Source organism: Lactuca serriola, chromosome 2 (genome assembly GCF_051521515.1).
Source record: "Lactuca serriola cultivar US96UC23 chromosome 2, Lser_US96UC23_V15, whole genome shotgun sequence".
NCBI classification, from domain to species: domain Eukaryota; kingdom Viridiplantae; phylum Streptophyta; class Magnoliopsida; order Asterales; family Asteraceae; genus Lactuca; species Lactuca serriola.
The window spans coordinates 236,267,458-236,339,546 of NC_136409.1; the positions used below are offsets into that span (position 1 = coordinate 236,267,458).

The 72,089-nt window shown below is 38.4% G+C and overlaps 4 protein-coding genes and 1 non-coding gene across 9 annotated transcripts; 2 read left to right on the forward strand and 3 right to left on the reverse strand.

Moving 5' to 3' along the window:
• Nucleotides 1-20,889: 20,889 nt before the first annotated feature.
• LOC145088935 (CLP protease regulatory subunit CLPX1, mitochondrial-like) lies at nucleotides 20,890-25,460 on the reverse strand. Of its 4 annotated transcripts, none has more exons than XM_079027423.1 (16): nucleotides 25,329-25,460; nucleotides 24,274-24,783; nucleotides 24,019-24,077; nucleotides 23,748-23,848; nucleotides 23,582-23,661; nucleotides 23,417-23,467; nucleotides 22,786-22,860; nucleotides 22,613-22,690; nucleotides 22,413-22,469; nucleotides 22,218-22,288; nucleotides 22,037-22,136; nucleotides 21,858-21,962; nucleotides 21,700-21,762; nucleotides 21,484-21,606; nucleotides 21,197-21,358; nucleotides 20,890-21,118 (listed from the first exon to the last, which is right to left on the reverse strand). In XM_079027423.1, the coding sequence occupies exons 2-16, from the start codon at nucleotides 24,772-24,774 to the stop codon at nucleotides 21,077-21,079; spliced, it is 1,668 nt and encodes a 555-aa protein (XP_078883549.1). In that variant the 5' UTR covers nucleotides 24,775-24,783; nucleotides 25,329-25,460; the 3' UTR covers nucleotides 20,890-21,076. The 4 variants fall into 4 exon arrangements, with proteins under 4 accessions (XP_078883549.1, XP_078883551.1, XP_078883548.1 ...); XM_079027425.1 differs by having other exon boundaries at nucleotides 23,748-23,852; nucleotides 25,329-25,434; XM_079027422.1 differs by lacking the exon at nucleotides 25,329-25,460 and adding an exon at nucleotides 24,884-25,023.
• A 424-nt stretch (nucleotides 25,461-25,884) lies between these two features.
• TRNAQ-CUG (transfer RNA glutamine (anticodon CUG)) lies at nucleotides 25,885-25,956 on the forward strand. The gene has a single exon. It is a non-coding gene; the product is annotated as a tRNA-Gln (tRNA).
• Nucleotides 25,957-27,337: 1,381 nt separating this feature from the next.
• On the reverse strand, nucleotides 27,338-30,400 carry LOC145088936 (protein DEFECTIVE IN MERISTEM SILENCING 3-like). Of its 2 annotated transcripts, XM_079027426.1 has the most exons (8): nucleotides 30,188-30,400; nucleotides 29,586-29,802; nucleotides 29,163-29,378; nucleotides 28,976-29,090; nucleotides 28,639-28,861; nucleotides 28,056-28,559; nucleotides 27,702-27,924; nucleotides 27,338-27,621 (listed from the first exon to the last, which is right to left on the reverse strand). In XM_079027426.1, the coding sequence occupies exons 2-8, from the start codon at nucleotides 29,778-29,780 to the stop codon at nucleotides 27,580-27,582; spliced, it is 1,518 nt and encodes a 505-aa protein (XP_078883552.1). In that variant the 5' UTR covers nucleotides 29,781-29,802; nucleotides 30,188-30,400; the 3' UTR covers nucleotides 27,338-27,579. The 2 variants fall into 2 exon arrangements, with proteins under 2 accessions (XP_078883552.1, XP_078883553.1); XM_079027427.1 differs by lacking the exon at nucleotides 29,586-29,802 and having other exon boundaries at nucleotides 30,188-30,397.
• A 466-nt stretch (nucleotides 30,401-30,866) lies between these two features.
• TAP46 (2A phosphatase associated protein of 46 kD) lies at nucleotides 30,867-33,589 on the reverse strand. Its single transcript, XM_079027428.1, has 9 exons — nucleotides 33,343-33,589; nucleotides 33,139-33,261; nucleotides 32,485-32,571; nucleotides 32,270-32,374; nucleotides 32,023-32,190; nucleotides 31,898-31,933; nucleotides 31,758-31,829; nucleotides 31,395-31,681; nucleotides 30,867-31,297 (listed from the first exon to the last, which is right to left on the reverse strand). Exons 1-9 carry the CDS (start codon nucleotides 33,436-33,438, stop codon nucleotides 31,051-31,053), a joined length of 1,221 nt encoding a protein of 406 aa, XP_078883554.1. The 5' UTR covers nucleotides 33,439-33,589; the 3' UTR covers nucleotides 30,867-31,050.
• An 8,082-nt stretch (nucleotides 33,590-41,671) lies between these two features.
• LOC145090201 (uncharacterized) lies at nucleotides 41,672-42,181 on the forward strand. The gene has a single exon (XM_079028528.1). The coding sequence runs from the start codon at nucleotides 41,672-41,674 to the stop codon at nucleotides 42,179-42,181; it is 510 nt and encodes a 169-aa protein (XP_078884654.1).
• Nucleotides 42,182-72,089: the final 29,908 nt, after the last annotated feature.

Here is a 72,089-nt window from a genome sequence, read left to right on the forward strand (position 1 = left end):
GAACCAGTATGGGAGTACTTAAAAAGTATAAATCCAGAAACCTGGTCAAGGGCACATTTTAAAGGAAACCGATACAATCTTATGTCGTCCAACAGTGCGGAGTCTATAAATGCATTATCTAGACACGCACGTAAGGTGTCGTGTGCAACTAAAAACAATATTCAAATGTTTAAATCTATATCTTTCAGATAATTCACATAAACATAAAATCATCAGTTTATAAATAAAACGAATACCTCGGTGTAAGGAGGGCACAAATATTGTGATGGTTTTCGACTCCTCGGTTTATCGGGTGTAACTTCTTTGTCATCATCATCATCATGAAAATAATCTACATTTCCCGTTATTATTAGTTCGTCTTCGTCCGGCACATCATCATCAAATTTGTTCCCCGCATTGTCATTCCTCTCCTCCCACTCCTACATTAAAAATAATACTTTATACTTAATAACGAAATACATATAATTTAATAAGCAATAATATCTAAATAAACAAAATATTTATATTAATGTAACTATAATAACCTCTTTAACTTCACTATAATCATTTACATCAAACACATCATCATCAAATTTGTTCCCCGCATACTCATTCCTCTCCTCCGACACCTACATTAAAAATATAACTTTTTACTTAATAACGAAAGACACTTTATTAAAAAGTAATTATTAAAATCGTGAAGGTAACATCTATAACAACCTTGTCGTCTTGAGTATCACCAAAAACATTTTCAGTTGTATTGTTTTTATTCATCACTTCATCTTGCACAACCTATATTTTCAAATATAAAATATGAACACAGGTATTCATATATGTTAATAAAATTTAATAAATAATGTAGCGTGTAACTAACCTGTTCATCATAATTTCTTTGTGACACTGTCGTATCATCAAAAAAAATGTCGTTCCAAAATTGGTCATTATTCACTTCTTCAACAAAAACCTCTATAGGTTGTCGGTTCATAAACACATGCTGCTCCAGTGCATGTAGTCGTTTCAACACCTCGTCTAGCTTGTGTTTCCCACTGCCCCGACCTCTACCATGAGAGCGACCACTGGACGACATACTAGACGAAGATTCGTCTTGTCTCCTAAAATGGTCCCGTACTGGGGATGGAACTGCTTTCCCTTCACTATATACATACTCTTGAAATGACATATAATAAAAAGATGTCATCTCACCATCACCCGGTAACATGTTTTGTCTTGGTGGTAACCCCTCCTAAAAAATTAAACATATTAAAAATGCATATAAAAGTATAATAATCAACTTTATTAATAATAAACGAAATATTTTTAAACCTGCATCTTTGACCAAATCTTGTTCACGTCAACCCATTTCAATTTTTTTGTTTCACTCCATTGTTTCATCCGAGGCAAATCTTTATTTTTTCTCGATGCAAATCCACATGCACGAACAGCCGGAATCATCTCATATATCCATATCTACAATTTTTTACAATTACAGTAATAAAAGTTAAAATTAAAATAAAAAACATAACAATAAAACAATTTAAATATAAGAAATTTTTTATACCCTTATTGGAGCCGTAAATAATGAGACGGAGTACTTTAAAGTTTGACCACGCTCAGAAAGTGATAAATAATGATGTATTTTGTTCCATGTATCCTCAAGGTCAACATAAGTAAAATCCCAGAGATAGTTACCCCAAGCGAAGCTAACAAAACAAAAAAACAAAATTGATTATTATATAAATTATAACTTTAATAAAATAGAACTTTTAACGTAAACAAAATATACTTATTCCAGATATCCAAATTCTCAGCCAAATAAAACCAATCTTGTGGCACCCGATCGTTAACTTCTTTGCCCAAAAAACCTTCACACAAAATGTGTATCAAACATACTCTAACTGCATCAACGTCGTCAAGTACTAGGAATGTTCGATTTAAAATTAAACTTTTCAGGTCACCGATTTTCACCGAACTATTAGTATGGTCCGGAAATAGCCGTTCACGCAGTAAACATCTTTTTTTACTGCTTATTAATTTTTCTGACCCTTTTCTCCCAATGTTTTTTGGATACTCCCTAAAATTGAAGCCGGTAATCAAACAAAACTCTTCCGGCCCATAAACCATTTTCGTATTGCCTACTCGAAAATATAAACGTTTTATTCCATCTGGGGATAAAACAGGGTCCGCCCGGATCTGATGAAGGAACATTTTATGAAACAATAATGCGTCCCCTTGTAAACGAGGGACATCAATAAAATAACCAAAGACGGTATCTCTGAAAATAGCACGTCGGGCATCATCTAAAACTTCAAATACTTCTCATATGTTACCGCCAGAGCCTTTTAAGTTCGCAAAGGCTTTCGTATTCATTAAACTAAAATCATGCTGCAAAAAAAACACAAAAACAAATTAGATAACTAAAAAAAAAAAAATTTTAAAATATATGATTACGAACTGCAAATACAATTTCTTAATTACTAATATATATATTTCCGATAAAAAAACAATAACATACACATATATAAACAATTTTCCAAGTTATACAACAAATATATTTACGATAGAAAACAATATCATACATAATTATATAAACATTTTATTAAACATATTTTCAACTTAAACGACAAATATATCAAACACAAATTTTCAACTTAAACAAATTTTCAACTTAAACGACAAATATATAAACAATTTTTATCTTTCTAATTAAAACTAACATTTTATAACCATATAAACAAAAAAAATTAAAAAATAAAACGACAAACAAACTAACAATTTTGCAAGTTATATGACAACTTTATACAAATTTTCAACTTACACGACAAATACAAACAATTTCTAACAATATATATACAACAAATTTTCAACTTATACAAATGTTATACTTATACGACAAACACAAACAATTTCTAACAATATATATATATACGACAAATTTTCAACTTATACAAATATTATACTTATACGACAAATATATATACAAACGACTATTTTGCACTTTATATAAACAATTATACGATAAGAATATACAAGATTTCAGGTTATACTACAACTAAAAAAACAATAAAAATAACAAATTGTAAACATTATCTACGCAGTCTCTAGTTGTCTCTACTTGCATTTAAACTTCAAATATACTAAAAAAATATTAAAACTATCAAACACAACAAAATTACCCTTTTTTAACACTAAATAATACAACAAATGATAAAATAAAGAGATTGTTGACATTAAAAGAGTTAAAATCTAACCATATTTGCAGGATTGTTGACATAATCCTCCATTTTCTTCAAAAACTAGCCAAAATTCCGAGAGAAGCCCAAAGTTAGAGAGAGTTTTTGTGTAGAGAAGGGTGAAAAATGAAGAAAAAAAAACGTTTTTATAGTCAAAATCGAGGGCATTTCGCAGATGAGAAGTAATTTCGCAGATGAGAAGCCCATTTCGCAGATGGGACCTTCTCATCTGCGAAATGGGTAGCCATTTTTGTAATTTCGATTTTTTTTAGCTATTTTTGTAATGCAATTAGTGTAAATGGTTATTTTTGTCATTTTCTCTTTTAAAAATTATTAAGTTTTACCATATAGAAAGGGAACTATCTTTAAACATAGTGGGGGCCGATGCTCTTTAGGGCTAGGAGGGCCATGGCCTCCAGTTGATTATACCTTATACATATGTAGTTTATCTATATTAAATAAATCAAATATTTAATAAATTTGTAATATAGGCGGATAGGACCCCTATAATAAGCTATAGTTCTTAAAATTCAATAGTTAAATAAGAAACTATGTAACGATTATTCAAGAATCCAGAAAATCACTCCAAAAATAAAACAAATGTTATTTTATTAGGAGATTAAGGTACTATATCTCTTGAGAACTCTATAAAAAACCAAAAAACTAACTTAATTATCTCGGTATTTGAGTTTAGAAAAACAACAAATTCTGAAGAATTTATTCCAGCTGCAGAAAAAGTAATTGTTATCGCCCAACCGCCCACCTCCTTCACTGATAATCGTTATTCTCCACCGGTCGTCGTATAATTCGCCACTTCACCGGACTGCACCCCACAACTCCATTAGATGTGGTTCTTGTATGCACCCCTTCCATGCACCCATTTTTTGTCATTTTGTTGTCTTTAAACCTATTTTGATTTTACATATTTTGTTTTTTTTTTGTCATTTATTATTCTTATTATTATTAAAATAATTAATTTTATTTGATGTCTTTTTAAGTTTAACTTTATTTTTAATAATAAAGAAACTGATTTGATGTTTTGTTTCCTTCTATAATTATATACATATAATACAATTGATCGACTGAATACATTCTAAAATTTTATATATATATATATATATATATATATATATATATATATATCATATGTTTGTCTAAATCAATATATCTACAACGATTGAATCATATAGCAAATTTTCAAACTGATTCGGTTTGTTTCTTCTAGATAATTTTAGTATATTTTATTTGTCGGGTGTTTAGCACTCGTGAAAATCTGAAGGAATGGGTTGACAATGTGGCACAAACTCTTGAATATGTGGACCTTGAAGGTTATAAATGATGAACATAATCATGAGTCTGCAATGTATATGGAGTGTAACATCCCAAATTTTAATACCAAAAATTTCATTTTTAATTAAGTTAGTATAAAACCAAAAGTATAAAAACACTAATAGTGTCATCCCATATCAAAACCAATATGTCAATAATCAAAACATGTCATAATGAAACATCATCAGAGTATAATCCCAAAGATCTCATTTGCGGAAAATATAGTGTGATGTGTTGTGATCATGTTGACTCCTTTCCTTTTGCAAAAGAAGTACCTGAAACCAAAACTGAAAACCGTAAGCATGAAGCTTAGTGAGTTCCCCCATCATACCACATACCATACAATACATATATTGCCTAGCATATCTGATGGGATTTGAGCATTCTAACACTCCTATGGTGTACATGCAACCCTATAAACCTTGGATCTATGTTTTCTCTATTATACATGCAAATATTCAATATTCCAAGGTTTCATCCTAACTAGCATAATGTGAAGCAACTACACTACAAGAATCTAGTAGAATGACATACCTTTTGATGGAGCTTGAAGTCTTGAATATTTAAGAGCCTAGTGCCCCAAGTGTTGCACCTCAAATGGTTCACACAACACCAAGAACCCTTGGAATAACTTGAGAATAAGGATACTTGCACCAAATCGGTTTTACCCTCTTGTATACACACACTAGTGCTCATTTCATGAGCTAGGGACCTTTTATATAGTGTGGAGGATTGGGGTTACATTCATATAAACCCTAATACCCATGACCTTTCATTTCCATAAGATCCATGGGTTAAACACTCCATGGACTATCCATGAAAGCTTAGCCCAACCTAAATGAATTTGACCCACCCTATATATAAGAGTCCATACTTAATTAGTTCCTTTTGATCACTAAATTAATTCTAAATTAATTCTTGATCAATACTAATTAAATAATGTGATTTCATATTAATATATTAGAACTTATAATATATTAATATAAATCATAAGTATCCTTTTTCTCATTTTGTCTATCCAATTGTTCTGATGCCATGCAACCCAAATGGACCATGCCAAATCGGGTCAAGTACATACCAATTATAGTTATGGACTTAGACACTAATCCAACAGTCTCCCACTTCAGATCCTGATCTGCAATCGTAGCTTTCCAAAGTCGCTGTCAACTCTGATCATATCAGATACGCGTGTCCTTAGATAAGGGATCATATATTCCTCCATTCTAGATATCATATGAGATATGATTTCAAATCATTCTCTTTGTACTATATCTCGATTCCGATTTATGACGACTGACTAACTGAACAAATCAAATTAGCCCTAGCCCGACCGAGCATTTACGTTTGTCATCACTAAATCATCGAGGGGCCCAAAGATATCGCTTTTATCCTACCTTGGATTAAAGGAACGGATAAACTTTGATACAATGCTTGCTTGCACTCACTCACCGAATCACACACAATAATATGTTTTATAACACCAAGTTACTAGTGCGTTTACATATTATCAATGTGCAACCGATTTGCAAGATACAACTCACACATCTCGGTTTCAAGAATATAAGATGTTATCGTCTCACCAATCACTCGTGATACAATTCATGGAGTGATCCAAGTGAGCGTGAGTTTAATCCAATGCCAAATTCATATTCATAAGCACTCATGAACGTTGCAGCAACCATTTGCTTATGTTTAATACTCTTTTAGACAATCCACACACCAATTCACAACAGTCTTCATTCATATCTACTTCCAACATATGAAAGACTGTGGCCCGTTTGAATAATTCGATTATTCTTAATAAACTCAATTATTCTGGAAGTCAAAACATGCAAATGTGAAACACAAGAATAATACTAATCCCATATGGCCTCAAACCCTTGAGCATAAATAGAACACCTTTTATTTATCACCATATTGATTACTCATTATTTGTCATTTCGGGTAATCAACTCCTTACTTGAATCACAACACTTGTCCCATGCTCCTAGCATGCACACAATGTTTACCTATGGTTCTTACTTTGTGAAATAGATCACATTGAACACATTTCCAATCATTCTCATTTCACAACTCCAAATCCTTTTTCCATAAGTGAAATAATATCAAATTTCTTGTTACTTATAGAATATGCTAGATTCTAACATTCTATGCAACTTATCCTTTCGTAATGTCACTGCACCAAAGTCACAAAGACTATTGCCAATGATATTACAAAGTCTTCAATTGGAGATTGTTACAAGACAATTCCTTAGATATGGTGCCTTTTACTCAAAGTACATTCCTTTGAACATCTTTTTGCATAAAAGTTTCTAATCTAGTCATAAATTTTCAATATTCAATTCCTAATATGGATACATTTCCATATTTTCCATATGACAACTTATTCTTAATAGTATCTTATCTATTCCTAATAATGTCGATATGGTCCATCCATTATGAAAACATTTCCATATCTTCCAATACTATACTTCCAACTACTCACAAGCAACCAATCCTCGTCGAACTTTGGATTGTTCTTTGATAGTTGTTTTTAATTATTTTAGTCAAAAACGATTCTAGTCCTTTTTCCCTCTAAATGCACTAGACATTTGGAAAATTTTAGAATGGTCAAACAATAAAGCATTTGCAATCGATCCTATACCCGAAGCGTATGGGACACGACGCATAATGTTTTATTTGCTATGTTCTCAAAATTCGAATTGTGAAGATGAATGCCGTAATCATAATCGAAATTTTAAGAACACACTATGTACCCTTGACTAAATTTATTAACATTTTTCAACCTAAACCTTTAGATTTGAAATGAAGCATAATATTCTCTCCCTTAATTATAGCAAAACAACTTTACAACCCTTACGACTTTGCAAGGTATAACTCTTGTTTTCTATAATTAATATTGCCAACTTGCAATACGTGCCTTAATAATCATACAATCATAACTTTTATGCTCCCACTATCATGATGATTATTATAAGACATAACACTTATGCTCGCACTAGCTTCGACATGTATTCATAAACATCTTAACCTTCAGAAAAAAATGCTTATTGAATTTCTTAAGTCCATGTTTCTAATACTTAATGCTTTGATAATCTTTTATCAAGGCTTCTTGAACTTATACACCTTTGCCTTAGATAGTTCATATGTGTGTGTAAACAATTGCCAAACCTCACAATTCAAAGTATGGAAAGGGATACCGTAACCATAATCGAATTCGAGAATGCGATTTTACAATCACTATCTTCTTAAAATCTCTCTTAGTGAAAGCATTTCCTCACAATCATTTTCATGAAGGAGGAAATGTTATGACACTTAGATTTAAACGGTGTATGTGTTCCTATCCATGTGAATTTGTCAAAACTAAAGTTTACGACAAATTCAAACTCACATGGACCGAACTTTCTTAATCTTGATTTCTTGCCTTATGGTAGCACAGCTGCCCACCATGTCTTCCAATTAGTTAAGCAGCTCACCCTTTCCTATCAATGTACCTTTCATTGATTAAGGTGCTTTGCCTCTTATGCGTTCAAAATGAGAACTCATAGAACTCACATGCATAATTAACTCGATTGGATTGGCACAGAAACAAAATAATATCAACGCGATAGGTTGTAAACCTCAACTCGTGTGCTAGTGATGATCGATAAGGTTTATTTGATTTGTTCTTGAAACCTTTCAAGACCATTAAAACTCTCACTTACTCCTTGACATATAAGATTCTCTTGTCAAAACACATTTCTTGACAAACAAATATTCAAGAGTTAGTGTAGTTTTTATCAAAACACTTCATAAATTGTTCTTAGTTGGTCTTTGTCTTACCCAAGACATCACAACTTTCCACATTTGATGAATGTTATAAACCTTTAATACTTTTCACTCAATGTCACAATCTTAACTTTAAGACTTGTTTTGGAACGAAGTATGATTGACTTTTTGATTTAACCATTTCTTCAATTCTTGATTCCTCTTCTTAAACATACAATTATACTAAGACTCACTTAGAGGATCAATTGAGATATGGTTCTTAATCATTAAGACCTATCATAAAGCATAAAACCAACTCTCCCTTTTTCTTAGAATGGAGAAACTTTTATCTTTCTGCCTACTTGATTCTTTTTATTCGTTCTGCTATTGATTTAAACTTTTTTAATCAATTCAGAATTACACTTAATCTTGTAAGTATAATCATATTTACTAACCTTTTAGTAAATCATGACGAATGTCATTGTTACTCTTATGGTGGACTTGATTAGCACGCAACTTTGTGTGCTCGATCTCCTAGTCCTTCACTTGACACTTTGTCAATGAATTAGTCTTATTTACAAATATGAAATTTCTCATTCATCGTGCAACCAAGTTGCATGATTCCAAATTTCTGTCCAATTGAAACTTGGGCGATGAGAAACTCTCCCTATTCGGTAAATTCTCGACATTTCCATAAACAACATAATTAAGAATCAACTTCATTATTGCTAATAGAAACATTCAAACATCAATTTTTCATATACGCCATTGCAAGGATAAATAAATAATATAAAAATCAAAATTTATTTTATTGCGGAAAAATTTTGTCCTTACAATGCAATTCATTGAAAAACTATGCTAATACATCTTTCTTAGGAATCTAATTCTAACTCTAAGTAGTAGCTCAAGAATCTAATCTTCGAGAAATGCGATCGAAATCCATTCCTTCACGGTTAGATTCTGCTCACTTCTTCCCTTAAGCTTCCTTTCTTTTCTTCGATCATACAAAACATCAATCGTAATCTTATCACATTATGTATTAAAAATCTAGAATAGAAGCTTAAAAGAGTTAGTTAATGGATTTTACCTATATTAGAGCCATACGTTTCGACTCTCCCATCTCTTAGATCTCTTAGGTAAATGGGGCAGTTTCGTCTCCAATGCCCCTTCTCTTAGCAATAAAAGCAAATCGACTCTTTTGGAACAGCACATGGAACTACTTCAGACATTGCCTTTCTCTTATGATCAAACTCTTCGATCATGGCATGTCTTTCGTTGCCATTGCCTATATCCATAGAGGTCTTGAAGGCAGATTCACCAATCAACTTTGCTTTTCTATTGCGCCAAACCATTGCTGATTCAGCAGCAATAAGCATATAGGTGAGATCTATAAGGGTCACGTCGCGGTTCATCATATAGTACTCTCTTATGAACTCACTATATGAGTTAGGAAGTGACTGAAGAACTCAATCAACAGCCATTTCCTCACAGACAACGGATCCCAACATTCTTAACCTATCAATGTGTGACTTCATCCCTAGGACGTGTGCACACACCGACTTTCCTTCTTTATGTTTACTTGCCAAAAGGGCTTGAGTGATCTTGAACTTTTCAAGCCTTTGAACTTGTGGGTTAGGGAGAATAATTGGAGGAGGAGGAGGAAGTGAAGTATGATCTCTTGTTCCTCGATCGAATCGTGGAATATCATCTTCATGTGGAATGCTTGTTCCACGGGATTTGAGAAGACCATAGTTGTCAAACTTTGACATCTACAAAACGGGAGAAAACGAATTCAAGTTAGTTGATTGAATGAGTCCTTAGCAAATCACCCAAATGAGATACTAAGGCTAGGACCCAACACAATATTCTACAACTCGGGAGAGGGATGCCGTAACCCTAATTGCAGAATATTTGAAGGTAAGTGAATGACGATTCACTAATTTCCACCACGAAAAATGAAAAAGAATTTAAGTTTTAAATCTATGAAAACTCCTAGATCCTTTGAGATTCATTGAACTTTCAATGGCATGTTTAAATCTCGATATGCCCCTCTTGTTTGTGACTGGGATGCCGAGGATCACAAAGTGGGTGTGAATAACCATGCAAACTTACACGGTGCCCTCACATGTTACAGTCACCTATTCGATGTGCCGGTAAACCACACACGCTCCACCGAACTATGACAAACATTGAGTCACCCTTTGCTACCTTTGCTTAGAACCATTTAGTGTGCCGGTAAACCACACACGCTCCACTAACGTCTTCGCAAGGGCACAAAGTGTAATTTCATGGAATTGCATCAATTCACTTTTGCCTAAGTAACTAAGATTGGGAATTTTATGAAAACATTTAGTTACTTTTATACTTCATTATACTTATAATGGAAGGTTTCGTCCTATCCTACCCGTTCGGCTAACGACCCTCCACTAGTCAAGAGTGCGGTGGGTAAGAGTGGATACCCATTCAATCGCCATTTTATAGGCAATTTCCTTAAACACCCCTTATAGACCAGCTTCGTGAGTGAGGCCTACTAACGGTAAGACTGACTTTTACTCATACATATATATAATGTTAGACTTTTAATGTTATATATAGTATAAGGTGTATTTTATACTTTTAAAATATTAGGTGGTCAAATTTAACAATTATACCTTTAATTCAATTAAATTGTAAACCAAAATTTTTTTTATGGATTTATTAAACCTCTTTTAATTATACACCTTAATTAATTAATAAAACCATAAGGGTGTGATTTGAAATTTTTCAAAACAATACTAGAGTTTTAGAATTTAACATTCCTAATTAAACTTTTAATCAACTTTTAAATTCCAAAACTTGAGGGCATGTTTTGAAACATTTCAACACATTAGGGTTTAGAATTTAAATATACACCAAAATTAAACCATTTAATCAAAATTTAAATCCCAAAACTTGAGGGCAAGTTTTGAAACCTTTTTCAAAACATTAGGGTTTCAACTATTTAAATTTCAAAACAACAAAACTTTTGGGTTCAAATTTAAACTATAAAACCTAGAGGGCAAAATATGAAACTTTTCATAACAACAAGGATCAAATAACAAATAATTCAAATTAACATTTAATCACATAATTATACATATTTGATTTATTTAATGATTTCTTGCAAAACAATTTATCAATTTACTCAAAATAATTAATCAATTATCACATAAGGAAACAATTATCTTATTAATTGATAAATATCTTCAATTAGATCAAAATTATAGTCAAATATATCATATAATCGGATTAATATTGATCTAACATGATAAGGTAACAATCCATAAGCAAAAACAACAAGAAAACCCGAGAAACCCTCCATCTGACGAGTTGACTCGTCGAGTCAAGCCTGGACTTGTCGAGTCAGCATGGACTCGGCGAGTTCAACTATGGACTCGGCGAGTCCAGCCTCCAGAAACCCAAAAAAACGAATTTTCCAGTTATACAATGCATCAATACATTTGAAACCAAGCTAGGCTCTGATACCACTGATGGGTTTTGGTTATAAGACATCCTATGTGCTCATACAAACCCTAATGCTTGGATCTAGGTTTCTCTATTGTACATGCTTTGAATCCAAGACTATAAACCCTAATTCTAGCATATGGAAATCAATATTAACCTATAATTAGGTTTATGATATTACCTTGATTGTTATGTAGCAATAACAATCCCAATTCCTCCTTGAATTGACTTTGGAAGGCTTAGAGTCACAAGTGTCACTCCTCTAATGGCTCACAAACACCATAAGCAAGAGGATTAAGAGGAGAGAGGATGGAGGCTGCCCAAAACGTGTTCTAACCCTAGAAAAGAAGTTCCCCCACGTTTTTGAGCCTTAAGGGTTCTATATATAGTGAGGCTATTAGGGTTATCTAACAAGGAAACCCTAATTTGGTTGCTTAAGCCCTAAGCAACCCATAGACTCCTTTAATCAAGCCCTTGGACGATTTCCTTATGGGCTTCCCATAAGAATTCATCCACCTCTTGATTTAAGACAATCCATGGCCCAAATTGCAATTATCTTATAATTACAATTCCAGTCCCTTAAGTTTAATTAATCTCTTTTAGTCACAAAACTAATTACCAATTAATTATTGACTAATATTAATTAAACAATATGATTTCTCCTTTAATATATTATTCCCATAATATATTAATAAATCATATTTAATCCTTTCTCTCCATAATTCATCCTATCAAGTTGTTTTGGTGAAGGCAACCTAAAAGGACCATGCACCATCGGGTCAAGTACATACCAAAATAGTTATGGACTTAGACATTAATCCAACAGGTGCTGTGTTGTGAAACCCTAATTTCCCGGGGTTGGGGCCTATATAAGGGAACTTATGCCCCCATTTCTGCCTCACCAGTTGCCTAACCTTCTTGTGTAAAACCCTAAGCATGTGTAGTGAGCTAAGAGAGTCTTAGAAGCTAAACTTGGAGTAACCTAGTGCATCTTTTGAAGAGAATAGGAGATTATCCAACAAGGAACCAAGAGAATCGGTTGGATCTAGAGTATCTTCATGTTAGGGCTTCAGTGGGAGGTAAAAGCTTGCACCTTTCTCATTATTTGCCTAGATCTCATTATATTGGAAGATTAGGGTTTCTTCCACATTTTGTTAGGTCTTCGAGCATATAGAGTTATCATGGGGTTTAAACCTCATATCTGGACCTTGTGAGGTCCCTAGAGTCCAAAGGTCCCAACTTTATTCATCCACATGAGGGCTATTGTGCTTAACACCTTGTGAGAGCATGTTTTGGTATATTGGAGCAAAAATTACCATACATGAACGTAAAGATCGAAGCTTTACGTGACAACCGAGTCTTGAGATGCTAGATCTAGTGTTTGGAGTGGTAGATCTGTTTTGAATCGTCTGAATAAGGAATGAGTTTGAATGGACTCGTCGAGTCGATGAGCCGACTCGACGAGTCTGTGAGGTTTGTCCCAATGAGCTTGATCATGCGATAACTCGGCGAGTTGGGGGTCAACTCGACGAGCTGAGTTGGACCTTCACGAGACTTCTGAGGAAAACGTGTGGACTCGACGAGTCACATGGGTGCACTTAGCGAGTCGGGTCAAACATGGGCTATTGACTCGAGTTTGACTTCTATTGACTTTAGGGTTGGGTCAAACATGAGTAATGGAGATCATGGAGGGGTAAAATGGTCTTTTATCCAATTCAAGAGTTAGAGAGAGAAAGAATAGCCTTTAGGTATTAGAGTCGTGAAAAGAGTATTAATTATAGATATTCATCCTTTATGTTAGGCGGAGGTTAGTTCAAGATTCGAGTACGAGGTTATTTGCTTGCTTGCTTGCGAGGTGAGTCTTCTCACTATACTTACCATAAGTGGTATCTTTGTGTGACTGAGATGATTTATGTGTTTATAGTGAGTACTGAGTTATCTTGCATTATGTCTATGTGATTTATGATGTGTATTATTTAGTGTTTACTGAGTTAGGACCAGAGGGTCCACCCGAGTTATGGGACCGGAGGGTCCCACTGAGACACATCGACCGGAGGGTCTTACTGTGTTATAGCCTCGAGTGGCTAATGAGTCGTGTGTGGTATTTTGGGGAACTCATTAAGCTTTGTGCTTACCGTGTTATGTGTTATGTGTTTCCGGTTTTTCTCAGGATCGCGGGAAGGCATCGGCTTGATTGTACACACCAGTGAAAGAGTTATGTTTTGAGGATCCTGGATTTTAATCAAACAATTATGGAGTTGCGAGTTGTAAATTAAATAAATGAGATTTTGTGAAATGTGTTATGAGAATTATGTGATTTTAAATGAAAAAATTTGGTTGAAAATTTTCAGTGTTACAGTTGGATGAAAGGACTTAAGAGATTAAGCACTTAATGGAGAAGTGCAGATTGGTCGGGTACGCCGGGCGTACCTTCGAGTATGCTGTGCATACTCGTATGGGCTCCCGATTCTGGTTGGTAAGTACATCATGAGTACGAGCTGAGTACGTTAGGCGTACCCAGCCTGAAGTTTGACTTATACTTTGACTTCCGTTGACCGTTGAATTTTGACCAAGTTTGACCTTAGGCCAAACTTGAGGGTTTTGGCCTATTAACTAAGATTTTATATGGTTCTGGTATTGATAGCTCAGGAAGTTGGCGGGGCAGCAGCTAGGGATTTTTCAAGTAAGCTTCTACAATCAAGGTGAGTATCCTCACTGTTTGTATGGGTGGAAGGCACCAATGTTTGCCCATTTGGTTTATATATGGTAGGAAGACCCGGGGGTTAGCCCTAGGCATTATGTATGAAAGACCAGGAGGCGGCTCCTGGCACACTGTATGCTATTATGTATGGTAAGAAGACCCGGAGGTTAGCCCTAGGCATTATGTATGAAAGACCATGAGGTGACTCCTGGCATACTGTATGCTGATTAGCTAAGTAGAGTAGTATGTATGCTAGTTGTCTTTGTGATGCTTGCATGGAACTTGGCACTTGTATGTAAGACCCAGGGAGTGGCCCTCGGCTTGGAAAAAAAGACCACGAGGTGGACCATGGCATAATGGCAAGACTATGTATCGGCACATAGCATCTTTATTGATTATGATATATGAATGATATGTATGGCTCATAGTTATGTATGACATTATCCGGTTGAAAGAGATCGAAGGGCTAGGCAGTATGTTTATTGTATCGTATGTATTTAAGGAACTCACTAAGTTTCGTGCTTACGGTTTTCAGTTTTGGTTTCAGGTACCTCTAGTTTTCAAATAAGGGAGCTCGGGGCGATCGCATCACATACACCTATGTTTTCCGGAATATGCGATTTTTGGGAATGAACTCTGATAAATGTTTTCTTTGAAATGTTTCCACCTTTATGACTTCCATGGCTAGGGAAGGTCCAAAAGATAAAACCATAACTTAGTAATCCATTAAGACATCAAAACTCTTGCATGGAAGGGATAGAAGGACCAAGATCACATTTTTATGGTTCATACTAGCTTCATAATGGATAAAGTTTCCAACTTTATCCATTAGAATGGTCCCAACAAATAAGATATAGTCTTTAAGTCTTAAAGGGATCAAAAGGGCATCTTTTATCAACTTAATCCATTAAGTCTAAGTCTCCAACTTTCATATCTAAATCAATATGATGTTTAGATGGATAAAGTTTCCAACTTTATCCATAACAATGTCACAAACTTTCAAGATCTAAACTTTATGCACTTAAAATGACCAAAAGCTCATAACACCCAAAACTAGCTAGATCTATCAATTCATCATCAAGATTCAAATTTTATAACTCCAAAAGAAATATCAAGGTGAACAAGGTCTGGATCTATGTCACACCCCCAAACCAAGGATAGCGGAAACGTCCGGGGGTGGAGGACTTCATGTATAGTATCACAACAACGAGTATAATAGTGCTCAAAGTAAATACAACCATCATAAATATAATTGAAAAGGTTACACCATAGTATATGTTTACATGTTCAAAATCAATTACATTATGATGACAAAATGAACTATCTAACGATTTAATGTCCCATCCTCAAAATGCCGCTGATTTCCTGTTTTACTGATTTCCTGAGAATACAAGTAGTTTTGAAAGAGTGTCAACAATTAAGTTGGTGAGTTCATAAGCTTTTGAATGTGATGCTAAATTCTTTTTCTTTGTAAAGGTGATGTTTGTTCAAGAAAAATCCAATATTTCCCTTATAAAACGCATTATAGTCTTAAAATTTAAGACCGAAATATACAAGTATCTTTCCATACTTAAAGTAATTTTATGCAAGTTTAAATCGACCTAAACTTGTTAAATTTAAAAGTAAAAACCCGTAAATCTTATATTTTGTTAATACCACATGTGAGTTATTATAACCATACTATGACTCAGACGGCCTCGTAATACGACGTTCTTCAGGCATCGCAAGTTAAATGACACTTGTCACCTCAGACCTGACGGTCTAGCTGTTGCATGCAGCTCAGGTGTGGGTTTGTCAGACCCAATATAGATCTATACACAACTATCACGTTCTCCCTACAAGAGACTTTGGTTACAATTTACAGGACTTTTGATTTCGTTACTTGGATGTAACGCGAAGCGAATGTCTCACAAATTTATTCATTAACAGATTTACGTGAACTGAAAACCTAATGAGTTTGAAATGTAATGAAACATAAACTATACCTATTATGGTTTATTATAATTGTTTATAATGTAAAAGCAACATAAACTATACTTCCATAGTTTATCAAATGTTTGTATACAATGGATGTAAACTTTGTTTATGACAATTAATTAATTACCATACTTATTAAGGTAAAAATCCATTTGTTTTCTGATGTATGTCAATACACCAAGACGAAATGACATATAATGTAAAACATATATTCACATAATGATACACACCTTGCTCAACAAGTTACAATGTGCAATTGAAATTGATAGCATTTTTCTAGTGTTAACATTTCTATTACTGTTCTTAGAAAATTTATAGAAAAATCATCAAAGGTCCAAATCAAAATCCGTAAATTATGAGAGTTAGTTTATTCATAAATTTTATTATGATTTTTAGTGACCTCCAACTTGTGTGAAAAAGTCCATAATCACAGACTGGTCCGGATTTATTCTTGAAATGATAGGCAGTTTTGTAAAAATCACCATAAATTGTAGAAAAAATCGTATGGAGATGTGCAAGTATTTTAAAGGTATAAACATGAACTATTTGCACCTAATATAGTTTTGAAAACTAAAATGTTTAAGTTGACCAAAACAGTCCGTGAATGGAGTTAAACTTTTCTGATGAAAGCTGTTGGATGAGTTTAGTTGTGTTCTTGGTGTTTTAACTTGTATCCCCCCCTACTTAAAACTTAAGAAAAACGTGAAAAGATAGGGGTATGAACTCACCTTGTGTGATTTCAGTAGATGGATGATGAAGAAAAGAAGTGTTCAACTCAAGAACACTTGGGGGATGCTTGAAGATTCGAGGATCTAACAACAATTATAGCGATATTTGAGTAAGGAACTCATGATTTGAGTGAAGAAGTGTAAGGAAATCAAGTGTGGGAAGAGATTTACTTACCAAGGTGTGTGAAGAGCTCAAGATCAGCCTTGAATCTCGAATTCTTGGTGAGAGGGAGTGAGAGAGAATGTGTTTGTTCTCCTTGAGAAAAAGTGAATAAAGTGGGAGGAGAGATAAGGATTTCTCCAGCTTTTGTTCAAGATTATGGCTGAAAAAGAGTGTAAAAAGGACAATGATTGACTAGGTATGGGTGAATAGTGACTGAGGGTTGTACTATGAAGGTATGGGGAGGTTGCTTGTGTCCTTGTCCAAAGGAGAAGTCAACACTCCACCTAAATATCTCACCAAATAGATTTTATTCTTAGACTAAGAATTTCCCTCAAAATTGATTAAAATATGAGTTTAGAGAGTTTAAAATGATAAAAATATGAATTTTGTGGAAAATCCTCGTCAAAAACGTCAAAAATAGGCTTAACAGGCGAAAGTAGTCGAAAACCGGACATTTAGGGGTGAACCTGCGAGGTTCGGCTCCTAAGGAGTATGGACCGAATGTAAGGGAGGAGGAACCAAGGCTGCGAAGTTCGGTCCTCTGAGGCTCGGTTCTGACAAGCTCAGTTCTGACAGGTTCGGTCCTAAGGAGTTCGGCTCTAAGAGGGTTCGACTCTAAGAAGGTTCGGCTCTAAGAGGCCGTTTTTCGCATAGCCTTCCGTTTTCGAGCGGTTTTGACTAAATCAAGGGTCGGGATGCCCTAAGTGATTATAAAAAGTTGAGAGAGATTTTGAGAGAGATTTGGGAGAGATTTCACATACTTGGAGAGATTTCTCATGCTTAGAGAGATTTAGGAGAGATTTCACATACTTAGAGAGATTTGGGAGAGATTTCACATACTTAGAGAGATTTGGGAGAGATTTCACATACTTAGAGAGATTTGGGAGAGATTTCACATACTTAGAGAGATTTGGGAGAGATTTCACATACCTAGAGAGATTTCACATACTTGGAGAGATTTGGGAGAGATTTCACATACTTGGAGAGATTTGGGAGAGATTTCACATACTTGGAGAGATTTCTCATACTTAGAGAGATTTGGAAGAGATTTCACATACTTGGAGATATTTCACATACTTGGAGAGATTTCTCATACTTAGAGAGATTTGGGAGAGATTTCACATACTTAGAGAGATTTGGGAGAGATTTCACATACTTAGAGAGATTTGGGAGAGATTTTACATACTTAGAGAGTTTTGGGAGAGATTTCACATACTTAGAGAGATTTGGGAGAGATTTTACATAGAGAGAGATAAAGAGAGAGGGATTTAGAGAGGCTTTATTTGCGAATTTTGTGAGTGTTTTAACTTCGAAATGCAAGGTTTGTAAACCCCGTTATGACTTGTTATGAGTGTTATACACCCCCGAAGGGTATATATCAGTGTCTTATCGAGTAGTTCCATCACTTACCCTAATTTGGGTTTAGATTTTCTGAACACGTGAAACTTCTAAGCGATGCTTTGTATTAAGATGGTGCGTTGTACAATAGTAAACATAAGGTAAACCCTAATATACAAGGGTTAATTGAGTTGACCGGTTTGACTTGTTGACTTTATTTGATTTTGACTTGACCAGAAATTGACGATTTTCACAATCTACAAGCTCCAATGCGACCAACGCTTCTTAAATGAGTTCCTTCTTCTCCAAGGTGCACCAAGAACATTCCAAAGCAATTAAAAACATTTTTTTGCTATAAGGCTCAAACTAGGGTTAGGGTTTCAGGAGAGGGTGTTAGAGAGGTGGAGGCTGAGAATGGAATGGGTGTAGGGAAGTTGAGGAGCTTAAATAGGACTCAGATTACGAAAATAGGGTTTAGGCATTGATCGTGTACGCCCAGCATACTAGGGATGCCCTAGTACGCCTACCGTATGCGGCTAACCCAAAAATCGTACTAACTTCAAATGGTTGTAACTTCTTCATTACAACATTATCTAAATATTATCTAAATATCTTGGACTAAAAGCTTCTCGACCAACATTTCCAATAGTAGAACAGGTGTGGGATGACATCACAGTACAAAAGTATGTGATAGGAAGTTGATGTGTAAACATTGTAATTCAAAATCCATCAGTGGGATCTACATATTAAAACATCACTTAGCATAAGCAAGCAACAATGTTACACCTTGTCCAAAGGTACCCAAATATGTTAGACTTCAATTTGCTACTTTGTTAAAAGAAAATACTTTGGCGACAAAAGAAGAAAGAGGTATATTCTCAATCAATGAAGATAGAGAAAGTTGTGAAAATAACGATAGAGGAAATATGAAAAAAAAATTACAAAGAAAAAGCAAGGTTTAAAACACACTGATTTCAATCTACAAGAAAGATGATCGGATGTATTTCCCACCAAAAACTTGTTGATGACGTCATCATGATGTAGATTGCGGTTTTGTATATAACTACTCTCAACCAACCTTTTTGGTGCTAATTTAGTGTGTAACCACCATTTAAACACCTTCTTCCTTATATAAAAGGACGTTGAATGTTACAGAAAACAATTACAAATTTTCATACTTGAAATTTCATCATAGCATCCCTCTGTCTCTCTGAAAACATATGACAACAAGTATTCAGTGTTTCTAATCATGATTAGGCATGTAATCAGAAGTGAAGTTCTTGGATTATCCCACTTTTGAATTCTTGAACCCCAGACTATAAGGATGAAGTATAGATTTCAGAAAGTGATACAATTATGATCCTTGAAACATTCAAGTTATATTATTATTTGAAATCCCTAAACTGTAACAAAGGGGTGGATTACTAAAGAGGAATCTTCTAATCATCCTTGAAACATTCATATAAATTCCATTGTAGATTGCAGATTCCTTTGAAGGATCATAGATTGTAGATTCCTAAAGAGAAATCTTCTAATCATCATACAAAATTACAAATGAAGAGTTGATGAACCCCTTTGATGGTTCAAGTTCAAGTCAGCCTCAAACGTTTTTGCTTGTTGGTGGTGAAGATGATGACTTTCTTTAAAGATCAATTGTGTGAGTTGTTATTACTTATTCTTATTTATATGAATTTAAAATCATCTATTTTAGTTTTATGTAATGTTTTCATTTCACTATAACTATAAGTGTAAGTGTAGATTGTGGAATAGACATGTAGAAGAAGATGATTTGGATTTAGAAGAGAGAAATGATATAATGCATCATTTGTTTTGTTAGAGTAAACTGAATATGATATGTAGTAACTATCATGAACGTTTTAAACTTTTTATAACTTGTAAAACTAATTGATTAGTATGTATTTTTCATAATTTAGACTTATAACTAAATTATTTTGGTCCCAATTCAATCCTATGATCAAGGGATCTTATAAAGCGAAAATCGATCTTATGTAGGATTGTGATCTTGACATCATTACATTAAACTAAGACCCGATGTCAAATGAACAAAAATTACAAATTCATGTTCCATCCAAAAAGGTGTACAAGGTTGGGCATGTTCCTAACGTGCATAGAGTTGAGCTTTATTTTGTAGGTTCTATTTATACAGTAGCTAGATTGATGAAAAAAGGGAATGCCAAACATGCTACAAGATCATATCTTAAAATGGACTTTGCTTACATATATAATATATATATACATACTAGAGACTAGAGATGACAGATGGTGCTGGTTTTTTGCTGCAGAACTGGTTGTTATTACAACTTTATATAATCTATTATTATGCTGTACAGTACACATAACACATGTGAGGCTACTATCAAATATCAATGAAGAACACAATTTACAATGCAGCAATGGATGGCAGTTCAGCTTCTCCATCCGCCTGCAAAGAAACAAACATGTTATGTTTAATTTAATAATTCAATGTTTAACAGATTGTAACAATGGCAGCTTCACCTACCTCTAAATCTTTATTATTATTATCATGCTGTGATAGATAATGTTCCAGTGCCCCTTCACCATACAAGATTTTGGCCCCACAACCCTGTCCTTGGACTCCCACAGCCTCCTCATCAACAACAACTGCATCTATTATGTCCTTTCCTGTTCTTACATCAGGAATCTGCAATGGAATTTTAAGTAATGATGAGGACTTAATGATCTGTGACTTTCTCTATCAAGCCATTCATTCTTTCTGTATTAAGTCGAGCAAAAAGAAACAGCACCTAAGAGTAGGAGTAAACAAACCTCGTACATGGCATCCATCAAAATGTTCTCTAACAAGGACCTTAAACCCCGAGCACCAGTGTTTTTGGTTATGGCTTTTTTCGCAATTAGTCTCAATGCACTTTCTGTATAATGAAGCTTAACCTAAAAAATAAAGAACAAGAGTAAATGGTTGGAAGTGAAGTTGTTTGTTATAGTGAAAATATACAAGTGATATCTGAGCATGCAAGAAGTTACTCCGTTCATCTGAAATAATTTCTTGTATTGCTTCCCCAACGCATTCTTTGGCTCAGTTAGCACCTACAGAAAATTTGGTTTGTTTCTTTCTTTTTGAGTTAATCTGATTGATATATTAAAAGCAAGATATGAGTATTATTGACCAAAGTGGTACCTACCTGGACAAGTTGATTCTCTGTAAGAGCTAATAAGTTGACAAGAATCGGAAAGCGTCCAACAAATTCAGGTATCAATCCGTAAGCAATGAGATCACTACTTTCAACCTGAAAAAAAAAAATAATAATTCATGATTAAGGTTTCAAACCAAATGTGAAGAAGCGAGGTTACACTGTCTTACAGTTTCCAACAAAGATGAAGTGACTGCAGCAGTTGTAACGCCTGCGGTTCTCATGTTTGCACGGACAGGTGCCCCAAAACCAATGGAAGAGTCTTGCCGTCTGAAATAACATCACCCAACACAAACCAAACCACATTATTTTTTATTTTTATTAAAATAATTAATATACATGTATGTATACCTTTCAGAAATGGTTTTCTCAAGATCTATAAATGCACCCCCACATATGAACAGAATATCTTTCGTATCAATCTGCAAAATATATATATATATATATATATATATATATATATATATATATATATATATTAATAAAATAAACTAGGAAAACCAATGTATGAATGAACTTTTTTGGTCATAAAAGAGTGTGATTTACCTGAATGTTGTCTCCTCTAGGATGTTTCCGTGCACCCTTCTCAGGGACATTGACAACCTGAAAGACATGACATGACATTAATTTTCAACATAACATGCAATGCTATGCTATGCTAGAAATAAATAGTATAGCATTAGTGTGGACTCCAAACAATGTTTAAAAAATAAAAAATGTGTAGCATAAAGAAAGCAACAACATACAGTCCCTTCCAGCATCTTCAGTAATGCCTGCTGCACACCCTCACCCGAGACATCTCTGCTAATGTTAAGACTCTCAGCCTATCATATGACGCAACCAATTAAGACAACACATCAAACTCAAACATGCTCATCCTTACTCCTTAGATTAAATTTTTATTTTTTTTTAGCAAAACCTTCTTTGTAATTTTGTCAACTTCATCTATATACACGATGCCCTGCTGAGCAGCTGCTACATTATAATCAGCAACCTGAAGTAAGAATAGGTTATAATCAGATACATCATACATCTAAGGATAAATGCAACACATAGCAACATTTATTTGTCTATTATATACTCTCCTACTTCCAATTAATCTAATTACAGCATTCTACTTTCAGTTTTTTCTTATTAGGGTATTGTACTTTGAAAAAAATCTACCCAACTATCACATTTGACTTTCAATTTTCTTTTTTTTCTTATTAAACATTATACTTTGAAAATCAACCTAGCTGTAGCAGTGAAAATTGGTTTCTACTTATTATTTAGATGACATTAGTATTATTGGGTAGATTTTCCAAAGTACATTCTTGTATGCTTGTAGATTGCTATGCCTATAATAAACCAATAAATGCAAGTACATTGCTATTTCTTGCAATTAACTCATCTGATATATATATATATATATATATATATATATATATATATATATATATATATATATATATATATATATATATATGTCGCATAGATTCTAGTATGAAAATAGCAAAATTGTAACTAAAGGGTATAGAAATTGGTGCTAAGAAAAGGCACAAGTGACATACTGTGAGAAGCTTGTATAGAATAGATTCCACATCTTCCCCAACATAGCCAGCCTGCAAATAAATTTTAAAAAAAAAAAAACATGTATGAAAGCTGAAAATATGTACACATAATAAATCATAACCCCTAAATGAATAATGAATAATGAATAATGAATAAATAGTTGCCTGAGTAAGTGTAGTAGCATCTGCAATAACAAAGGGAACGTTCACTAAGCGTGCCAATGTTTTTGCAAGCAGTGTCTTCCCTGTCATCAATATTATTTTGCAGGTGTAAGGAAAAACAGGATTGCATTCGAATATGAATTAAAAAAAAAAAAAAAAAAAAATTTACCTGAACCAGTTGGGCCCATTACAAGAATATTACTTTTCTCAAGTTCTACTGTTTCACCATCCACACCATTCCCCTTGTCATTTCTTGAAGTTCCTGCAGGCCTAACTTTGCAAGTTGTAATAATATCATATATCAGAAGCATTTACCACAAACTATTGTCCCCATGCATGCTCCACATTCCACTAAATTTATTATATATATATACATATTTTTTTAATTATCTTTTTCATACTCAAAATGGAACAAACAGATCAGGGAACAATGTGCTTACTTTTGTGAACTGTCCATAAAAATCCTCTTGTAGTGATTGTAAACTGCCACTGACAGCACCTGTATGTATGCATGAATGGAATTATAAGCAGACATCTTTTCATATCCAGCTAAATATTTATTAGGAGCAAATACACAAATTCTTTTTTCAAATTATTCCAAGTGCATTAGTGAGTAAACTAAATAAGCTTCAAAATCACAAGAAAACAAAATTTATTTTAGGCCACCAGAACATTACAGATAGAAGAAGGATAACCTTTTTAGCTCTTTCTTGACCAATAACAAACTTGTCAAGTCCTTTACAGATCTCCTTTGGAGTTGGGAAACTGTTACCCAAATTAGACCCTCCCCAATTCCCATCTCCAGAACCTGACCCGAACCCGTCGGTTGTTGGGTTACCCGCACCGGACAATGGAACAATCTTACCACCATCTCCATGAGGTTGCCAGACCTCAGGCGGCTCTCCAAAACCACCGCCACCGCCAATACTACCACCATACATATTACTTAATCTCCACTTACTATTACTCTTTAAAAATCCATAACCCTTATCAACAGATTCTCCTGAGACCAAAAAGGGTTTATACGATTGGTATTCATCTAATTTGGTTGTTGCGGGCCTCGAACAAGTGAGATGGAAATTAGGAAGAGGACCAGTGTGAAGATCGTGCGTTAGCAAACAGTTTCTCAAGTGTGAGAGCGATGATAAAGAAGCTGTGGCTCTGGATGATTTTGATCTTAGAACAGCAGCAGCCATGACGAATGACTGAAACCCAAAACACAATAAGAAAGATCGATCTTGTAAAGGAAACTTTGGTGGGAATGAAGGTATAAAATCAATGGGATTGAGAGACGAGAAGCTACACCTAAATTAACAATAACAGAAACATTTCGGGGGGAAATTTTGGGTCTTTGCGAATGGGGATGGGAAAGAACACCAACCGACCAAAAATAAATCCGATTTATTGTTTTACAGAAAAAAATTGAGGGAGTTTGATTAGAGTAAAATCATGGATGAAGGTGAATGTTGGATTCCTAGAAGATAATCTTGGGTTCTTTTTCTTTTTTTTTTTATGAATTGTGAACTGTGAATTGTGAGGGCGAGCAGAATGTAGAGGCACAAACGACTACGACAAACAAGATCAGATGGAAGACAAATGTCGTCAAAAAAAAAATTAATAATAATAATTTTGGTAATAGTTTACAACAACGGTCTTGTGTAATCTACCTGAATTCCTTTTTATAACTTTCACGCAACAAAATATTCAGTTTTCTTTTTCAAAAGAAGAAAAAAAAAAAGGGTGATCTTACCCTAATCTCTCTCAAATACTGATTACAAAACAAACTACAAAGATGAATGATTCCATGCCATGCGTTTAAGTCTGATAATAAAAGGTTAACAATTGCAAAATTTCTCCTCGTATGAAACTGAAAATATGTGGTGTTTTCTTATCATTTTAGATTCGGAATCTTGATGACATGTACTTTATGCATCTCAGAGGGTACATTCACATTGTCGATGGAAGGAACACAAAATATCCAACTCTTAGAATGGATGGCCATCACAAATTGATGAGTAAAGATACAAACAAAAATTAGAACTTGTAATAGTTAAATAAGAAAAAGTGACGATTTCGTTAACTTTGAAAATAGAATTTACTATTATTTTTTTTATCAAATTTAGATCATAAATAGATGACAAATCTGCATTATATAATCTATATTTATTTATATGGAAAGCTCAATTATTAAATAAGGGATGTTATTATATTTCATATTTTGGGTAAAATCTGACGAGTACTAACTACTATCTTTGTATCTTATTTAAATATGTTATAATAAATATTAACAAGAGAGTAAACAAATTGGTTCTATGGTCTAGCGGTTAGGACATTGGACTCTGAATCCAGTAACCCGAGTTCAATTCTCGGTAGAACCTTCCTTTTTCTATTCCCCTTCTCTTGCATCTAAATTAAATCACTTTTTCCTATAATACTATATAGTATATACATGTTATTTTAATTTAAACTACCACAAAATAAAGGTTATTTTAATTATATGAAAATTGAATTGAATTGTATTAAACCCACGCTAACATGGAAGGTTGGTCAAAAAAAAGGATATAACTTGGGTTGTTATAGAAGAGGGACTTAAGTTAACGTTCCTAAAACCAAATCTTTTGTGTGTATTTTGGTTGCCATGTTTCATTTAATAATCTCATCTTCAAGGTAATATTTTTCACCTATAATATTGATTGTATTTTTTTTTCACCGGTAAATGTAACATAGGGCATTAAATTTTTATTTTTATTTTTTGATTTTGACACACATTATAGTTTTCACAAAAATCACTATTTTAGTTTTTTTTTTTTCAGTTTTAACAGTGACATATCATCATGTCATATTAACGCCACACCATCAATAAATGTCACATCATTTTGAATCCGTTGACCGGAAATATGATCAAAACCGAACAAAATTGAAAAACACAATGTTCGAATTAAGAAAATTTAATAGTGTCAAAATCGAAAAGATAAAAAACCTAGTATTTTTTGACGTTTGATTAATTGAGAAACCAATATAAGAGACCATCTTTGGTTTTAACTTCTTTGGTTATGTCAAAGATTTGGAATAAATGTAAAAAATAAAGACCTTATTTATGGTTATATTTTCATTATAATAAAATAAATAATTAATGAAAATTGAGTAAAGTAACCATTATAAACGAGGTTTTCAAAACAAATAACCATATTTTTTCAGTTTTTGAAAAATAACCATTTTCTCCGGAATGCCTAATTCCGAAGTATTGTTCATAGCGAAGTATTCTTCATCTATTTTCATTTTTTTTAATTTTTTATTTTGAAAGAAATTATTTTGTTTTTTGGGATTCCAAATGCTACATTTTGTTACGTTTTTCAATAAAATGTCTAATCTTATACACTTATATTGTATATAGTTCATATTATTATGTTTGTTTAATTTTTTGTTAAATTAAGAAAAAAAATGATTTTTTCTTGAAATTCCAGAATTGTTCTTCAGGTTTCGAACTTGTTCTTGAAATTCCGGAGTTTTTTTTTTTCCGAAATCCGAAATTTTAGTCCAGAATATGAACAATACTCCAAAGTTAGGCATTCCGGAGTACTGTCAAAAAAATGTTTTTTCTTGGTCCGGAATGCCTCATTCCGGACAAAATGGTTATTTTGCAAAAAAAAAAAATTGGGTTATATTTTTTTCAGATACACGGTGTTTAAAATTTATTAATTTCCCATAAAAAAAAATAATAATAAAGACCAAATCTTTTTTGAAAAAACCACTGGGAAATCTTTTTACCCCCAACTAGAATTTTTAAGGGTCCACCAATGTACAGCATGTTGTCCTATGCAGAAACATGCTTCAATCAGATGTATGTTTATGGTTATGTTGGGCAAACAACAAACTAAATAAGAAGCACTACTTGGCTTGGCTACCCTTTATCACACATTCAAAATCATAAACTATAGACTGACTTGCATAACCTAACCTACAATTTTAATAAAATCTTCATTCAGAAATCAGTTATATCATCATCTAGGCGTTGATCTTCTTGGAGTAGCTGGAACTGGGTACTGCATAAGCATAACATTTGAAAAAGAAATTTTTATCAAGATCTTGCAATTGTCAAAAATAGGAAAGGATCTTGATTTACCTGCATAGCAGCATACGGTGAGCATTGGGCCATGAACCTGACAAAATCTTGCTTCTTAAATTCAAAAGTGTAGCGAATGTTTGCCAAGATTGGTTCTTCAATCTGCAGTGTTTCCACCAGTGTTTCCTTTTCCCATTTCAACTCCTTCAACTTCTTTTCAATTTCAACCAAATTCTCAGGCAGATAACTACTTATTGCAAATCTAACATCCATCTCCTTCTCCCTATCAGATCAGATGAACAAACAACCAAACTAAGAATTTAATATATATATATATATATATATATATATATATATATATATATATATATATTGATAAACAAACAAAAATATAAGCATCAATTTCTTACTTACCGATTGCCAAAAACAAAGACACCATTGCTCCTTATGATCCCACCATCAAGTGATATGGCTCCATCAGATATACAAGGGACTGCCTGTAGCATATGTGCTCTGCTTCTGTAAACCTGCAGCCTTGAGAAGAGGCTATAAAAAAGAGTCTCTCTAAGACCACATCCATTGCTTGTGAGAGAAGACAGATGTGGAATATCAATATGGATCATATTTACAGCAAACCCTAGAAACCCTGGTGGAGATCTGTCATTGGGTAGCCTTGGTTTCACAAGAGCAAGCCTCCTTTGTGGGTCATCAGCCATAAACTCCCCTACATATGGTCTCAGATTTTCAAGACATATCACATTGAATCGCCCTTCCATGGAAGCTCCAACCCCATAAATCCCACAGCTTTTACTTACAGCTCCTTCTGTGTCATAAGTTTCAAGAGCTTTAACACCATCATCATATGTCATGCAAACTAATGCTAACATGGTATCTACCCCAAGGTACTCGGATAGAAGCCTGCCATCCATATTCCATACAAGTTTCATAATTCATATCAATCAATGATCTACAAAACTATATTTACAATCTGACTAACCTGCTAAGTTTATCATCATAAACTTTTCCAAGAGTTGCAACAACACCTACAACATCTTTAATAGCAGTTGGATGATCATCATGAGCGCCATCATACTTGAATTGGCATACAATGGAAGCAGCTGATTTACGATGCTGCATTATATGTTCAACTGTTGCCTGCTCAGACAGATCCTTATCTTCTGTCATATGTGGGCTTGATGAATGTTTCTTTCCAAGAGTAACTAACAGATATTTACATGACATGAGAAACAATTTCTTTTTTTTCTTTTCAAAAAAAAAAAAAAAGAAAAGGGGATACTGAACAGATATGGCTATTTAAAGAAAAAAAGAAAAACCTTGAATATCTGTAATCTGGTCATCTAAGCTGCTTATTTGAGTCTTTAGATATTCAATGTTTTCTTCATGGTCTTTTATATTCCGTCCTAGCAAAAGCAGTTCATCCTCAAGCTTCTGCAAAGATAAATAAGCAGCATAAGTGTTAAGATACAAAAAAATACTGATTAAAAGATTGGAATTTACGACCTTTGAAGAAGAGACGAGTGATTCTGCGTGAGAAAATGCAGGGTTTGGGTTTGGCATTCCATGGATGGCATTAGCAGCAGCAGCATAAGGTGAGTGTGAGTATGAGTCATTCTGAGCAGCAGCAGCAGCATAGTTGGTTGGTGTTGGTGAAGGTGAAGGTGAAGGTGAAGGAACTTGTACACTTAACAGCTTTGCTTGTGCATGTACTGCTGGCATCTGAAAGTAAGAAGAAATGTTTCTGAATATTCATTCTAAATCTGGATGAAACAATTTCATCTCACACCTGCTCTCCTTTACAACTACAAGCTGTTTTGCATTCCCACTTTGACTTGTATATGAAGCATGCAATTAGGCTCGCTAACTTTTTCAACTTTAATTTTGAATACATATTTAAAATTTAATTTACCAAATAACTATACGTACAAGATGATCATGTCTCTGTGCAGCTTCACGATCTCTGCATAAAGCAGATTTTTTTCTTCTTTTACGTGAACTTTCGGCTTCATCAACCAACATGTTGATTGTTTCTTTTACCATTGTTGCGGCAAACATTGTTGCCTTCATCACCCAGTCATCCGATGATGAAGAAGAAGAAGACGAAGAAGATGACGACGACATTTGTGTTGTGTGTGATAGAATACTGAAGGGGAGGAATAGGATGTGAAAATAAAAACTGAAGGGTTAAGTGTGTGTGTGTGTATATATATATATATATATTTCAACGGTCAAACATTTTGAAAAATGGGAGTGTGTGTGCGGTGAAAAAGGGAGGAGGGGGACTACAATCTAGTTTTCCCCTTCTCAAGGAAGAAGACGAAGAGAAGGAGAAGATGAAGAGATACAAAATTCAGAAATTAAATATAGCCCCCAGCACCAATACTACTAATTAACGAAGCAATTGTCCTATACTCACTCCTACACAAAATTTCAACCTAGAAAACATTTCAATATCTTTCCAAAAAAAAAAAGTATCGACCATGTTGAACAAACAAGAAGAAATGCGAGCCCTAACGGAAAATCGATACCTGTTGGTTAGGTGAAAACATGATGATGCTCGAAAATCGAAATGAATCGGGGTTGCGAAGACTGTGAATTTGTTTGTCTCTCGCACGCACAGTCAGAATGTGGATATGTTACTTTCTAGTTGAACACTTGTTCATCGTCACCAACTGCCCTTTTTGCACTGCTTTCCTTTGCATATAGGTCTGGGTTTGGGTCTGGGGGTGTTTCAAGTTTCTAAGAGTAAATTACGAAAATTCCCTTCAATTACAGCGGTTGGACAAAGCTGATTCTACAGCTTTTTCAACGGACATTCTTAGTACTTCCAATTATTGCATTTTACCGAATTGATCCCCAATTTATAATAAATAAATATGTTAAGTCGATCAACAAAGATTACAAGGTCTAAAAAAACTTTTATTTGATTGCATTAGCCATAGAGTCAAGTTGGAGTGCCTAAACCTAAATTAAGTATTATAGTGTGAATAATAAAGAGGTTTTTTTTTTCCATTAGAGAGCCTAAACCTAAATCAAGCGAGTTCATGTACAATGGGGTGTTATTTACCATTGAAATGTGTAGTTGCGGATCCTATTAACTAATGCCCTCAAAAAGAAATGAAGAGATACCACCCACATTGTTTCAGATGAGAATTGAGCCTGCCCACTGCCCTGCTAAAGTGGTGGTTTTCCATGGAAATACTAAAGTAGACAAGTTTGTGATATGCATAACATAATCTTTTATAGTGATTATTGTTTCATCATTAATCTACATAGCAAAAATATATAATCTATCCACCAATTTCCATATGATCTGCCTTAAATGATTATGAATGACATGACGTGTACAACATGAAGCAGCAGTATTCAGAAAAAGCAAAGCAAAGCAAAGCTAGCCACAAGGAGTGAGCTTTGAATTGCCTGCGCCTCGAGGGTTCTCATCTTTCCAGTCATCAAAAGCTCTTGTCCTATCTTCATCTTCATCTTCATCATCCTCACCACCACCTGCCCTGGGCTTCCACTTGTCATTATGCCATGAAGTATTGGCTTCTTCTATCATCTTAGCAGTCCTCTCTTGCCATTTATTCATCATATCCATCTCCTTCAACCCAGCTTCTTCTATGCTCATTGTTGGCATTCTGAAACACATATCATCCATCAATCAATTCAATATATTGATATAAAATAAAATAAAATTGGTAATTGCAATCATTACAATTATGATGATGATGATACCTGTGACCAGGTTGGAAAACCTGTGCAGCAATCCTTTCCCTGTGGCTTGTACCACCACCGGGTCCCACAAGACTAGCCGGCCCAAACAAGAGCGGTTGTTGGTGTTTGTGATCGTGTGGCTGTGATACTTTGGCCCTTCCCTCCAAAACATCTTGAGCAAAAGTAGCACATGTAATTGGTGCTGCTGGTTTCATGTATCGAGCACGAGCAGCGGCATTTCGATGCCAGTCTTCTACTGTTTTCGCACGTTCCTCGAGTATAGCCTCTGAAATTTCAATTCCTCCTTCCTGCAAAATGCAAATAAAATACACAAACTCTCAACATCATCATCATCATCATCATCCATTTCTCATCAGCTTATACCTGCTCTTTCTTTTCCTTTATTGCAGAAAGCATTTCCTCCTCTTTCTTCAGCATTTCCATTAGATCAAGAGCCTGTCATCATTCATATGGTTTCATCAGAATGGAAACAAGAAACTTACTCAAAAACTACACACACTAACCTTGCAGATAGCCAATGAGATTGTTGTAAGCCATGCCTACAAATTTACCAAAAACAAATAATAATATAAAATAAGTGAAGCCCAAACATAATCATGAATTCATGCACTGAAAGCCTAAAACTCACCTCCCTTTCCTCTTCACCATCATCATCATCATCATCTAGCACATCATTGACATCGGCAGGAGTAGACAGTGGGGCTGCAGCTTTAGTTGAACGCCCACGTCGTTCTTTGCATTCCTTTAATTCTAAAAGCTTTGACTCTGCAGCACGTTGGCGCTTGAAACGAGCAATCTACAATCACCCAACTTATGTTAATTGTTATTGAAAGCAGTAGTTGGTTTCAAGGGAATTTAATATAATATAATATTACCTTCTTAGCCCTTCTATCTACAAAACTATTCTGACCTCCTTGTTCAGATGTTTCCAACTCATCTTCAGGTACAAGCTCCATTGCATCACAGAATGAAAGAAACTCCTACACAAGGACATGTCCTTCAAAGTTAGGTACGTATGCAAAACACTGCAGACAGTATATATGCATATGTTCAACAGGTATGTCTTAAAGTTATTAACAAATAACAATACCTTTGACTTGGCCTGTGCAACCTTCAAAATCTCTATCCTGTCTTCCTCACCAGTCTTCTCTGTCAATTCAGCAAGATAAAACGGCACCTGTTCCCATAACAAGCCGTATTCGTTACAATTTAATAACCTCTTCAAATCTTACTTATTCACCACATAAAAATGACTCTTCTAACACTGACAGAAGATTTTAGCATTCAAAGGGCACCATATAAAGTGAGTCATAATAGTTAAAACCATATAATACTTGCTAAACACAGTCCTAGAGGTTTGTCACTAGCAAAGACAAACATTTAGCCATTAGTCTCAACTTCGCACAAATCATTTTGTATTATTATAATTTATACCAGGCTACGTTTTAACTTTTTGGTCTAATCCGCCCACTCTAGGTATTGCCCAATACAACATAATGCAATTAGGTTTACATAAGACTTTTTCATAACACAAAAAAGTTGGCTATCCTTTTCATACTGAAACTTTCTGTAAATTGATAAATAACAAAACCAAAAGACTAAGATATAGCATTTCCTGTTTAACTGATCCTAAAGCTAACCTCTAACTATATCACATAAAATCTACCCAATAATAAATGAACACAAACACGTAAGTTCTCAACGATCTATATAACAAACAGGAGAATTACAAGCTTGTAATTACCAGAATATATTTGAGATTTGTAGTGCTGATATCTTCCTTGGTCTCGTTAGTTGAAAACAACCCTAATTTGCTAATCATTTCCTCGCACTGTTGTAATGCTTCACAGCCCTTTCTCAACACCTCCTATAAATAACAAATTATGATCGCATAATATGCACATGCAAATAAACTCGAAGAAGAATATACATGTATACACATACACACCTTGTCGACGGCAGAGTCGGTTGCCAGAAGGTGAATTTTACGAGCCTGCTCGAAGAGCGTCGGCAGAGACATGTCTTCCATTTTGAGTGAACCCATCGGCGATCGAAAACTGAGATACAATTGTTGTTTCGTGACAGAGAGATAGAGGGAAACAGAGAGTGGGGCAAATGGCAGGGTATCGGGTGAGAACCCGCTGCAATCGTAGATCCGAAAAAGAAAGAAGAGCAGGGTTTTTCTCCGGTACGAGCACCGACTGTTGTTGACAAATCGTCATGACCGTCAGATCATAGACTATGGACGTTTTAATCAAGCCCAACCGTTAGATTATTTTTTTTTTCAAAGCATCTTCCTATCTAATAATCTAATAAAAAAATAGTTTTATTCTTTTTTTAATAGACATGTGTAATTTTATTAAGCCTCCTAATTACTGTATATTTTATTCTCTTTTTATCATGTGTCATTATATTATATCTTCTAATTAATACATGACATTTGTAAACCTATTGATTCTCCATTTCAAATTTTAAATTTTAAATTTCTCACTCTAATTATATTAAATTAACTAGGTGTACGACCCGTGTAATACACGGGTTTATTAAAAATAAAAATTTAATATCAATATTTAAACATTAAATTTAATATCAATATCAATTTTAAAGCTCTCATTAATTATGACATTTATTACATTATAAATATATCAATTGTTTTTCAAGGAAGCATTTATTTCTCTCAATATTATAACCGAAATAAATTATAATATGTGAACAAATCATAAAATTACATGTGGAAATAAATAAATTCTAAAAATCTATTAAAATGTCATGTGTCCAAATCAATGAGGACATGACATGTGGCAGAAAATGGGTTTTATTTATTAGTATAGATAACATTAGAATAAAAATTAAAATAAACTTAATACAAATTATAAAGTGATATCATTTCACATTTTTTTTTAAATCAATGACTAAAATTTATATAACTAAAAATTCTCTTAATTAATAATTTATTTAAAATAATTAATAAATAGTTTTTAGATTTTATTTTAAAAGTTTAATTAATTGTATAACTGTGGTTCCCACGTGTTATAAACTAGTTACTTCATAAACAAATCTATTTGGTAAATTTGTAAATACTATTTTTCTTTCAGGGAAAAGTCTATATAAATAATTATTTTAATAATAATAACCAATTTAAAAATTAATGATCATTATCTTCATAATAGAACTTTCGGAATAGAAGTATTCACTTCAGAGTTTCTAGTCTGAAACAAAATCTTCATTTCAGACCGATAAAGTTTATTCTGATGTATCACTGTCTGAAATAAGAATCTAAGTACGATTGTCAGCTTTGTACTTAGATGTGACAATACGGAGTCACAGACAGACATTATTGATTATAAAAACATCATTTTTCGACCCCTACATATAAACTAGGCGAATGCTCGCGCGTTGCGCAGAAACACCTATATAGTTGAAGTCTTTACAAATATATGTTTTTTTAAATAGCAATAACGTTATTGTTAAATTTGATATAATAATTCGTATACTAAATTGATATAATATATTGATTATTTTGAATTATACGATAATATATACATTTATTATCACTGCATAATCTCAATCGTTTGACTAACTTCTATACGCGAGTTACACATGAATAAAATTAAATATAATATATGGTTTAATATTATTTATAGTTTTTGTTATTGTTAATTAATTTTTTAAATTTTATTTACTTAATGTTTTAATTTCTATCATTATAATTATTTAAAACATCAAACATTGTTTTTCGATTTTAAAGGTAACAATATAATCATTTATATAGAGTTAAATTAAGATTACAATTTAGTTTTTGTATTTATCACTACAATTTATCATTTTTAACTATTTACAAAATATGTTTTGGTTTTTTCAGGTGGAACTGAATTTTATATTTAAGTTGACATTGTAATTTTATTTTTAAATTAACAATTTAAGTACTCTATCCAAACTGTTCAAAAGTTGTAGCTTTAAACTGATAATGATTTACATACAACAACATATTAAATCTAATAAATTAAATATAATATGTTAAAAGTTAAAGACATAACTTTATAAGTAGAATTAAAGATATTATTGTAAAACTGAAATTTATTATATTTATGATTACACTTTAGGTTTGATATTTATTTAACCTTATTAACCAACTTATAATCATTATTAGAAAGACATTACAATAAATCACTTTTAAATATTTACAGAATATTCTTTGGGTTGTTTAAGTTCAACTAAAATTTATATTTAACTTGACCCTATAATGTTATATTCAAATTAATAATTTAAATATTTTATACAAATTATTCGAAAATTATATCTTTAAAATGATAATGGTTTACATCTAACAATATATTAAAACTAATAAATTAAGTATAATATGTAAAAAAAAAAAAAAAAAAAAAAAAATTGTAAGTAGAAGTAAAGATATTATTTTAATATTGAAATTTAGTTTATATATGATTACACTTTAGGTTTGATATTTATTTAACCTTATTAACCAACTTATAATTATTATTAGAAAGAAATTGAAAAGTCATGGGAGTTTCAAATGAATGTGATGAAAGGAAAATGCATGAGAGTTTTAAATGAATGTGGTGAAAGGAAAAAAAAATTCATTTATAATATAGTATGATATGATATGATGATGACACCCCATGTAGTTAGACGTTTACTTCGGATCATCCGTAATTATCTCTTATAACTGTTTCACGATGAGTTTTTCAGAGAGTGAGCACGCAAAAGCTTTACCAAGTTGTTTGTTTACCTACACAACCTTAGGCGAACCAATCTTCATACTCACACAAACATCAAAACTTATGTGATGGATCATTTCCAAATCTGTTTTGTGGCTACTGGATATGTGGAAATTTGTTTCATCTTTTTATTGTTTGTTTAAAATTGATAACATTTCTACACCTAAAACTAATTGTTTTGTTTTTCCATAAAATACAGCTACATGCATTCATAGGTTACTTACTATCTGTCATATTTATAGGTAGTGTCCATAAATTGTTTTATGAAAAATTCATAGTGCAAATCGTATTGATTATTCTCTTAATGTAACCTAGAAAACCCATCACCTAAGTCAAATTATTTCAACACTCCATTCTTTTGAAGTTAAGTGATGCGCTTCTTATTTATATGTCCAAGACGACAATGTCATAAGCATGATTTGTCTAAAACATTAGAATAATAAATATTAAATACACCATTGCTCATGTTATTAACACACACAACAGTTTCATATGTTTCATTACAATGATAAGCTTTAAAAATAAAGACATCGTTCTTATAAACCAAATTTGCACCATTATCATTACCAAATCAGTAACAATATCCTTGTCTAAATAAAAGCATGAAATGAAATTATGTTCCTTGTGTTCGGTTATGAGCAAAACATCAATCATATGGTGCACATGCAAACCCTAAAGCTTTGGTACTAGGTTTTTCTAATTGTACATGCAATAATCATCTAAAGCTTACAAACCATAATACTAGCATACCAAAAAATCAAAATCAACATCTAATAAACATGTTAGAATGTTACTGTAACGCCCATAAAAAATCAAGCCAATTTAAAACTTTTCAAACGATCAAAAAACATTATTTATTACAAAACTTGTTTTCAAAATGTATAATATCAGAGTATCCCAAAAACATAAAACATAAATATGAGGAGTTGTATGATCACGTATTCACCTTGCCGCGATCCCCTGATATACCTGAAACAATAAACTGAAACTGTAAGCCCGAGGCTTAGTGAGTTCCCCCAAAATACCAATACACTGCACATAATACATAACTGATGGTGTGCCTAGGGCAGCACAACAGCACCGCGTCCAAGCCCTAGAGTCGGGCACACCAGCCAGGCTCAGCCCAGCAGGCTCAGCGCCCGCTGGCGCCCCTGGGAGCGAAACAGACAAGTGGAAGGCTCGCGCCCGCCAAGTAACGTTCCTTGCTCCAAGACAAAAGATACGGTCAGGAGACAAAGGGCATGATCAGAGCATTACCGTCGGAGCCAATGAGAGCGCTCTAGCAGTTGAGGGCGCACGACCCTCCAATCAACGCCTCTGACCTTGTCTCCTCCAAAAGTGATCATGTCTGATACGGACCAGGCAGGAGCGCCAGGTATAAAAGGATGTGCACACAAGACCAGCAAGATAAGCTCTCTAACCAATCCTGAGAGAACAAACACAAACCCTAAAGTCATCCTAACTTGACCGTCGGAGCGTTCTCCCGGGAACCACTCCCGGGAAGCGGCTGACGGCCCTTGTTCTTTGTGATCTTGCAGTTATAATCAGGCAACCAAGAAGATCTCATCCCATAGTCAGAAGCAAGGTCTCATCCGGGACAAGGTTCCATCATTTGGCGCCATCCGTTTGTGAGACGAAGAACACAAACAAAAGCACGAAAGCAAGCATCAATGGTGTCCAACGGTAGTGAGGGACGACCAATTAGTCCCATACGTCCCATGACGACGTTGGACGAAACGCCACCGCCTACTGCGACCAACAGGCCAGTTTTGGGCAAAGGAAGTTCTACGACAGCTGCCGGAAATATTTCGCAGCCGTTGTTTTCTTAGCAAGGAACAACTCCGGTGGAGCTACTTTCGTCTACACAGCTTCAGATGCCGTCGTTCTTTGCGCCGCCGCTGCAACAGGCACGAACAGTTCACTCAACTGCACCTCCGTCGAGCCATATTTTCAACCTTTCACCGTCATTCGTAACACCTACATCGTTCTAGACGACTGGTGGACAGAGTTCCACAACGCTACTACCACCATTGGCGCAAACCATGATGAACCATTCACCACCAGTCTACCCGACGGTTGGAGCATGGACTGGACCGACTATTCCCCCAAACAACAGCTTACAACAGCCGATAGTGATCAACCCTGTTACATCCATGCACCCTTTCTCCACTAGCTATCCCCTCCAGTTACCATTCCATCCATACCCCTTTTATGGACCAAGTTCAGGCTACCTTACGCCCCTACAACATGGAATGAGTTCTCAATACCAGCAAGGGACGTCGACTGCTCCAAACCAGGATGGTTTTCCCCGGAGCGTAACATCTTCGTTTGTGAAAGAGCTGTTGGATTACGAAATACCAAACACTGCAAAGCTCCGGACGCTTAAAACGTACAATGGAACTACCGACCCAGATAGCCACATTGATACATATGAATGGACGATGACGTCGCTAAAGCTTAACGAGAAGTTTTGGTGCACATACTTCCCGACGACGCTCGATGGCAACGCCGGCACATGGTTCAAAACGCTACAACCGGGCAGCATTTCAAACTTCGCTCAGCTCAAGTACCTTTTCCTCACCAACTTCATGCAGCTACGTAAATAGAAAGGCGATTCTCATTCAATTATAGGCTGTAAACAAAGGGAGAGGGAGACTGTTCGAGAATACTTTACAAGGTTCATAAACGCTACGCTAGATGTACCGGGGCATGACGAAGGGCTCATTGCTGGTGCTTTCACATGGGGACTCCTGCCTGGGCCCCTCTCGCAAAAACTCATGGGAAAGAAGCCTCTAACACGAGCTGAGTTGAAAGAAAGAGTGGAGCGATACCTGCGGCAGGAAGATGGTGAAGCAGCCAAGCAGGCCTACTTGAATGCTATGGCGACTAGACGTCACCACCCGACCCACAAGGATTTCCGGGGGGAGGAAGACACTATGGCCAAGCAAGAAGACCACCGCCATGTTTCCAACCATTTATTAAAGACGACAGACGGGGTCGCCGCCCAGAAGTATATGCAGTGTCTGAGAAACAGCAGCCAGCCAAGTCGCCTAAGAGTCGATACTGTGAGTACCACAAAAGCAAAACGCATGATACAGCTAGTTGTTCGGTACTAAAGAAGGAGATGGAGGAGAAACAACTCAAGGGAGACCTGGTGGAGGTGGCACGAAGCCTACGCGCCAAATTCGATGCTGAGAACGCCAAGGGTCCACCCTGCGAAGGAGTTCAGCCCAAGGAGATATTCATGATACGTAGCAAAAGAAGTAGGGAGGAACAACGAGGCGAGCAAGTCATTGTTAAACCATCAGCACGCGCGCTCACGTTCTCCATACAGGATCCCCCGCCGGACGGCTGGAAAGGTGACAACCCTCTGATAATACAGGCATCCATCAAAGACGTGACTATCCATAGGGTTTATGTTGACACCGGGAGTTCAGCAGACATCATCTATGAGCATTGTTTCCGGCTCCTTCCGGATCGCTGGAAAGATAATTTGCGACCTACGACGGGTAGGCTGGTGGGATTCACCGGCCACAGCCTGTGGCTGTTAGGCACGATCCACCTCCCCTTAACAATCACTAGCCACGACAAGCAGCGGAAGAAGACCGCCCTGATAGACTTTGTGGTCATTTGACACTCGGTGGAGCACAACATTATCTTAGGAAGGAATGCCCTCTTGAAGCTAGGGGTTGTACCTTCAACCATGCATGGGATCATGAAATTCGACACACCAAAAGGCGAAGCCACGATTTTGGCCACCCCGCCCAGAGAATTGCGATGCTATACAGTTATGAAGCCAGCAGAAATAACCAAAGGGCCCAAGAGGCCCAGGGGAAATCCTACAAAGAGGAAGGAGGTAATCAATGAGGGATACCCCGACCAGCCGGTCAATGTTGGAAGCGACCTCCCAAGCCACACAAGAAGAGCACTGGTCGATATGCTCAAACGCTACAAACATGTATTTGCTTGGACCCCCACGGATATGGTGGGGGTAGAAAGGAAGGTCATTGAACATAAGCTAATGATCAAACCGGGGGTAAAAGAGGTTAAGCAGAAGAAGCGGGTACAAGGAGGAGACCGTAACAGGGCAATCAATGCAGAAGTGTCTAAACTGACGGAGGCCGGAATAGTAAGGGAGGCGATGTTCCCAACGTGGATTGCAAACCCAGTTATGGTCCGCAAGCAGGATGGGTCATGGCGCATGTGCATCGACTTTTCTGATCTAAACAAGGCATGCCCTAAGGATTGCTACCCACTCCCGGAAATCGATCAGAAGGTAGAGTCGCTACAGGGATTTAAGCTAAAATGCTTCTTGGATGCATACAAAGGGTATCACCAGATATTGATGAGCAAAGAAGACGAAGAGAAAACAACCTTCTATACAGACCATGGCACATTCTGCTACACCAAGATGCCTTTCGGGTTAAAGAATGCAGGGACGACATACCAGCGGCTAGTCGACTCGATATTCGCCAAGCAAATTGGAAGGAATATTGAGGTGTATGTAGATGATATGGTGATTAAGAGTCCAAATGAAGAAAAGATGTTGCAAGACATCGAAGAGACTTTCAAGACATTAGAGGTGGCCAAGATGAAACTAAACCCAGCCAAATGCATGTTTGGAGTAGAAGAGGGGCAATTCTTGGGCTACTATGTTACTAGACAAGGCGTCCAGCCCAGCCCGACCAAGGTCGACGAGTTCATTGAGACGCCAACCCCAAACTCTCTTAGAGATGCACAAGGTCTGAACGGGAAGCTCACAGCTCTAATCAGGTTCATCTCGAAATCTGCCGACAAGGCTATGCCACTGTTCCACACCTTAAAGGGATGCATCGAGAAAAACAATTTCCAATGGACGGATGAAGCCGAGAAGGCGCTCCAGAGAATCAAGGAAGCACTGCACAAGCTGCTGACTTTGGCAACCCCCATCCCTGGAGAAATATTACAAGTGTATCTTTCAACATCAGGCGAAGCGATATCATCGGTATTGGCTGTGGAAAGGGAAGGGGAGCAGAGACCGGTATACTTTGTTAGCAGAGCGCTTCAGGGACCAGAACTCAACTATCCCACGTTGGAAAGATTGGTGCTGGCACTCATCTATGCTGCGAGACAATTAAGGCGATACTTCTAGGCATATCAAATCGAGGTACTCACAAGCCACCCCATTAAACAGATCTTGCTTAAGCCGGAGACGTCGGGTCGGCTGGCCAAGTGGGCAATTGAACTGGGAGAGCACGATATAAACTACCGTCCAAGAACGAGTATCAAAGGCAGGTACTGGCTGATTTCTTACTAGAAATTCTTGACGGAGGGAACCCGGCGAAAGAAAAGGTGTGGGTAGTTGAAGAGGCCCCTACCGGCGACAGTTCATGGACCCTGTACACGGACGGGACGTCCAACAGGGAAGGCTCAGGGGCGGGGCTGATCCTGACCAGCCCAGAAGGAGAAGAGGTAACCTACGCCCTCCGTTTCGACTTCCATACATCGAACAACGAGGCGGAGTACAAGGCGCTGCTTGTAGGGTTGCGACTCGCCAAACAGATGGGTGCGAAAGTTGTAACAGCACTAACCGATTCAAGGTTAGCAGCGAACCAAGTCAATGGGAGTTTCGAGGTAAGAGACCAAAGAATGGGAAAGTATGTAAAGATGGGAAAGCAACTGGTAGGATCATTCGGCCAATTTACAATCAAGCAGATACCCAGAAGTGAGAACAAGAGGGCAGACGCTTTAAGCAAGCTAGCGTCCACTTCTTTTGACCACCTGTCAAAGAAAGTTTTAGTGGAGGTGCTCTGGGAGAGAAGCATTGATGAACAGCAGGTGAACACCTTGACCCCCGCTGGACCCACATGGATGACACCGTTCCGGGAATACCTCCAGAGAGGAGTGTTGTCGGATGACCATGACGAGGCCAGAAAAATATGTATAAAGGCGCCCTCATACGCAATGGTGAACGGGGAATTATACAAGAAGGGATTCACGTCTCCATGGCTAAAATGTGTAGATCAAGCCAGGGGAGAGAGATATTGCAGGAAGCACACTCAGGGCAGGTAGGCGCACACGAAAGGGCGAGGGCTTTGATAGGAAAGGTGCTACGAATGGGGGTATACTGGCCGACGATACATCAAGACGCGGTAGAAGTAACCAAGAAATGTTGGGAGTGTCAGTCTTACGCCCCAGTCCATGCGAAACCCCCGGTGCCGCTAAGCAACATATCCAGCCCATGGCCTTTCTACCAGTGGGGCATAGACATAGTGGGTCCATTCCCAGAAGCACCAGGGAAGCTGAAGTATATGGTGGTAGTCGTGGATTACTTCACAAAGTGGATTGAAGCTAAGCCACTGGCATGCATATCTGGGAGGCACATGATAAAATTTGTGTGGAAAAACATCATGATAAGATTTGGAGCACCTAAGGTTCTCATCAGCGACAATGGTTTGCAATTCGCTGAGAACCCATTCAGAGAATGGTGCACTGCCAAAGGGATAAGCCAACGCTTCACATCGGTGGCACACCCTCAAGCGAACGGTCAAACGGAGGTGTCCAACCAAACCATTGTCAATGGGATTAAAAAGAGGTTGGGCGAAGCAAAAGGGAATTGGGCAGAGGAGATACCAATGGTGCTATGGTCATACAGGACTACACCACGGAAAAGCACAAAGGAAACCCCTTTCAGCTTGACATATGGGACCGAAGCCATGCTCCCCATGGAAGTGGCAGTGAATACACTAAGGGTGGCCAACCAAGATGAGGAAAGCAACACACAAGACCTGAGGATAAACTTAGATATCCTAGAGGAGAAACGTGAAGAGTCGGGAGTACGCCAAGCTGCGTATAAACATGCAACAGAAAGGTATTACAACCAAAGGGTAAAGGAGAAGGCCTTCAAAGTGGGCAAGTATGTCTTGAGGAAAAATGAGGCCAGTTGGGCACAACCCCAGGGAAAGTTGGGCCCAACGTGGGAAGGCCCATATAGGGTCACAGAGGCAAACAGGAACGGGGCATACGTGTTAGAGACGATGGAAGGAAGGCCCATTCCAAGAACATGGAATGCTAGGAACCTAAAGAAATATTTTTTCTAAAGAAGGGGAAAGATGTAACCCTAGTTGGTTGATGTTCCATCAAGTATGTTGCACCCTAGAGTACTTAGAGTACGTCTATCCATGCTAAGAGACATGAGAATTCATACTCAGTGTATTTCTATGTTTAAAGACATGAGTTTAGTACTCGACATATATAGAATTTCATGCATAAGTGACATGAGCTTAATACTTAGTGTATTTAAAAAACCCGCGGTTAGATAATAATGCAATTGCTGATCTCTCATACTTAGTGTAATAATCTCCAATGATTGAATGATGAGTGCTAAGTGCATTCAATGTGAACACTTGTGTGTCAATGGTAACAAAAACAAGGCAACATGTTTGGCACATCTTGAGCAACATGCAATAAACGAATAAGCCAAGCACAAAACAAAAAAAGGTAGATAGTAGATAATGCTTAGTGCATGTCAAACATATATATATATATATATATATATATATATATATATATATATATATATATATATATATATATATAAACATTGTTCTTAGCAGTTCAACCATCGCAAAGCAAAACACATAGACTAAACAAAATGAAGAAATATCATGGCTCCGAACCATCACCAACCACAACCCCCTCCCCAACATCATCCTCACCTACTTTCCCAGCCAACCCACCAGAAACTTCCCTATAATCCACCACTTCATCAACATCATCACCTCTAACACCTGCTCGATCATCACCACTAGCACCACGATCTTTCCCATTCCCTCCCACACCAATGTCATTCACAAGCACCATCTCACGACCCGCAACATCCTCAGGAGTGCCCTCTGAACCAAAAGAACACAACTCTCGCAAACCATCAATACCCATCTCTCCCAGACCCAACAGACCTGCGTGATCCATGCTAGCAAAGGACAAGAGAGCATCACTTACGCTAACCACAGGCCCGACAGACAGCGAACCAGCACCCGCCTCCCCACCTTCACCACCACTTGAAGTTTTCTGGACAGATTCAACCCCAGCCATATATGCAACATGACGGATAAGACTGATAGCATTGGTAAAGTCAGGATGCTCTGTCAGCTTATCAACGATACGCACAACACCGATTTGCAACAGCCAATCCAAGTATCGACGAGCAGCGCACACATCTGCATGCAGCGACGACACAAGCTTGTCACGGTCAATGGCGCCACGCTCGAGACTTTCAACCTGGATCATTAAACCTTCATTCGTTTGAGTTAGAGAATCAAACTTGACCTCCAATGCAGCCCTAGCCTCATCAAGAACATTCTTCTCAGACGCCAGCAACTCACATTTCTTTTCAGCTGAGCAAAGATCGTCGCCAAGCTCACCCAGGCGGTGCTCCAGGCTTGCCACACGCGATCCACAGGTGGCATGAGCAGCCTCCATCTCGCCGAGGCTATGGATGCGCCGGGAACCTGCAACAAGATAGAACATCGTCTGCGCAGCAGCATAGGCCATGTTGTAAGCAAGGGCAGGGCTACCCATCGCATCTATATCCCCCACTGCAGTTGGAGGGAAGGCATGGCGCGAGAACTCCAAGGCATTGGCACGAACAGAAAGACGAGAATCATTGCGAAGATCCCAAGATGGCACAAAAACCGTCGACCCAGAAGCACCATCACCAGGGCCATCATCTTTGGAGACTGTAACTGGCCCGTGGGGACCGAGGCCTTTTGCGGGAGAAAGCTTGAAAGGGACAAACGGAACACTTGGAGAAGGGATTGAAGAAAAATCTGGAAAACCGGGTTGTTCAGTCGCCCTATTGACCCCCTCAGACTGTTGCACGTCATCATCGAGAATCACAACCACGCCAGCGGAAGTGGAGCTCACTGGCGTAGAACTCATCGAGCTCAGCAGACGAGAAAAGTTGCGCCTAGTATGCACCCTCTTGGGGGCAGGAGGAGCACCAGTCACCGGCTCACCCATCGCCTGCATAGCTTTCCGTTTCTCCTGCATCCGCCGTACGTCAGCAATAATACCCTCTTTGCTGTCCTCACTATCCTCCGGGGAAGGGGAAGGAACACTGCCCGTTGGCATAATAGAGGAAATTGGGCGGGCAAGCAATGGACCTCCCTCAGACACCGACGAGCCTGCTGGAGGGACAGAGGAGTAGGGGTGTTGAGACGATCTGCCCGACGAGGAGGAGGAAGACGCTCGAACTGATCCACCTCACGAAACTCCAGTTTGCCTCGATAGCGTTTACGCAGCACCTCATCCATGGATAAGGAAGACTCAACACCTAAAGAAAAGTAGAATGGAATGTAAGTCACATGGAGGCGGTTAAGAGAAACACCAAAAAAGTAAAGTAAAGAGAGAAACAGGACGAATGCGACACTCACCATCAATGACGGAGTAGAACACCGCCATCTTGCCACACCGCCTCCAGGAGGGGCTCATCCCTACCCCGGATAGAAGTGCTTCGGAGTAATCTTCAGCGGTTACCTGCACACTTTTCAGGTAATCGGTGACTTCCTGATTGTGAGGGAAAAGCTTAGGGACAGTATCAGCGAAAGCATTGGCACGGTAACGACCACTCCCAACCAATTCTTGATTCACCCACAACCACTTGTCTTGCCAATTCTTAGGGGTGCGCCCATCAGGAACTAGGGCATGTCCCCCTCGTCGGGCCGAAAAAGTACGCTTATCTCCGGTAAGGCAGAACCGGAAGAAGAACTTGAAGACGAAGTAGTCGGGAACATACCCATTGGCTCTACAGATCATCTCGAAGGCAACCACTTTGTTGACAACATTAGGGGTCAACATCTGAAGACTACAACCATCCTTCTGAAGAACCTCCTCTTGGAAATCTGTCAAAGGAAATCGTATGCCAGCATCTAAGGTTTTAAGGAAAACCCCAATTTTTCCAGGGGGGAAAAGAGATGCTAGAGCCAGCAGAGGGAAATTCTACACCTTCTAAAGGAGACAAGCCATAAGTGGCCTCCAACTGTTGATACTCGACGGCAGAAGGGACCATTCCAGGAAGATTAGCCATGAAAGGAGAGAAAAGAGGAATACGCAGGGAAAAGAGGGAAGAAACGACGAGAATCGTTCTCTGTAAATCCCCTTTAAAGGAAAAGGAAGAGGCGGGACATTCAAATGCCTGATACGCTGACGTAACTGTTAGCAGTCAAGCGCGGTCATGTTGCCATAAAGAGCGGAGTAACGACGGACACGCGTCAATCAGTTAAGTCCAGAACGCCGTAACTAGCGTTGCAACGCTACGGCTACTGGAATGGGGGACTTGATGGTGTGCTTAGGGCAGCACAGCAGAACCGCTTCCAAGCCCTAGAGTTGGGCACACCAGCCAGACTCAGCCCAGCAGGCTCAGCGCCCGCTGGCGCTCCCGGGAGCGAAACGCACAGGCGGAAGGCTCGCGCTCGCCAAGTAACGCTCCTTGCTCCAAGACAAAAGATACGGTCAAGAGACAAAGGGCAAGATCAGAGCATTACCGTCGGATCCAATGAGAGCGCTCTAGCGGTTGAGGGCGCACGACCCTCCAATCAACGCCTCTGACCTTGTCTCCTCTAAAAGTGATCCTGTCTGGTACGGACCAGGCAGGAGCGCTAGGTATAAAAGGATGTGCACACAAGACCAGCAAGGTAAGCTCTCTAACCAATCCTGAGAGAACAAACACAAACCCTAAAGTCATCCTAACTTGACCGTCGGAGCGTTCTCCCGGGAACCACTCCCGGGAAGCGGCTGACGGCCCTTGTTCTTTGTGATCTTGCAGTTATAATCAGGCAACCAAGAAGATCTCATCCCAGAGTCAGAAGCAAGGTCTCATCCGGGATAAGGTTCCATCAATAACCAAATAACAACATGTACTAGGTCCACCACTTTACAGACTGGATTACCCCTGGGCCCACAGTGTGAGTCTGGAATACCTACCGGGCCCTCAACTCACATTTGGATTGCCATCGAGCCCTTGGTACGAGTCCGGAATGCCTACCGGGCCCCTCATCTGGTAGCTGGAATGCTCTTGAGTCCTCAGTATGAGTCTGGAATGCCTACCGGGCCCTCAGCTCATATCTGGAATACTCTAGGGTTTGTTGGCTACCGCACGGAGCAGTACCACCTCAACCCATCCCACGTAACATATCAACATAGTACATAACTACTGAACATGCAGATAATCATATATCAACACAGGTAGTCCTACAGACCTACCTAACTGGCATAACCACTAGCATGGCACACTAACTCATACTCAACATCTAACACTACTAGGATCACATATCCAATGGGACGGCCTTGGTGCCTTAGACCCCTTAGTATAGTGAGGATAACTCACCTCGCAAGTAGTGCCGAGATACTGCAAATCTTTGACTGTTGTCTCACCGGGAATCCCAAACTGTCACCTAATAATAATAAATATTAAGTTAATACCCAACATTACTCCCTTGACTAAGTGTCCTCATAACCCATTAAGTCCATTCCCTTTTTGTTGGGCCAAGGTCCTACACCAAGTCCTTAACTTGAAAGTCCATACTTATAAGTCCACCATTGGCCCAGTTTACTAAATTGTGCCCAACCTCCTTATTGGGCCTAAACCCATGATCCCCTACCACCAACTAGCCCAAAACATCTTATTTACTAAGTCGAGCAAAGACCCAAATCTTACTAGCCCAAAAAGTAGCCCAACCCCAAAGCCCAAATTACCAAAAGTCCATAGAAGGCGTACGTTGGGCGTACCCCAAGGCTAAGCGGGGCGTACACGAGCCTCGCGTTGACTGGAAAGCGGGGTCATTCACTCAGTACGCTGGGTGTACAGAACCTTACGTTGGGCATAGGCGGGGTTTCACCAAAACCCTAATAAGTGCTTAATGGCTTAAGCACTTAAGCCCAAACTCTAGATCCAACGACCAAATGTGCCTAGGACTCATAAAGTCTCGAACTTTATCACTTTGGACGTCCATAAAGTTCTAAATGCTTGGTCTTAATCCATTAAGACCTTATTTCTCTTTGCATGGGACACTTACAACTAATGGGACCTTGTTTTATCACTCAAGGTCCCCTCAAGTGCCTGGAAGGACAACTCTTTTCGTCCACAACACTACATGCACCAATTTATGGCTTTTGGGACAAGAATGCATCTAATAAAGTAAAATGATGAAATATAAGCACATATGCATAAAATTTGGAACTTTATACCTTCTGGAGCTTCTTGAGCACAAACTAACTTCAGATCTACAAGCTTGATACTCTTCTCCAACACTTGGATGCAATGTCTTTCTCTTGAAGCACTCAAAAACACACCAAATAAGCTTAAACACACAAAGGAAGAACTAGGGTTTGGGGAGAACAAATGTAGGCAGTGGAGGCTGAGGATAATCAGAGGAAATGATCTATAAGGGTGTTTATATAGTCCCCATACCTTAAATATTAGGGTTTTCCCCTGACATGAGTACGCCCAACGTACATGAGTGTACGCCCAACATACTAGGGCGCGCCTAGTACACTCAATGTACCCTTGTGTACGCTCAGCATACTCCTTCTTAACTTAAAGTTGAAACTTTAGTACTTATACTTCTCATGGCCCAACTCAACCAACTCCAGGGAATAACAATGGAAGCTAATAAAAAAAAGGAGGGATTCGAAATATACCTGCGAAATTTTGGGATGTTACAGTTACCTTTGATTGTAGCTTGATAACCTTGAGCTTTTGAGAACCTAGCACCTCAAATGTGATGCCTCTAATAAGAGGAGGAGGAGGCTTAAAATTGGTTGGCTACCCTTCTTAGGGTTCAAGTGACTGATTTTGGTTACCCTAAGGGTTCCCTATATAGTTGAGCTGTTAGGGTTTCAATCAAAACCCTAATCCATTTGCTTAGTCCTTAAGCAGCCCAAGGGATCCTTCCAGAAGGCCCCTTAGACGATTTCTATGTGGACTCCCACATAGAATCCATCCATTGCTTCCTTATGGATCCTAAGCCCAACCTTATAATTACAGTATCAGTCCCCTTGATCTAATTAATCTCTTTTGACAACAAAATTAATTCTAAATTATTTTTTGACCAATATTAATTAAACAATATGATTTCTACTTTAATACATTATTCATATAATATATTAATAAACCATAATAACCTCTTTCTCCATTATTCATCCAGTCAAGTTGCTCTGGTCAAGGCAACCCAAAAGGACCATGCTATAACCGGGTCAAGTACATACCAAAATATAGTTATGGGCTTAGACATTTAATCCAACAGTCTCTGTAACATCCAAAATTTCAAACCAATTTAAAACTTTTTAAAACATGTCAAGTTCATCAAAACATTACAACTTTGTTTTCAAAATATTAATTATCAGAGTATTTCCCAGAAACATAACATAACAGGAGGAGCCGTACGATCACGCCTTTGCCTTGCCACGATCTCCCAGTATACCTGAAACAATAAACTGAAACTGTAAGCTCGAAAGCTTAGTGAGTTACCCCCAAAATACTGATACACATACAGTCCACTGATATGTGCATATTTAGTGTGTATTTAGTATAGTTTTTTATTCATATATTGGCTAAATTATCGCATATTATGGATGAAAGGTACTTAAAAGTGTTAAATTATGTTTTTCAGTCCAAAGATGAAGCTCGGAAGTAAAAGGAAGCAAGAGAAGCGGTTAGAAGATTGAGAGTGGAATGAAGAAGGAAAACATTGAAAAAGAAGCTTCTACTCGTCGAGTCATATATCTACTCGACGAGTCCGGTCGAGGAATCAGAAGGATAATGACTCGGGATCCCAGATAGTTATCGCAATACGTAGAATGTGAGAGGGACTCGACGAGTCACCACTTGACTCGACGAGTCGGACCGCTTATTTAAAGATAATTCCACAGATCGAGAGAAAGAAGTTCTGGGACGATTCAGAAGTGCTTAGCTGCGAATAAGAAGCCAGAAGAACCCTAGAAGTCGACCAAGGAAGCTAGAATCCAATTCCGGAAGTAATTAAGGCATAATTCCACCATTCTACTTATTTCTTTTGTTTTGTCAACATGATTAAGCAACTTGAACTTATTTGTTTGCTGTTATTTACCTTAGTTATGAACTAAATTCTTTAAACTTCTATTTGGGGATACGAAATTGGTAATATGGTTTGATTCTTGGTAGGATTAATTCTATGTTGGTTAATTTAGTTATTTTAGCTTGCTAAAGAACCTTGTGTATGAATGATAATTGATTTTCTGTTAATAGGGAGATAATTAATTAGCATGAACATCTATTAGTTATCAATCTCATATGCTTGGTGAACACTTTTCGTCATATGTCTAGTGTAATGAACATGAAACTAGGATTAATAAGAAAATCAAGTAAATTTATGTGCAAGCTTGTGAGATGACCATTAAACAAGAAGTTAATTAAAAGATAAATTAATTAGCTATTGCAAGTCTAACTTAACCCGAATATTATATCTAGTAAATTTAATTGAAATAGACAACTGGCCATTGTTTAAATTGATTTATTTGCTAAGGATTAATGAAGTGAATACGGAACTAATCAATTGAATCGGTAACTAGCAAAAGAATTAATCCATTGCACTTTTACCTTGAAATCAACCATAGGATCAATTAAGTTGAACTAAATAGAAGTACTTTTCCGTTATTGAATCTACTCAAAGTCTTCGTTTTCTAGTTTAACAAGTAATCATTAGTAAGTTTTTAGTCTTGTAAAACTAGAGAAAACCCCTACTTATTAGTTAAATTAGATAAATTAGTTTTTACTATTTAATTTGCCGTTCCCTGTGTTCGATACCCTACTTGCTTGAACTATACCACAATTGATAGGTTCACTGCCTTTTGTGTGTTATTTGATAATTAAAAGTAGGTTTAAAACTAGTGGGTTTTACACACATCATCCACATAATCATGTCAACCATAACATACAATCACCATTGAACAGAACAACACATAACGGGCCCACATCCCTACAAACTATAATACCCGCGAGCCCACAATATGAGTCTCCCTCAGCCCGTAACTGGAATGCTCCCGAGCCCACAGTACGAGTCTCCCTTGGCCCGTAACTGGAATGCTCCAAGGATTTGTTGGCTACCGCACAAAGTAGTACAACCTCAACCCATCCCATATAACATACACATAACATAACCACTGAGCATGCAATAATCATATAACATCACAAGTAGTCCTACAGGTCTACCTAACTGGCATAACCACTAGCATGCAACACTAACTCATACTCAACATCTAACACTGCTAGGATAACATATTCAATGGGCCGGCCTTGTTGCCTTAGACCCCTAGTATAGTGATGATAACTCACCTTGTAGATTTCAGCTCGGTAAATAAATCACAGCTCTCCGATTACCCGTCAAAGACTCCACCACCTATTACCATAATACGGACATGCTCATAAGTCTTCATCCTCACAGAGTACTTCATAACCCAACTATTTAACCCTTGTCAAAGTCAAAGTCCTTAGTCAAGGTCAACAGTCCATGTTGACCTTAACTCGTCGAGTACCCTCGACTACTCGTCGGGTTCCTTGAAATTCTTACCCACTGGTCAAGTCACCGGGGTGACTCGTCGAGTTCCCACAATTCTCGATTGAGGCCCTATAGCCACCCGTCGAGTTTCCTTCTAGTAACACGTCGATACACACGCATTCCTAACTTGGGGAAAACTCATCCGACTCGCCGAGTTGTTCGTCCAACTCGTTGAGTTCACGACTATCTTCATATGACTCGCCGAGTCGCCCTTGCAATATCACCTTATTCAAACCATAAAAACCCTAGATTTCCACCATATGAGATCTAGAAGCGAAAAGAGATAAAGATGTCGACTTGATACCTTCAACGGGTGCTAACAGTGGTAGATTTCAGATTTCCACTCCTTCCTTGCTCCTATCCCCTTGTTCTCCAAGTTCTTCCTCCCACAAAGCTCTCCTTTCAAGCTTACAGTGCACAAGAATGGCACAAAACATGGTTAGGGTTTTTTGTGAGCTCTTACCGACTGCAAGGAGGCCAAATGAGGCTTATGCCTCCTTAAATAGAGTGCAAAACCCAGGACTTAGGGTTTCTTCTGCCAACTCCTACTCGTCAAGTGGATCACTAATTTCGGGATCTCGCGTCGACGCTACTCGACGAGTAGGGCATCCTTACTCGTCGAGTAGGGCTTAAAACTAAAGAAATTATTAATTAATTTAATACTTGGGAACTGGGGCATTACAACTCTCCCCCACTTGAACTAGACTTCGTCCTCGAATTCCTCTGGAATAAACAATGTTGGGTAGTGCTCGCGCATCTCTGCCTCCAGTCCCCATGTCCACTCAGATCCCTTCCGGTGTTCCCACTGCACCTTCACCAAAGGTATTTCCTTGTTCTGCAAAATCTTCTTCTTCTTTTCTAAGATGGCCACAGGTCTCTCCACGTAGTTCCGACGCTCATCGACCTGTATATCATCCAACGATACTACCGCCTCCTGGTCCGTGGTGCACTTCCATAACTACGAAACATGGAACATGTTGTGAATACGGCTAAGCTCTTCCGGAAGCTCAAGCCTATAAGCCCCCTTGCCAACTCTGGAAATGATCATGAATGGCCCAATATATCGAGGGCCCAATTTTCCCCTCTTCCTAGATCGGATCACACCCTTCCAGGGCGAGACCTTCAGAAGCACCATGTCACCTACCTGGAATTCCAACTCAAATCGGCGTCTGTCGGCGTAACTTTTCTGCCGACTCTGAGTTGTCTGTAGTCTCTGTCTGATATGTTGAATCTTCTCGGTAGTCTGCAAGACCACCTTCGTCCTGCCCATCACCCTGTGACCCACCTCAAACCAACAAACCGGGGTGCGACACCTCCGCCCGTACAACAGCTCGAACGGCGGGGCGCTGAGACTAGAATGATAGTTGTTGTTGAAGGCGAACTCCGCCAGCGGTAGATGGGAATCCAAACTCCCACCAAAGTCAATGACACACGCCCTCAACATGTCATCGACGGTCTGAATAGTCTGCTCGTTCTGGCCGTCTGTCTGCAGGTGGAATGTTGTGCTGAAGTGCAATCGTGTACCCAGCTCCTCGTGAAACTTTTGCCAGAAGCGAGAGGTAAACCCGTCGGCCAACTTTTCGGCCGACGAACTCTCCCGTATGGCCAAGAAATGGGCACTCTTGGTCAATCGGTCCACAATGACCCAAATGGCATCAAACCCCTTCGCCGTCCTTGGTAGCTTGGTGATAGAGTCCATCGTGATATGTTCCCATTTCCACATGGGAATCTCCAAGGGCTGAAGCTTGCCATGCGGCCTCTGATGCTCGGCCTTGACCATCCTATAGGTCAAGCACCTTTCGACGTACCAAGCAATCTCGCACTTGATACACGACCACCAATAGCTCAAACTCAAATCCCGGTACATCTTGGTGGCCCCCGTGTGAATAAAGAAGTGAGACTTATGAGCCTCCTCCATAACCATCTGCCTAACCTCACCAGACATCGGAACCCAAACCCGACCGCATCGGGTCAGTAATCCCCGACTATCCTGCACGAATCTGGTGTTTTCACCCTTGATCCTCTCCAGCTTCAAATTCTCCGGTCGTATGCCCTCTATCTAGGCATCTCTGATCAAACTCACAAGCAGGGAATCCACTGCTATCCTCATACATATCGCGGGGGTGGAAGACCCAGCCGAATTGCGACTCAAAGCATCTGCAACCACATTCGCTTTACCAGGATGGTAAAGGATCTCGCAGTCGTAGTCCTTGATTACATCCAGCCACCTGCGCTGCCTCATGTTCAGGTTTGGCTGATCCATGATGTGTCTCAAGCTTTTGTGATCCGTGTAAATGGTATAGCGGACCCTATAAAGGTAATGTCTCCATATATTGAGAGCGAACACCACCGCCCCCAGCTCCAAGTCATGCGTAGGGTATCGTGCCTCATGCGGCTTCAGATGCCGCGACGTATAGGCTATCACTCGTCCTCTCTGAATGAGGACCGTCCCTAACCCTGTGATTGATGCATCACAAAACACCACAAAAATCCTCAACTCCCTCCGGGAGTGTTAAGACTGGCACCTCACACAAACACTGACAGAGGGTCTCAAACGCCCTCTGTTGCTCGGGACCCCACCGGAAATCCACCCCTTTCCTCGTCAGACGAGTGATGGGTACTGCAATCTTGGAGATACCCCGTATGAATCTCCGGTAGTATCCTGCCAGTCCCATAAAGCTCTTAATATCCGAGGGAGATTTCGGGACCTCCCACTGCATAACCGCCTCGATTTTGGCCGGATCGACCAAAATCCCCTTTTGGTTGATCAGATGTCCGAAGAACTGGACCTCTCGTAACCAAAACTAGGGATGAGTAGAAGCGGGTACCCGGCCATATATAGTAGAACCGGAACCGGAACCGGAACCGGCGGTTCCTAGAAAGTTGGAACCGGAACCGGTTACATCGGTTACTAAAATTTTGGAACCGCTCCCGGAACCACCGGAATCGATTCCGGTTCCGGGTACCCGCTTAGTAAAAACTTTCAAACTACTTTAAGCCAAAAATCATGAAATCCTTAGCATTTGTCTATTTAAAGACCTCATAAACATTGTTTTTGAAAAGTTTCAAACTTGTTGGTGTTTAAGAGCAAGCCAAAATACTCCAGCCCTTATAAAGTTTTCAATTGAAACATTGAGCTGAAGTGAGCATGAACAAAGGCACGTTCTCCATTTATAGGCTAAAGAGTCATTCATAGGTTTGTTGCACCAAGCAATGTGGGATAACCTTATTCTCTTTATAATCCATATTCCAGCGTATCTAAAGCGCACAACCACTAACTATTGCTTTTGATTACTATTAAACTAAATACAATTACAATATGATTTGACTCTATATCTTATTAATTCTTAATAAATCTTGACATCTTATTGAAAAAAATTAAAACCAACTTCAAGGACTTGAGCTTTATCTCAATATAAACAAGCTAAATAGTCTATTAGTAGAAATGTTTTATAATTCGTATTAATCTTGTCGTCATATATGTAAATCCTCAAGAATAATTCTTCGTGTTTCATTGCTCTCTTTATTTGGGGATTGAAATCATAGAATAACAAACTCCATAATCCCTATTCTATGTCCACAAATAAAATAATGTAATATATATATATAAATTCCGGCGGGTACCCAGCGGGTAGCGGTTCCGAAAAGTTGAGAACCGGAACCGGAACCGCTTAAGGCAGTTCCAGTTCCGAAACCGACGGTTCCGGTTCCGAAAGCGGGTACCCAGTTCCGGTGCTCGTCCCTAACCAAAACTCACACTTCGAGAACTTTGCGTATAGCTGTTCTCGTCTCAGGACTCCTAATAGCTCTCACATATGCTCCTCGTGCTGCTCTCGGGTCTTGGAATACACCAAGATATCATCTATAAATACTATGACCGAGCGGTCAAGCATCGGTCTGCAGACCCAATTCATCAGGTCCATAAATAATGTGGGCGTTTTGGTGAGCCCAAACGGCATCACCACGAACTCGTAATGTCCATAACGAGTTCGGAACGCGGTCTTCTCCATGTCCTCCTCTCTGAACCTGACCTGATGATACACATACCTCAAATCCATCTTGGAAAACCACGATGCACCCTGCAACTGATCGAAAAGGTCGTCTATCCTCGGTAGTGGGTAACGGTTCTTCACTGTCAGCTTGTTCAACTCCCGGTAATCAATGTACATCCGGTGCGAACCGTACTTCTTTCGGACAAAAAGAATTAGCGCTCCCCATGGAGAACTGCTAGGTCAAATGAACTGCTTGCCCAACAATTCCCGCAGCTGCGACGACAACTCCTGCATCTCAGGTGGTGTCAATCGGTACGGCGCCTTAACGATAGGGGTTGCACCTAGCACTAGTGTAACATCCCGGAATAGCAAGAGTAAAGTTAAATGACTAAAAGAGTAATATGGGAAAGAGAGACTCGACGAGTCCATGGGTGGACTCGGCGAGTAGATTCGCGACTTGGTCGCGTGTTAAGTGGCCGACTCGGCGAGTCAGTGTATTGGACTCGGCGAGTAGGCGCTGAGTGGAGAAAACTCTAATTCTCGGGGTTGAGCCCTATATAAAGAACATAACATCCATTCCCCCAGCCTCCTTACTCATCCTCAAGTCCAGAAACCCTAACCTTCGTGTGTGAGTGGATCAAGTTGCATTTGGAAGCTTGAAGAAGCAATTGTTGAGGAAATCTTGAAGGGTAGGAGGCTTGGAGCAAGGGGCTTTGCTTGGATTCGAGTTTGATTGTTGTGGGGGTGTTCTTTTGAGGTATTATCTCGTCCTTGGGCTGTTAATCTTATAGATTCATCATTTTGGGGTTTATGGGAGCTCATCTTGGTATGTTTTGGAGTTTGGAGGTTAGATCTGAGGTTGCCACCTCAGATCTAGAATGGAGAAGGTCTAGAGTGCATTAAAGTCTCTGTGTTTGAGTGTTTAGTGAAGCCATCATGTCCCAAACACTAGCCCTAAAGTGTAAAAGTCCTAGATCTCTTTGGATTCACGTAAAGTTTGCCACTTTACGTGATGGATGGTGGTAGGAGGCTAAATCTATGTTTTGGATCAATTGCATGGCCTGGAATGCTTCTGTATGGATTCAGACCGGTGGTACTCGGCGAGTCACATGGGTAGACTCGACGAGTGGCTTAAAGATGAGCTGGAACTCGACGAGTTGGAAGAACAACTCGGCGAGTTGGATGAAGATGGCCTGGAACTCGACGAGTTGTAAGAACAACTCGGCGAGTAGGTTGAAGATAGCCTTAAACTCGGCGAGTCTATTCTTGGACTCGGCGAGTCTTGTCGAAGAGTCCCAATATTTTCTGGTTGAGTCGAGAATCGGTGAGTTAAGGGATGACTCGGTGATTTGTGTGCGAGTGGACTCAGAATTGTTGAACTCGGCGAGTCTCGGGGTGACTCGGCGAGTTAGGTCGCGGATTGAGGAAAGTTCTGAGCTTGGGGACTCGGCGAGTCATCGGGTTGACTCGGCGAGTAGAGTCAGTCAGGGGTTGACTTTGACTTTGACCAAGGGTTGACCAGTTGTCTTCCAGGGGTATTTTGGTAATTATGGATATTTATTGAGTTCAGTGCTTGGGTGTTGTTCAGTGGAGGAGTTCGTGTCGGAGTTTGGAGCAGCGGGATCTTATTCTTTCAGCCGACAGTTTCGAGGTGAGTTATCCTCACTATATCAAGAGGGTCTAAGGCACCAAGGCCGGCCCTTATCGGATTGAGATCTGGGTATTGTTGTTATGTTATTGCCTTGATATGTTTGCATCCTGGTAGCTAGGATGGTATATGTTAGAGACCTGATTGAGATCGGTGTTCTGAGATGTAGAGTGATGCTATGCTAGTGACCAGTTAGGTCGGTATCCTGGTAAGGATGATGATATGTTATGTGATCTGTTTGATCGACTTGTTGACTGTGAATTGCTATATGATTGTATGTTTATGTGCACATGGTTGTTTGGACTGGAGTTGGGTTGAGGCGGGTCTTGCTTTGTGCTGTAGGACAAGATACCCAGGGCGGACCGGTTGACCCGAAGGCCCAGCGAGCGGTCCGGATAAGCTGTAGGACCCAAGGGGGCGGACCAGACGTGCCGAGGCTCGAATAGTGGACCAGGCCGACTGAAGGCCCGGTGCGGGCGGACCAGTCATACTGTAGACTCAGAGAGTGGACCAGGTGGATTGAAGGCCCAGAGCGGGCGGACCAATCACACTGCAGACTCGATGTATGTGGATAGATTCGGAGAGTGGACTAGGTGGATTGTAGGCCCGGTGCGGGCGGACCAATCACACTGCAGACTCGAGGTTATGGCTAGATTCAGAGGGTGGACCAAGTGGATTGTTGGCCGGTGCGGCGGACCAGTCCCACAGTAGACCTGAAGTGCTGGCTGTTCTGTGATCGGATATGTTATGGCCTGTTATGCATGTATGGTATATGTGGTTGGTATTTTGGGGATATCTCACTAAGCTTTCGGGCTTACGGTTGTGGTTTTATGTTTTTCAGGTTCTTCAGGAGACCGTGGCAAGGCGAAGGCGTGATCGTACCGCTCCTCATGTTTATGTCGTAATGAGATTCTGGGAATACTTAAAATAAATTGTATTGAAAACCTTTTTGTAATAACTTTAATGGAATCGAGTTGTTTTCGAAAATTTTAAATTGGTTGAAATTTTTGGTCGTTACAACTAGGTCGATCCTGAACTCGAACCCAATCCCGACCGCATCGGGTCAGTAATCCCCGACTATCCTGCACGAATCTGGTGTTTTCACTCTTGATCCTCTCCAGCTTCAAATTCTCTGGTCGTATGCCCTCTATCTGGGCATCTCTGATCAAACTCACAAGCGGGGAATCCACTGCTATCCTCATACATATCGCGGGGGTGGAAGACCCAGCCGACTTGCGACTCAAAGCATCTGCAACCACATTCGCTTTACCAGGGTGGTAAAGGATCTCGCAATCATAGTCCTTGACTACATCCAGCCACCTGCGCTGCCTCATGTTCAGGTTTGGCTGATCCATGATGTGTCTCAAGCTTTTGTGATCCGTGTAAATGGTACAGCGGACCCTATAAAGGTAATGTCTCCATATCTTGAGAGTGAACACCACCGCCCCCAGCTCCAAGTCATGCGTAGGGTATCATGCCTCATGCGTCGGATGTCGCGACGTATAGGCTATCACTCGTCCTCTCTGCATGAGGACCGCCCCTAACCCTGTGATTGATGCATCACAAAACACCACAACAATCCTCAACTCCCTCCGGGAGTGTTAAGACTAGCGCCTCACACAAACGCTGACGGAGGGTCTCAAACGCCCTCTGCTACTTAGGACCCCACCGGAAATCCACCCCTTTCCTCGTCAGACGAGTGAGGGGTACTGCAATCTTGGAGAAATCCCGTATGAATCTTCAGTAGTATCCTACCAGTCCCATAAAGCTCCTAATATATGAGGGAGATTTTGGGACCTACCACTACATAACCGCCTCGATTTTGGCCGGATCGACCTAAATCCCCTTTTGGTTGACGAGATGTCCGAAGAACTGGACCTCTCGTAACCAAAACTCACACTTCGAGAAATTTGCGTACAGTTGTTCTCGTCTCAGGACTCCCAATAGGTCTCGCATATGCTCCTCGTGCTGCTCTCGGGTCTTGGAATACACCAAGATATCATCTATAAATACTATGACCAAGCGGTCAAGCATCGGTTTGCAGACCCGATTCATCAGGTCCATAAATAATGTTGGCGCGTTGGTGAGCCCAAACGGCATCACCACAAATTCATAATGTCCATAACGAGTTTGGAACGCGGTCTTCTCCACGTCCTCCTCTCTGACCCTGACCTGATGATACACATACCTCAAATCTATCTTGGAAAACCAAGATGCACCCTGCAACTGATCGAAAAGGCCGTCTATCCTCGGTAGTGGGTAACGGTTCTTCACTATCAGCTTGTTCAACTCCCAGTAATCAATGCACATCCTGTGCGAACCGTCCTTCTTTCGGACAAAAAGAATCGGCGCTCCCCATGGAGAATTGCTAGGTCGAATGAACTGCTTGCCCAGCAGTTCCTACAGCTGCGACGACAGCTCCTGCATCTTAGGTGGTGCCAATCGGTACGACGCCTTAGCGATAGGGCCGCACCTGGCACTAGGTCGATCCTGAACTCGACCTGCCTCTCCGTAGGTATTCCTGGCAACTCCTCCGGAAACACATCTGCAAACTCCCTGAACACTGGTACATCGGAAACCGAAATCTGGTCCCTGACTCGCGTATCTACTACGTACTCCAGATAACCCATGCACCCATGTTGAATGTACTGTCGAGCCCTAGCAGCTAAACAAAACCCTGATCCTACTATGGTGCCCTCACCATATACAACTAGATCTCCTCCACTTGGGGTTCGAACTATCACTCGCTGGCCCTCGCAATCGATCATAGCACCGAACCTACTGAGCCAATCCATGCCCACAATCACGCACACCTCCCCCATGGGGATCGGAATCAAATCTATCGGAAAATTCACCCTGAAGATCTCCAAGTCACATCTTTGATAAATTGAAGAAACAGAAACCCCGTGTTAGTTGGCGATAGACACTCGCAACGGGCACTCTAACTCGCCCACTGGCGTACTGAAAGCTCTACTAAAAGACTGAGATACGAAGGACCGACTTGCCCCCGAGTCGAATACAACCAAAGCAAGCAAAGAGTTCACAAAAAACGTACCTAATTACAGGTATAGCAGATAAGCATTCAACAATTTAAAGAGAACAAGATAAGGATAGAAACATACCAGCAACCACATTTGGTGCTGCTTTGGCCTCCTCTACCGTAAGCTGGAAAGCACGACCCTGAGCCTTCAGAGGCTCTGTCCTGACTAGTCTCCCATCTGTGATCCTCAAAGTAGTCGACGTTGCAGCCTGCACCGGCTTGGCGGCAAGTAACGGACGGTTGACCTTCAAATGGCCAACCTGATCACAATGGTAACATAGCTTCATACTTGGTTTCGGAGCGTCTTGGCGACAATCCTTTGCATAGTGCCCCTCCTTGCCACTCCTGTGGCACCCACTACTGGCTCGACATATCCCGGAATGAACCCTGCCGTACTTCCCACACGGGCGGCTCTGCTGACTCCCAGTCCTCAAATCAACGGTCTTAGGCCGCTTCAGCGCCGGTTGCAACTGTGTCGGGGCTGACCACTGCTCCCTCAGTTGCAGCTCAATCTCTAACTCCCACCATTTGGCGGCCTCCTGCAACTCCAATAGAGTATCGCATCGTTGGGTAGATACAAACTGTCGGATATCAGTCTTGAGCATACTCAGATAACGGGTCATCTAAGACTGCTCGGAAGCAAACTCTGGGCAGAACATCGCCCGCTCAGTGAACATACGGGTGATCTCCGTCACCGACTCTCCATCCTGTCTCAAACTCAGAAACTCCTGTGCCAAACGTTCCCTCTCAACCCGCAAAATGTAACGGGCGCGGAACATATCCCTAAACTGCTCGCAAGTAACAACAGCTCTCTGATCATCAGTGTATGCCCCAGTCGCAAGTCTTCGCCAGTCCTTGGCCCCATACCTAAGCATGTTCAGAGCACACCTGACCTTCTGGTCAGCAGGACATGAGCAGGTGAAGAAACACACCTCTATATCTGAAATCCATCTCATAGCCTTGATGGGATCCTACGTCCCATCAAAAGTAGGGGGCTTCGTGTTATCGAAGTCCCGGTACTAAAAACCCCTACCAACTCCTCCCCCTGTCGCAGATACAGCTGATGCAGCTGCTGCGGCGGCTGTCTCTGCAAGGGTTGCGTAGCGCTCATCAAAATACTCCACCATGGCGGTCTTAATCGACCCGAACATCTCCGGCAACTCGGCCCGGAACAATGCAACAACCTCATCGTGCAGGATCGCTTGGATCCTGTCATCCATCTCATCTGGCCTAATGTCTCGGGTGCTGTCAGCTCCCCTTGTCCGCCCTATCATGATCCTGATCCTGATCCCGAACCGGATCCAGTCACAAAGTGCCTGGTCATCACCATTCTGAAACATAACACAAGGTATCAGATAACTCATACAAATAACTGGGGACCAACCCCTGACAAAACCCTAGGGGTTGTGACTTCCTTGTTACGTGTATGGGTCTTGTGCTTTCAGTAGTATGGGCCCATACTACCTTCCACACCTACCCATATTTGTCCCAAGTATCATCACAAGGCCCTAACAATACACATAATCATATCGAGCACTCAAGCCTCACTCCTAAAGGAAGGCTAAATGTCGCGAAGTCGGCGGACTCCTCCCAAACAACCTATCCACCCACGAAACTTCCACCAACCCTGCAGCACTAGAGTATGCTATCTATACATAACGCTGGACCCTATAGACTTTCGAATATTCAATCCTAACCTAAGCTCCCAATCAAACAAGAACAGAACATAAGGCTAAATCAAACATTCTTAGGCTATAAGATCTTAATTAGTTATAACTGTGATGCCTACACCAGATAACTACAGTAATGATGTCAATTTCATATAAGGGAAACCCTAGGCTAGCAGGCATCATGTATCAGGAAATCCTATCGTGCAATTCCTGAAGATCCCTAGCCTAGTACTAGCATGCTGTTCTTAACATATCACATATTCAAACAACTGTATGGTATTTTGGGGTCTACTTACTGGCTCCGGCTGATCGTACACCCTGCATCCTCCGTTACTTATTTTGAAAAATCATTTAAGGTCATTTTGAAATCTCTCCTTGATTTGAGACTGGATTCACACGAATGTTCATCCAATTCATTCAAACCAAGGCTCTGATACCAACTTGTAACATCCAAAATTTCAAATCAATTTAAAAATTCTTAAAACATGTTAAGTTCATCAAAACATTACAACTTTGTTTTCAAAATATTAATTATCAGAGTATTTCCCAGAAACATAACATAATAGTAGGAGCTGTACGATCATGCCTTTGCCTTGTTGCGATCCCCCGGTGTACCTGAAATAATAAACTGAAACTGTAAGCCCGAAAGCTTAGTGAGTTACCCCCAAAATACCGATACACATACAGTCCACATAATCATGTCAACCATAACATACCATCACCATTGAACAGAACAACACATAACGGGCCCACATCCCTACAAACTATAATACCCGCGAGCCCACAGTATGAGTCTCCCTCAGCCCGTAACTGGAATGCTCCCGAGCCCACAGTACGAGTCTCCCTCGGCCCGTAACTGGAATGCTCCTAGGATTTGTTGGCTACCGCACGAAGCAGTACAACCTCAACCCATCCCATATAACATATACATAACATAACCACTGAGCATGCAATAATCATATAACATCACAAGTAGTCCTACAGGTCTACCTAACTGGCATAACCACTAGCATGCAACACTAACTCATACTCAACATCTAACACTGCTAGGATAACATATCCAATGGGCCGGCCTTGTTGCCTTAGACCCCTAGTATAGTGATGATAACTCACCTTGTAGATTTCAGCTCGGTAAATAAATCACAGCTCTCCGATTACCCGTCAAAGACTCCACCACCTATTACCATAATACATACATGCTCATAAGTCTTCATCCTCACAGAGTACTTCATAACCCAACTATTTAACCCTTGTCAAAGTCAAAGTCATTAGTCAAGGTCAACCGTCCATGTTGACCTTAACTCGTCGAGTACCCTTGGCTACTCGCCGGGTTCCTTGAAATTCTTACCCACTCGTCGAGTCACCGGGGTGACTCGTCGAGTTCCCACGATTCTCAATCGAGGCCCTGTGGCCACCCGCCGAGTTTCCTTCTAGTAACACGTCGATACACACGCATTCCTAACTTGGGGAAAACTCATCCGACTCGCCGAGTTGTTCATACAACTCGTCGAGTCTATGACAATCTTCATTAGACTCGCCGAGTTGTTCGTCCAACTCGTCGAGTTCACGGCTATCTTCATATGACTCGCCGAGTTCCTTCAGTCCTTAAGCCATACAGACCCATTTTAAGCCATGCAATGGCTCCAAACTACAGATCCAAGCTCCTAGGGCATGCCTTTCACGTAAAGTTGCAAACTTTACGTGCATGCATGGTTAAAAAGGTTCTTAATGCCAAAATTAAGCTCTTAATGGGTTTCATGCACAAGGGGGGCCTCATTCACGACCAAGACATGAACTTTATGAATCTAGAACTCAGGAAAGGTCCAGATCTGAAGTTACAACTTCAGATCTAGCTCATGTCTTGCAATATCACCTTATTCAAACCATAAAAACCTTATATTTCCACCATATGAGATCTAGAAGGGAAAAGAGATAAAGATGTTGACTTGATACCTTCAATGGGTGCTAACAAAGGTAGATTTCAGATTTCCACTCCTTCCTTGCTCCTATCCCCTTGTTCTCCAAGTTCTTCCTCCCACAAAGCCCTCCTACCAAGCTTACAATGCACAAGAATGACACAATACACAGTTAGGGTTTTCTGTGAGCTCTTAGTGACTGCAAGTACGACGAGTAAGGCATCCTTACTCGTCGAGTAAGCTTTAAACTAAAGAAAATTATTAATTAATTTAATACATGGGAATCGGGGCATTACAGTCTCCCAGTTGGATAAGTCGAATAACTATAAATGCAAGTACGCCTTCAAAATCTGATTAGCTATCGTAGCTCTCAAAAGTTATTGTCGAACACTGACACGTCCTTTAGATAAGGGATTGTATAATCCTCCGTTCTCAAGATATCGTGTGGACAATTACATGGAACAAAGTCATACTTATTGTCCAGCAGTTTGTTTCTCGATCTCTGATTTGTCTGACATAGAACTTAATTAAACACATCAATTTAGTCCTGACAGGGCCCGACACACAAGTCAAAACAAAATCATCGATGGGCCCAAGATATCGCTTTTAACCTCATAGGATAAAAGGAACAGATAAACTTCGACTTATATGCTTGTACTGTTTACTCGTCAAATTATACACAACAATACATTTTATAACATCAAGTTACTGATGCGTTTACGCATTATCAATGCACAACCAACTCGTAAACAACAACTCATATATCTAGATTTAAAGACTATATGATATTATCGTCTCACAATCACTCGTGATTATATTCCATGAAGTGATTCATGTGAGCATGAGTTTAATCCAATACTCAAATCATATTTCATAAGCACTCATGAACATTGCAACAAACTTTTGCTAGGTCTTAACACTTAGACAATCTACTAGCTAATTAATGACAGTCTTCTTTAATACTTACTTCCAACGTATGATCAACTGTGGATAGTTTAAATAATCTTATTATTTAGGAAGTCAAAACATGCAAAGTGAAACAATAGTAAATAACTAACACAAGACAGTAACATTACTTATAAATAAAACACCTTTATTTAATCATCAAAATGTCCATTACAATTTATCTATTACAAGTTTATAAAAGCTATCTAATCACTAAAACTAATATCATCCTTCAGCCCAATGCTCATAGTGTGCTGCCAGTGCTTAACCCTACTCAGTCCCTTCGTAAGCGGATTTGTTGGGTTCTCTTATGACGATACCCTCTTTACTATGAGGAGTCCCTATTCTACCGAATGTCTAATGGAATGATATTTTCTGTCGATATGCCTGGATCAGCCATGATCCCTCGGTTCCTTAGTCAAGGCAATCGCACCTTCGTAATCGTAGAAAATCTCCATAGGGTTCTTTTGTTGGATTAGTGTCTAAGTCCATAACTATTTTGGTATATACTTGACTCGATTGTGAGCATGGTCCTTTTGGGTTGCCTTCACCATAGCAACTTGTAGGATGAATTAAGGAGATAAGTGATTAATTATGATTTATTAATATATTATAAGAATAATATATTAAAGGAGAAATCATAATGTTTAATTAATATTAGTCAAGAATTAATTAAAATTAATTTTGTGGCTAAAAGAGATTAATTAAACTTAGGGGATTGGAATTGCAATTATAAGATAGTTGCAATTGGGCTATGGATCACCTTGGAATATAGGTTGGACGAAATCTATGGGAAGCCCATATGATTTTCGTCCAAGGCATGTTCCAGAAGGGGTCCATGGGTTGCTTAGGGCTTAAGCAGTCAAATTAAGGTTTCCTTGTTAGATAACCCTAATTGCCTACCTATTCAAAGGCCCCTTGAGACCCAAAAACGAGACTAACCTTTTCAAGAGGGTTTCTAGACGTTTTTAGAGTTCTCATTCTCTTTCCTCTTCATCCGTGTTGCCTAGTGGTGTTTGTGACTCCATTAAAGGTGCAACACTTGAGGCACTAAGCTTTCTGAAGCCAAGGAATAGATTGTTATTACTACATAACAATCAAAGGTAATTTCTAAACCCTTAATTCAGTTCATATTATGATATATCTAGGGTTATGGCTTTGGATGATTCAATTGCATGTTCATTAGACAAAGCAAATCCAAAAGCTATTAGGGTTTGCATGTACACCATAGGAATGATGTAGTGCTCAAAACCCATCACCTTTATGGCTGGTACAACTCCAAGGTCTCTGATGAAGTTCTTTAACCATATTGCCTCCTTTGACACTTTGCTCGCTGCTATGTACTCTGATTCGCACATTGAATCAACTACGGTCTCCTGCTTGGAACTTTTCCAAGTCACTGCTCCTCCATTTAGGGTAAAGACCCAACCCGACTAAGAGCGGAAATGTAACACCCCGAATCCTGGATTAGAAATTTAAGAGTTATAATGCACTTTGGAGGACCTACTCGACGAGTTGGTTGGTCCCGACTCGTCGTGTAGGGGTTGAGCTGGCCACGCGGGTTATGAAGCCTACTCGTCGAGTCGAAGGGCTGAACTCGACGATTTGAGTCTGTATTGAGAAAACCCTAATTTTAGGGCTTGCACCCTATTTAAAGGCCCTTAAGCCCTCATTTCCACATCCCTGCCCATTTAGACACACTGAGAGAAACCCTAGACGAGTTGTAGTCGTTGTGAGAGAGAGAGAAAGGCTAAAGATCTTGTGTTTAAGTGCATCTTTAGAAGAGGTTTGAAGAGCAAGAAGGTTTGGAACAAGAAAAAGCTTTGGATCTAGTGTTCTTTCGGTGCTAGCTCTCAATTGGAGGTAAAATCTATCTCTTTGATCATTCATTTTGTTAGATCTCTTTATAGAGAGTTTTAGGGCTTTATCCCATCCATCTTTTGGTTTGGAGTTGTTGAGCTAGTCATAGAAGTTGAGACTACAAAGATTCGAGCTATATGAGTCCCTATGAGCCCAAAGATTCGAGCTTTATCAAGCTTTGGGCAAGACTTCAAGCACAAAGACCTTTATGGAGCTTGTTTTGGCATCTTGAGCACTATATGTCATGCATGAGCGTAAAGGTGGCAACTTCACGTGATGATTCAGCCTTAGGAGGCTAGATCCAGAGTATGAGACCTTATTTCTGTCTAAAATCGTCTGAATGAGGAAATGGACTTAATAGACTCGATGAGTTGGTGAGCCGACTCGATGAGTCGGTTAAGGTTTACCCGATGGTTTGGGCGCGCGACAGACTCAGCGAGTTGATGAGACAACTCGACGAGTTGAGAGGGTTTTGCCCTTCTTTGGATTCAGAGTGGACTCGACGAGTTGATGAGACAACTCGACGAGTAGGTAGGGTTTTCATGATCTTTTGGACGTTGCATGGACTCGACGAGTTGAGTCAACATGGATTGTTGACTTGGGTTTGGACTTCTGTTGGCTTTTAGAGTTAGATCAGTTTTGACCGTTGACTTTCGTTAACTTTGGGGTTTTGGTCAACTGTAGATTTTGGAGGCCATGGAGGGGCGGAGATTTGACCAACAACTCGAGTGTGGGATACATTGCTTTACTCCGCGAGGTGAGTCTTCTCACTATACTTACCTTGAGTGGTAATTTGTTTGACCGGTGGGTCTTGTATGCTATTATTTAGTATTGTGATATTATGAATTATGTATTTGTGATTTATACGGTATGTTGTTCTGTGCTTCTATTGAGTTAGGACCGGAGGGTCCAAACCGAGTTGTGAGACCTAAAAGATCATGGGCTTGGGTTGCATCGCTCCTCACATCTTGAGCTCTTATTACTCACACCGCGAGCTTAGTCCCGGACAAGGGTCTTCAAGCAACCCATCTCACGTTGTGAACCTATATGTCTCACGTCGTGAGGCTCAATTTTATCCACAACTCAACCTTTTGACTCCTTGAAACCCCAATTCGATTCGTCCTGGAAAACGGGTGTTACAAGTTAGAAACCTAGACGTTCCAATACGATGAAAACAACTTCTGAAGGCGGTTTTCTGCACTTTTTCATCACTTTATGAAGTTCTGAAGGCTGTAGATCATCTTAATCATCCAGTTTAGTAAGAATTAATAGTAATATGTTAAGCTAAAAAAATGCAATGTTTAATGAGATTTCAAAAATAGAACATAATTTTGTTAGTCATAGAAAGCAATCTTTAAAATGTTGTATTTACTGTACATAAACATATATAAATTAGAATAATTTTAGTTTAACCATTTATGGATTAAATTGCTTATAAAATACATCCCCTTAATAGTGAATAAAAGATAAATTAAAAGAAACATTTAAAAAAACGAAAAAATCACAACATATTACTGTTAAAAATGGTATAACAATGTTCTTTAAAAGTACATTCCTAAAAATGGTATAATATGAAGTTATTTTATTCGACAATAAGGTCGAAAACAGTAACCAAGCTGAGATAATCAAACAAAAAGAAATAGTAGCAATAACCGATTTGATCTATTTTTAAATTAAGTTACCAATTAACCCTTTTGATGAACATTGTTCATACTAAATTAATGATTTACCATATGGATAAAAAATAAAAGTATCATGCTAAAAGAATCATTTTAGTACATGTGTCATCTCAATATCTATTGCTGAATTGCTTTTTCAGCCCAATGTTTTTCTAGTTTCCTAAGTCGAATTACCCTTTTGCCCTTATATTTCCTTACTTAAAGGTTTCCTGCATCTAATTTGCAATCAAATTAAAATAAATCACATACATGTAGGAGTTTATTGATACATTCAAAAGGTAAATTCGAATCTTCTTTCTTTATTATATCCCAATTAAAATTACATTTCTGCTCCTAAACCTTAAAACCATACTTAACATTTAAAAAAAGTCCATCTAACAATATCAATACCCTTTAGTTATGATTTGAATTTAAAGTTATTACTGCTATAATTCAACCATCGTATTAGGATATTAACTTACATTCAAACACTAATATATATATATATATATATATATATATATATATATATATATATATATTTATTCCTATTATACTCTTATCCTCTATTTTCTATTCGGTATTACCATATATTTATCTTAACAGATTATTTGAGTTCTATATCAAGATTGCAATCCATGTAATTCAGCCAATAATTTAAAATATTATATACAATAAAAAACAGTAACCAAGTTGAGATAATCAAACAAACATAAATAGTAGTAGCTCACGATTTGATCCATGTTTAAATTAGATTACCGATTTATCTTCTGATGAACATTATTCATACTAAATTAATGATTTACCAGTCGGATAAAAAATGAAAGTATCATGCTACACGAATACACAAAGATTTTGATTACCGTAAATAGGAAAATGGGTACGGTGCATTTGTCATTCCATCAAATTACTTTGCTATAATGTGTTTTAATTGGTTTCCATCAAAGTATATTTTTTTCTGTATTAAAGGTATGCAATATCTTTTTCCTGTTTATTTGAAAAGTTTCAGAAAAGTAGCTAACCGATTTCATGTAATTTGTGACAAAGAAAATCGAAATATATTAATATATATATATATATATATATATATATATATATATATATATTTGATACAGGAACAAAAAAACAATCGAAAAAATATAAAAAATGAAAGAAGGTACTGACCTTCTAGTGCACAACAAGGAAGGTTTGAAGCATAGCATGATGATGGAAGTTATAAGCAATAAGAATGATATTGTAGGAGAAAGTTTGAAGAAAAACAACGATTGAAAATAAGTGTGACCCGCATATTCATTGATGAAGCGTATATGTATATGATAATTTGAATATGATTTTTTGGTATTAATAGTTACTTAATAAAAATTGATTTTATATTAAAGGTTTTTTAATATAAACAGATTTATATTAATGGTTGATATTTAATGCTTTAACTGAAATGATTTTTAGTAATATGTTTTTGAAGTTGATCATATTGAAACTTTTATAACTGGAAATTCAAAATTTAAAATATGAGAAGTCTTTATTGAAATTAAATACATTACATTTCAACGGATGTAAGTTAATTTTGTTTGACAATTGGAAAGCTTTTATTGAAATTAAATACATTCTATTTGGGGAAGATGATGTCAACAATTTTATTTAAAAGTGGAAAACATAGAATTGAAATACAATTAAGGGCCCAAATTGTTTAAAATTATGTCATAAGGTTTCTGTTCTAATCCCCTATTATAATAAAACAGTACTTCTAACGCCACGTGGCAACTCCTCAAAACCTCTTATTCAAAGTGAAATCCCGAAACTGCCCTTGCTATTATAAATTACATAGACTTTAAATCCGACCGATTCATTGCTATTAATTAATTGACTTTCATTCTTTTTGAATAGCACATTCTATAAAATCAGGAAGAATCATCAAGAAATCAGGAAGGATATCTCCTTCAAATTTGAATTGGATAGCCTATCTATTTCATATATACTTCGAATCAATCCTAGGTGTTCTTCTTTTTCCTGCCTTACCTTATCTCATACGTACATACGCACCGCAGTTTTTTTTTTCTTTTGTTTTTTTGGTTGAACAGATGCTAAGAGCATATATGGACATTGCCATGATCTGCTTCGTTTTCTAATTCATGTACCTCCATCTCTTTTGCTCTAAACCCCAACACCCACAAAATTTGTAATTTACGCTGGCGTCAAACTCTATCTTTCCGACCCTATTTTATGTTGCAATTCCATAAAATGAAGAGTTGATATTACCACCACCACCATCGCTTTGTCTCACTACCATAGCATTAGTAACCGCCAATAACCTAAACGTTTCTAGGAGTCCTGAGGCTTTTCATTCTGCTTGGTTATCGAATCAGGTAACTCAATTACTGCTCTTGGTTGTACATTTATTTTTATTTAATTTGCTTGGTTTTTGGATTTACCTAATTTTTGGTGTTAATTATTGTTATCATTAATCAGGGAGTAAGTCATGAGGCAGTTAACTCTGCCTTCAACTAGCCACAACATATTATGGGTCGTGGTGTTGAAAGGACGTTATCCTCTCCAAATCGTTGTGTATAGCTCGAGTTTATGTTGAGGTAATCGTAAACATAATATTCCTCCCTCAATGGTTCATATTTGAGGCAATATAATTAGTTGATTGTATTTAATTCTAATGTTGTGTGTTGTTGCAGTACATATGTTTGATGAAATGCATACATGAAACCATAAGTACGAAAAACTAAAAACACTTTACTTTACATAGTTTTGGGTCTTGTAGTTTGAATATTTGATGGGTCTTCTTTATGTTCATCTTTCAGACAAACTTTCTTGCTAATTCTAAAATCTTGAACCACTTATGGTTTTCATTATGTTATTTTTTAGTTCATGTGACTTTATATTTTCAGCTTTTAGCTCATGTTCATCTTTCTAATACATACATCGTTGCCACTGATAATCTTTATTATATGATTGTGGATTTTCTTGGTGCCATTTTATACAAAGTTTGACGATTTAGAGAGTGCCATAAAGGTGTTATCTTAAATGTCTAAGAGAAATATGGGTACATGATAATTGATACATAACTCATATGTATGTCAACTGGTCTCATACCTACCCTGAGGCCAATGTTAATCGCATCAGCATTCCTAATTATATTTTCATTTTGTAAACCACTTGATGCAATGTTACAAATTAATTTGAATCAACATTTACAGTTTATTTTCAATAGTTGAGTAGTTTTTATAATCTTTACATGTCAACAAGTCGAAAGCTGCTATTAGTCAGCTCTCTGGGTGTAATTTACCATATTACAATGATACATGCTTGAAAAGATTCTTGAATCCGTAATTTGAATTAGAGAAAGAAATATAAATCATCTTCATGATGGTATTGTTCTTATCTAAATTTAAGTTTCAACCCTTTTTGTTTGTGGTACTGATAATGTTTTTCTTTCAATTGTTAGGAATAAGTTGTTAAATAGTTTTTCATGCTTTAGTAAAAATATATAATTAGTATGATTACAGTAATATAAACATGTTGTTAATGATCCTACTTTAGTATTTTTTTTCATGCACCTGCTAAAGAGAATATTTAAGTAACCAATGTTGTATAATCCATTACTTGATAGTTAAGAAAAATAAGACTCTGTTTTTTATATAAAAAGTTTATA

What these genes read in the sequence shown, in the direction of transcription:
- LOC145088935 (XM_079027423.1), bottom strand. Translation starts at nt 24,774, where the DNA reads ATGGCTGCTGCTGTTCTAAGATCAAAATCATCCAGAGCCACAGCTTCT. An exon ending in TTCTATACAAGCTTCTCACA is followed by an intron (nt 22,861 to 23,416) that starts GTATGTCACTTG and finishes TTCTTACTTCAG; the next exon opens with GTTGCTGATTATAATGTAGC. An exon ending in GAGAAAACCATTTCTGAAAG is followed by an intron (nt 22,137 to 22,217) that starts GTATACATACAT and finishes ATGTTATTTCAG; the next exon opens with ACGGCAAGACTCTTCCATTG.
- LOC145088936 (XM_079027426.1), bottom strand. Translation starts at nt 29,780, where the DNA reads ATGTCGTCGTCATCTTCTTCGTCTTCTTCTTCTTCATCATCGGATGAC. An exon ending in CCAGATTACAGATATTCAAG is followed by an intron (nt 28,862 to 28,975) that starts GTTTTTCTTTTT and finishes AATATCTGTTAG; the next exon opens with TTACTCTTGGAAAGAAACAT. An exon ending in GTCTTTGTTTTTGGCAATCG is followed by an intron (nt 27,925 to 28,055) that starts GTAAGTAAGAAA and finishes CTGATCTGATAG; the next exon opens with GGAGAAGGAGATGGATGTTA.
- TAP46 (XM_079027428.1), bottom strand. Translation starts at nt 33,438, where the DNA reads ATGGGTTCACTCAAAATGGAAGACATGTCTCTGCCGACGCTCTTCGAG. An exon ending in TTGCACAGGCCAAGTCAAAG is followed by an intron (nt 32,375 to 32,484) that starts GTATTGTTATTT and finishes GTCCTTGTGTAG; the next exon opens with GAGTTTCTTTCATTCTGTGA. An exon ending in GTTTTCCAACCTGGTCACAG is followed by an intron (nt 31,298 to 31,394) that starts GTATCATCATCA and finishes TATGTGTTTCAG; the next exon opens with AATGCCAACAATGAGCATAG.
- LOC145090201 (XM_079028528.1), top strand. Translation starts at nt 41,672, where the DNA reads ATGGGTGCGAAAGTTGTAACAGCACTAACCGATTCAAGGTTAGCAGCG.